Source organism: Xenopus laevis, chromosome 2L (genome assembly GCF_017654675.1).
Source record: "Xenopus laevis strain J_2021 chromosome 2L, Xenopus_laevis_v10.1, whole genome shotgun sequence".
NCBI classification, from domain to species: Eukaryota; Metazoa; Chordata; class Amphibia; order Anura; family Pipidae; genus Xenopus; species Xenopus laevis.
Genome location: NC_054373.1, coordinates 12544550 through 12605417, shown reverse-complemented (window position 1 = coordinate 12605417; position 60868 = coordinate 12544550). Strand labels below are relative to the sequence as shown.

The following is a 60868-nucleotide window of genomic DNA, read 5'->3' as shown; positions in this document are numbered from 1 at the left end:
AGGTCCTTATCCTATCTGGAAGTTTCTGTGGTCTGCGCTGAAAATACATCTATTTCAAACTTTTCAGACAAAAATCTGAAAAATTTGGGCTTTTCAGGAAAAAGTCCAAAAAAATCAAGCAATTTGGGAAAAAACTCGAGAAAATTGTGCAATTTTGGATTTTTGTTAAAAAAATTGTGCTTTTTTAAAAAAAAAAAAAAAATACTAAATATGCCCCTAAGGGTATAGGAACCTGGAAGGAGCTAGTCTAGTAGAGTTTGATCAGAATAAAAAAACTGACCAACTTTTGACTCATCATCTTATTCAACAAATTTCTGGTAATAAAATATAGTCTATTCTTGAGCCTGACCCACGAGGGTGCAAATAATCATCAGAGGAATTCACATGGTTAGTTGAGTTAAAATTTTCCACAGGACCATCACTCCTTCACTATAGAGGGAAGGATATTGCCACATGAGGCCAGACACAATCCTGTATTTCCCTCTATTGAAGTTCTCTATTTCATGTGTGGGATTATTAGAGGTTATTGCAACACTGTACAGCTGAATTTTTGAGGGGAGTTTCAGGATCTATTTAGTGCTCCAGTTTAGTTGCCATACCCGGGAGTAAGTGCAGGGCCTATTTCACAGTTAGGATGGAGAGTTGTTTTTTTTTCTAGGAGGAAGTGATTCCCTGGCAGTTGTGTGGGTGTCAGAATTCCCTTAAAGGAATATTGTCACTTTCAAAATGCATCCGTTAATAGTGCGGCTCCAGCAGAATTCTACACTGAAATCAGTTTTTTAAAAGAGCAAATAGATTTTTTTTTTATATTTAATTTTGAAATCTGACATGGGGCTAGACATATTGTCAGTTTCCCAGCTGCCCCAAGTCATGTGACTTGTGCTCTGATAAACTTCAGTCACTCTTTACTGCTGTACTGCAAGTTGATATCACCCTCCTCCTTGTGCTCCCCAGCAGCCTAACAATTGGAAGGTAACCAGATAGCAGCTCCCTAACACAAGATAACAGCTGCCTGGTAGATCTAAGAACAACACTCAGTAGTAAAATCCAGGTCCCACTGAGACACATTCAGTTACATTGAGTAGGAGAAACAACAACCTGCCAGAAAGCAGTTCCATCCTAAAGTGCTGGCTCTTTCTGAAAGCACATGACCAGGCAAAATGACCTGAGATGCACCTACACACCAATATTTAAATTAAAAAAAAATCACTTTCTAGTTCAGGAATGACATTTAATATTTAGATATTGTAGAGTGAATTATTTGCAGTGTAAACAGTGTAATTTAGAAATAAAAACGACATCATAAAAATCATGACAGAATCCCTTTATTAAAGGTGGGGCCGCATGTTCTGTTTCTTTGGATTCCACTTTGGAAGGGAGTTGATGCTGCTAGAGGGGCCTGAGGCAGGTGGCATCAGTAAGTGTAGAGTAAATAAAGAGTTAATCCTAAATAAACCAAAACTTTAAAAGAGTCGGAACTGCAGGGACCCTGTGAACAAAGGACCAGTTATTGGACAGACCAACAATTGAGCAGGCACTCCAAAAATCTTAATATGACAAAGAAAGTTAAAAACAGATATGTATTTGTAGCACAGCCTTGAGTGCACTTTCGCGGTGTGAATTATAGTGTGTGACCAGGACTAGGTCTGCTTGTACTGTACCACTGACCCACGTGTACCCGAGCAACTCCCGGCAACTCCCAGTACCTTGTGTAATTCTGTGTAGCAAAGGATCCAGTCACAGATATGTCTTCTTGCAGCAAAAAAATGGTTTATTAACAGTAAACAGTTGAAATGACGGAATTTACAGGCACTTTGATGTAATGTAGCAGGGTCGGACTGGGGGGCCCGGGGCCCACCGGGACTGCTGGTCCAGACCCCCCCGCGCTGCCGTTCGCATGCACGAGCGGCGCTTCTTGGTGCGCAAGCGGTGATGCGATGCGCATCGTCGGAAACTTTTTAAAAAATTTTATACTATTAGAGGGGGTCTCGCCCGGCGGGGGCCCATCGTGTTTTTTCCCGGTGTCCCGCCGGGCTAGTCCGACACTGTAATGTAGTGTAATAATAGCAGAATCCCTGCCAGAGATAAAATAAACAAGATATAGGTTACCACACTCCTGGGGCAAATCCTTCCATTGAGTAGAGCTTTGTGCTTAGGGATCCTCAGCCTGGGGTCTTGTATCTTGGCACCCTGAATGGTCCTCAACTCACCCACTGATTCCCTGCACTAGTGGTGGACTCAACACAGGGTCCTAACCCCACTATTTCTCCTCATTGGAGCAGAAGCTGCTTATTATCTTCCCTGCGCCGTCCTCTTGCTCCTAGAGCAACTATGACAAAACTTACTAGCACTATATAACTAGCACTATCTAACTTTTACCAAAACTGCAGATCCGGGTCTGTAACACCTTCTGTAACACCTCCCAGAGATGTGAGGTCCCAGGAAAGACCTTGAGCACATGGTGCTGTATCCTTTATAGTTTCACATACTACCCCCTAGTGAGCAAACTGTAGCCTTGAGTTAATCCTAGTGGGCCCAGGAAGGGAGACATAGCTAAGTGAGTATACTAAAGGACCACTTAGGTGTCCAAATACAAAGGGGAAACTGCCTAAGTTACTGTTCCTAAAACTCAGGGCCCCTACATATTATGTTCGCATCTCCATAAAAGCCTTACGCGTTTTGTGCTGCATGGCACTTTACTATACCTTGCTTATCATCAAGTGTTGTGCAAAACAAAAGCACCTTATAGCACCACTGGCCAATCTGATATGCTGGGGCTGACATAAAGTTGCCACCTTTCCCCCCTATGAACTCCGAAGGCTGAGACGCAGTGGGGGCAGGGCAGTGCTGTGGATGGTTGGGGTCATTACATTGTGGGGGTGGGTCTGTGATGCCAGGGGCGGGACTATGACTCAGCAATTGGCATTGCCACGAAATCCCCAAAAAATCCTGCCCGGTTTTCCTAATTTGGAAAACCAGGCAGCCAGTTTTGGCCCGAACAGCCCTTCAAAAAAACTGTCCAGGTCAAAAACGGACAGGTGGCAGCCCTAGGCTGACACCTGTGGAGAGATTATCTATGTGCTGCATGTTCATTAATTTCCAAAATCCCATTTGTGAAGCTGAGAGGTGTAACTCAGCAACACCACTCCCATACTCTATTTCTAGGGCACAGCTGCAGGGGAGTTTCAAGCTCCTGTGCCACCCTGAGGTGGGCACTAATTGTTCACATTGGAATGGTTTTAGAAGGGGCATCACTAGTACAGATAGGGCAGTGCATTCCTCCCAACTGTCCTGTTTTGAGCCGAACAGTAGAGTCTTGCAGCGGGTTGGGTACCCAGGGGATAATTGCAAAAAAAAACGGGTACCCTGGTAGTAGATTTTCTAAATGTAAATGTCTTATCTTATGTTATATTGTCTATATTTTAGGTTGCAGCAACATCACTTGCTGTTTGATGGTCAGCGGGTTGCACGTTGGATTGCGGATAAGGCAGTTACAGGTCTGGGTCGGTAGCGGATCAAAGTGAGTAAATATGTGGGTTGCGGTTCGGGTCACAGGCTGCAGGTTGCGGGTTTGGGTCTGGGTCTTAGAAATTGGTTCCGCGCAGGACTCTACTGGACAGTCCCTCTCTGACAGCTCAACCTGTAGTCCCGCATTTGTACTGAAATATCCCGACTTTCTCTTTGATCTCCTGCACTGAACAGCCAGAAAAAGATACAATGTTTCAAAGCCCAGAATATACTTTGGTAACAGTTTTAGATAAGGAGGTCTCTTGGGAGAACTTAGACTCAGCTTAAAGGGCAATTCACCTTAATTAGAAAAACTGTAATAATACATGAAAATCACAGAAATGTGTTCAAACTGTCAGAACTTGGCAAATTTTGTAAAATGGACATGGAAATTAGCATGGTCAAACATTTTGCTGCGCTCCACACGCCAAATCTTTTTGTCCCGCTTTCTGTTTCCAAAATGTTGGAAGGTATGTCACCCCGCGGCGGCACCAATTGTTCACATTGGAATGGGTGGGGAAGGGGCACCACTAGTGCAGAGAGGGCAATGGACAATTTATAACTTGGAATTTCAGCTTTTCAATTTACCAGGAGTGGATTTTTGTCGCCCCTAGTGACTGCTGCTTGTATTAATGTCCCTGCCCAGCTGAGAGAAGAGGGTTTAGTGTAATCCTTTATACCAGCTGAGTGGAAAGCAAGTTCTGGGCTGGAGAAAGAGTTTTATATGCATATTCATATGAGCCATTTGCATATTATATCTGACTGTAAATCCGTAAAAGCTGGTGGGGAGTTGTTTTATTATAAGCCTGAAAACAGGAAGTAGGGGAGGGTCACAATTAGTCTTATAAGGCTGTCAGGCTCCACTCAGAAAGGTGGTTTGTGTAATGTGGGTAATGTGGGCTTCTGTGAGGGGTTCTGATCATTATTAGAGAGGATGGCAGCAGACAAAGGGATTCGTTTGAGCGCGGTGAGTGGAAAGGGTGCCTAGAATGGGGAAAGGAGAAGAGTTAAACTAAAGGCTGATTCACATTTAATGTAACTTAGCAATGTCTCAATTGGTTTTTCAATAGTTTTTGAATGATTTGCCTTCTTCTTCTGACTTCTTCTTCTTCCAGCTTTCAAATGGGGGTCACTGACCCCATCTAAAAAACAAATGCTCTGTAAGGCTAAAATGTATTGTTATTGCCACTTTTTTTACTATTCATCTTTCTGTTTCTTTCTGTGAGTTGTGCTCACCACTATTTTTTGAAACCATTAGGTGGGGGTGCAATGATGCTGTGACCACAAAATACATATAGACAAATACAAGAGTCCTCTGCACTCAACCCATTATCAATATATTTAAGACAGAGACATTTTGTGCTACTGTTACTAAAAAATGACTTACCCTTTAAACAACACAGGGATTGTTTGTCCATATATTGCAATATATTTAAGCTGGCCAACTACGTCACAGTCATCCCATATCTGGCCAGTCCTACGCTCAATTTTCATCTGATTCATTAAGAATTCAATTGCTTAATTATACATTTTACAAAGGGACTAAGTTTTACCTGCAACTTACTCGCTGCTTTCAAAGTAAAACTCCCAAACTTGGCTGCCCTTTTATTAGACACCAGTGGGATCACCTGACTATAGTTGGGAAGGGTGGGAGCTACAACATGGAGCTGGTCACTGCTCCTGTATAACTATAACAAACAAGGGAAAGTTGTGCTCACCACTATTTTTTAAAACCATTAGGCGGGGGTGCAATGAGGCTGTGACCAAGTTCAGAGGTTTAATCTGAAAGCAGCAAGTAAGTTGCAGGTAAAACTTAGTCCCTTTGTAAAATGTATAATGAAGCAATAGAATTCTTAATGAATCAGATGAAAATTGAGCGTAGGACTGGCCAGATATGGGATGACTTTGACGTAGTTGGCCAACTTAAATATATTGCAATATATGGACAAACAATCCCTGTTTTGTTTAAAGGGTAAGTCATTTTTCAGTAGCAATATGCACAAAATGTCGCTGTCTTAAATATATTGATAATGGGTTGAGTGCAGAGGACTCTTGTACTCTCCTATTCATATTCCAGTCTCTTATTCAAATCAATGCATGGTTACTTGGGTCATTTGATCCTAGCAACCAGAGTGCTGAAACTGCAAACTGGGGAGCTGCTGAATAAAAAGCTAAATAACTCAAAAACCACAAATAATGAATCACGAAAACCAACTATAAATTGTCTCATCATACGAAAAGTAAATTTCAAGGTGAACAATATTATTGTGCAGCAGCCAAAATGCGCCTCACAGTTAATGGCAATGGTGTCCCCCAATTTCTGCTTTACCCATGGATTCTATTTACTTCCACTAAACCTCAAGAGGCGACAGTAACTGCACCGTGTTTGTCTATTTACACTGCTGTGGCACCAAACTGCCTGTGTCTGACATGTATGGCAACAAGTTCTGCAGCAGCTGTGCACAAGGCAAGGACATGTGGTTATATCTCTAATTGCACCCCCAGATTTATCATTTATTAATGGATTGTTGGGGGCACAACTACCCTCTGCATTCTCTCTCTGATATATAATATACTGTACTGTGTGCTGACTGAGTGCATAATGCCTGCAGAACTACAGCTCCCAGTTAAACTATCAGAATCAGGGGATGCTGGGTGTAGTAGTCATATGAGTGGCTAATCTTTTTTTGGCCTCACTAGCCAGGGGCGTAAGGGGCAGGGTAGAGACAGGGCAGAGGTGATATTTTGGGGGTCAGCTGGTCCATGAAGAGACTTGGGGGCAGATTTACTAGAGGGCGAAGTGACTAATGCTGGTTAATTAGCGCTTTCAGGCACTTCAGTGATTTACGGGTGCAGGCGTAACTTCGCTAATGAAAGAGACAGACGCTGGCGAATGGACGTTACTCCTCAAATTCACTAAGATGTGGATTTTACTGACCGTTGCTGCTTTTGCCAGATTTGCCTTCACTAGCTCAGACCAGGCGAAGTGCATTGGAGTCCATAGATCTTCCTCAATCTTCTGTTACGAACATCAATTTTTTTTTTTTTAAAGGTTTTTATTTTGCATTTTATAACAACAATTAATAAAACATTTATGGTTCCATACATAGTATAGTAAAAGTCACAGTGCAATATACACATTCTGAGTTCCCGTACATTAGTAAGCTCTGTAGATATGCAGTCATTTCCCTAATTCTAGGGATTTTCCCCTTATGTGATGGGTTTATTTATGATGTTATACCTATTACCCAGAGACAGGGAGAGCAATAGGTGTATATGATTGCATCTCTCTAACTTACATTATATTTTTAGTGGAAAAAGTTTCTAAGTCCAAAAAACGCTGGCGTCTTCTTTTTTTTTCAGAGTGATAGGCTGCAAAAGTCCTTAAAAATTTTTTTAGCCGGGTTCCCCCATACATTTTCTAAAATTGAACATAAACTATACAGTGGGCTCATGTGTAGGGCAATATAACAACTATATTGTCTTTATTAAGGTTCCCTGGACTTGTGTAATTTGCTGCAACATATATGTCCATTCAACTTTATAATTTCCCGCTGTATGCAAATTAGTGAAGACCTCTAACGAAGTTTCACTAGGCATAATTGAACGCAAGCACATCTTCGCTTTGATTGCCGTGGACGCAACTTCGCATTTTAGTAAATTAGCGTTGTCTGAGCGAATTTTCGACTGGCGAAGTGTAGCGATGGGTGTGAAGCCGTCGCTGGCGAAATTTCGCAGGTTAGTAAATTTCCCCTTCATTTGATGAGTATAAAATTTGGTGAGTAGACAGGGATTGGGGGAATGGAGAGAGGGGTTGGGTTGGATTGAAGGCAGGCTGGGGGCTCAACAACTAGGGATTAAAAAGTACATTGCCAGTAAATTTGTAATACCACCCAGGCCCAAACGGACAGTCTGTGGATTGTGGCAAATACCAGAGGGGCTGCTGAAAGATGCCAGAGTCACTAATTGTTGGACCTGTGGGTTTTTTTGATCTTCTGCCTACTTGAAATGTGAGGATTCTGACCCTGACCATGGCCAGTACTGGTTAAATACCGGTGAGGTGGCAATGCTAATAGTATTAGTTTGTTTGGAGTGTTGAAGGGTCTTGTGTCTGATTTTGGGGCTAAATAAAACAGGTCTCATACAGTAAATTAACTGACATTGTGTCCCTGTGTCACTGAATAGAAAGTTCCCTGTCCTATAGTAATGTATAGCAGCCCCTGCTATTCCTTTAGGTTTCGTTTCAGTGTTTTTACGTGTGACTGATCATTAGAGCTGACCGACAGAAGAGGAGGGGCCGGCTGTTTATTTGGCACCTCACTTGGCTTTGGTTTGTCTTCAAAGAACTACTCAAACTGCCAACTATTGGAGGATGTACTAAATACAACAGCCTGATGTAACACACAGCTTCTTGCTGGTTTTGCAACTCTTCCTTTTCACTCCCTTTACGAACTCCATGTCAGTACTTACTGGGTTAGCCCCAACCCCATGCTCCCATCAGAAGGACCCTCCCCAGGCCTGGACTGGGAGTCAAAATAGGCCCTGCCATTAGGGTTGCCACCTTTTTTAATTTTTTTTTACCGGCTACTGGGGGGCGGGGACAGAAAGGGGCGGGTCGTGACGTCAAAATGGGCGGGGCCGCACCACGGACGCTTGAAGAAGTGAAGAAAAGGTAAGTTCCAGGGGATTGGGGGCAGGCCGAGGGCTCCTTTTAATTGTATTACAAATTTACCGGCAGCTACATTGCCAATAAATTTGTAATACCGGCCCCGGCCTTGGCAGGTATTTTACCGGCCGGGTGGCAACCCTACCTGCCATTCCAAGTACAAAGAGGCCCAAACAGCCCACTATATGGTAACTTTCTATGGAACCATACCATACCTCCCAACTGTCCCTTTTTCGGAGGGACAGTCCCTCTTTTGACAGCTCAACCTGCAGTCCCTCATTTGTACTGGAAAGTCCCTCTTTTCTCTGCACTGAACAGCCAGAAATTGAAACAACGTTTCTCACTTAATTTAGCAGAGAGCCCAGAACAGCTAACAGGTGCAAATAAGATACTTTATAACAATTTTGAGACACAAAAAAAACAGTTTTGATAAGGAGAAAGATTTTCAAACTTTCATAACCTGCCAAATTTTGTAAAATGAACATGGTAATTAGGGGGTGTGGCCACAGCAAGGGGCGTGGTCGAACAATTTGCTGTTCTACGTGCGAAAACATATTGGGGCTCATTTATCAACACTGGGCAAATTTGCCCATGGGCTGTTGACCTATAGCAACCAATCAGTGATTAGCTTTTTAAAGCCAGCTGCAAGAAGAACAATGAATGCAGCATTCTGATTGGTTGCTATAGGTAACAGCCCATGGGCAAATTTGCCCAGTGTTGATAAATGAGCCCCACTGTGTCCCTCTTTCTACTTCTAAAATGTTGGGAGGTATGCCATACAGCAGCCCCTCTGGCATTTGCCAGAACCCACAGATTGCCAGTCCAGGCCTGACCCTCCCCAAGTCTTTAAAGACCGGCCACACCCTTCTCATTTTGCTCTCATCGGAAGTTTTCTTTTAACCTTGGGAAAGCATAGGCCTGCCCATAAGGCATCCTAGGGACAGGGTTTTTTGGTCCATGGGACCTTTTGTTCCCCAGCACTCGGCCTCATATCTTGGAGTCTTCTGTGCTTCAGCTTCTGGATCAAGTACGGCACTGGTGTGCAATGTTTGCTACTCCTGGTCTGCCTGTGTTTCAGTTGCGTTACTATATTGCTGTCAGAGCATTTGACGGCAAGTGCTTGTCCCCCCATCAGGTGTGCCCTCCTGACCTGCCCAAAAGGCGTCCAGGGGCAGTGGTGTATGAGGCCCCTACACACCCTTTATTTTTACGGATGGGCGAGGGAGGCGGCAGTTAGAGGGTAAGCCAGTTATTAGGCATAATTAGTTAGGGCCTGAGCCTTACTGCCTCCTGTTTTTCTTTTTGTTTTTCTTGTCTTTTAAATGGAGGGCAGGTTCCATGTCCAGCTGCCTCCCTCAGCAGACTTTCCTAAGGTAGAGGTCATTTATAGAAAAAAAAAAATGCCTGTATTAGGGCCCTTACTCACTGGCGTTCTGACCTGCGCTCCCCTGCGGTCCGTTTTTTGGCGTTCAGCTGCAGGGGAGCGCAGGAATAGACGCAAGTCATTATTTCAAATGGGGCTGTACTCACTCAGGCGCGTGTAGGCGCCGAACGCAGGTTGAGACGCAACATGCTGCATTTTTCCTGCGTTCGGCGCCTACACGCGCCTGAGTGAGTACAGCCCCATTTGAAATAATGACATGCGTCTATTCCTGCGCTCCCCTGCGGCTGAACGCCAAAAAACGGAACGCAGGGGAGCGCAGGTCAGAACGCAAGTGAGTAAGGGCCCTTATAGGTTTCAGCTAGAAACGGTGCATGGCTCTGTTAGGAGATAACTGAAAATCATATCATACTTACCGAGATTTTCGTTTCCTGGACTGAAACATGGCAGTGGGCACATAGGGTTAATCCCCCTGCCGGAAGGAAGGTACAGGAAGTGATGCAATAAAAGGGACTCCCCTTCGCCTTGGCGCCCATTCTTTCTGACTGAGTAAAAATACCCTTGGGAGGGAAGCCCCTGCCCACTGCCATGTTTCAGTCCAGGAAACGAAAATCTCGGTAAGTATGATATGATTTTCAGTTTTCCTGTTCCTTCAACATGGCAGTGGGCACATAGGGATTTAACAAGCTTAACATAGGGAGGGAATAAGAAATAGAAACACCCCCATAAGTTAACAGAGCTTATTTATTTGTTAGAAGTTGCTGCCGCTAAGACCGAATGTCCAAATCCGGCTAGGCTTTTGGAATAAGTGTCAAACCTATAGTGTTTGGAAAAGGTACAAAGAGAAGACCATGTGGCTGCTTTGCAGATGTCTTCTGCGGATACCTGGGCTCGGAGTGCCCATGAAGCTGCTATCCCTCTAGTAGAGTGTGCTTTAGTTACTGGTTCAGGTGCTGCCTGTAATGAGTAGGCCATCTGGATACATTGTTTTATCCACCCCGCAATCGTGCTTTTCGAGGCTCTGTTTCCAGCTCCTTTGCCATTGGTTGTGACCAGTAGGTATTCTGTTTTCCTGAAGTCTGCCACCCTGTTGAGGTAAGTCTTGAGACATCTGACTATGTCTAAGGTGTGTAGTTTTTCTTCATGTTCATTCCTAGGTTCAGGGTGAAATGATGGCAATACCAAGTCCTGGCATTGGTGGAATTTGGATGTAATTTTAGGCAAGAACCCATCTGCTGTCTTCAATACCACTTTGTCTGCAAAGAAAGTCATTTTTGAAGTTTTGATGGATAGTGCATGTAACTCACTTACACGCCTTGCTGATGTTATGGCCAGTAAAAATACTGTTTTTAGACATAGAACCTTTAGGGGAACATTTTCTAGAGGCTCAAAAGGTTTATCCATTAGTGCATTCAGGACCAAGGATAAGTCCCAGGGAGGAATTTCTGATCTGATAATGGGCTTGAGCTTCTTTATGCCTAAAAGAAACTTTTTGACCAATTGATTGGATGCCCATTGCATGTTTGTGTAAGAGGAAATTGCCGTTATTTGCCCTTTTAGTGTGGAAAGGCATAATCCTCTATCAACTCCTGATTGTAGAAACTCTAGTAAGGTGATTTCTGAAGTCGTCACCGGATCAAGTTTTTTCTCATTACACCATTGTGTGAATGTATCCCAGGTTTTAGCGTACTTGATGTGTGTTGAGTTCTTTTTGGATGCTAACACCGTGGTGATTGTGGAGTCGGATAGTCCTAGCTGACTTAACCTGTTCCTTTCAATCTCCAGGCTGTTAGTGCCCAGCTGTCTGGGTCTGGGTGTAGTACTGTCCCCTGGTGTAGGATTGATGGTAGAGTCTGGAGGTGAAATGGCTCCTCTTGTTTCAGTTGCATTAACATCGGGAACCAGGCTCTCCTGGGCCACCAAGGGGTCACGATCACTACGTTCGCTTTGTCCGATCTGATTTTCTGTATAACCTTCGAGATGACTGCCAGCGGTGGAAAGATGTAGGCTGTTCGGAATTTCCATGGAAATGAGAACGCATCCCAGTATGTTGTTCGACTGTCTTTCTTCCAAGAACAGTATGTCTGGATTTTCTTGTTCTGAGCAGTTGCCATGAGGTCTATTGCAAATGGCCCCCACTTGTGGGATATCATTTCGAAGATCTCCTGGTTGAGTTCCCATTCCCCTATCGCTGGGAATTTTCTGCTTAGATGATCTGCTAGTGAGTTTTGGGCTCCTGGGATGTATGTTGCTGATATGTCTTTCAGGTTCTTTTCTGCCCAAGCAAATATAGTTATGGTCGTGTTCAATAAAGCTTGACATTTTGTTCCTCCTTGTTTGTTGATGTAATTGACCGTCGTGAGGTTGTCGGATCTTATTTGGACCTCTTTCCCTTGAATGAGTTTCTGAAATTTTGGCAGACTCCGTAGTACTGCATTCAGCTCCCTCCAGTTGGAGCTTCTTTTGCTTTCTTCCCAGGACCAAGTGTTCTGACATGTCAAGTTCTGACAATGCGCTCCCCATCCCAACCTGCTGGCATCCGTGGTGATGGTTACCCAAGCTCTGGGTTTTAAAGATATCGGGTTCTTTAAGTTCTGTTCCTTCAGCCACCAGGCTAGGGATTGTATCGTGCTCCTCGACAGAGTGATTTGTTGTGACTCTGAGTGATTCTTGTTCCATTGAATCAGGAATTCTCTTTGTAGTGTTCTCATATGTATTCTGCTCCATTTGACCGAGTCTATAGTGGAGCTGAATTTCCCCAGTATTTTTTGACAAGTTTTTGCTGAAGGATTGGGGTTTGAGTGAAGTCGTCTTACTTGGTCCTGTATGTCTGGTATTTTTTCCTGAGGTAGACTTAAATGTCCCTCTTTTGTGTTGATCATGGTTCCTAGAAAAAGGATTTCTTGAGTTGGTATCAGAATAGATTTTTTCTCGTTGATTAACCACCCCCAGTTTGACAGTGTGGATTCCACTGTTTTCAGATGGTTGATCAGTGTTTGGGGTGTGGTAGCCTTGACTAATAAGTCGTCCAGATAACCGAAGATCTGGATTCCTTTTATCCGGAGATGCTCTAGAAGAGGAGCAAGGACTTTGGTGAACACTCTGGGCCCCGTTGCAAGTCCAAAGGGTATGGCTCGATATTGGTAGTGTTTTCCCAGTATCATGAACCTTAGGAATTTCTTGTGTGGTTCCCATATGGGGATGTGGAAGTATGCATCTAGCAGATCGATCTTTGCCATCCAGTCTCCAGGGCAGATGTGCATTGCGATGGTTCTCATGGATTCCATCTTGAAAGTTTGAACTTCTAGGTGTTGGTTTAGGGTCTTTAGATTGAGAATAGCCCGAAATGTTCCCTTTTTCTTTTGTTTCAAGAATAGGTGGGAATATGTGCCTGAGAATTGTTCCAGTTTTGGAACCTCCTCTATGACATTCTTGTCCAGGAGGTCCGACAAGGTGGTTTTGATGTTTTCCGTTTCTTGATTTGGTCTTTTCTTGTCTGATGTCATGAAACTTCTTTTGGGGGTACTTTTTAATTGGAGAGTGTACCCTTTTGCAATAGTATTTAGGGCCCAGGCATCTGTTATGTGTTGAGCCCACACTGTCCCAAAGGCTTGTAGTCTGCCTCCTACCTGGGTCAGGGGGGCTCGCGCACCTTCATGCTGATTTCTTATCTGTTTTTTGTTCTCTTTTTTCCTGATTTTGAAATCTGGATCTCCAGGGTTGTCGAAAGGAAGGTTTCCCTGGTCTGTACTGTTTTGAGTCACGAAATGCAGGTTTTTGATCTCTGGCCCAGGTCCTGTATGGTTTTTTATCTTTTCTGTCTTGAGGCAGAAATGCTGACTTCCCAGCCGAAGCCTTGGAGATAATTTGGTCTAGTTTTTCTCCAAACAGAAGTTTCCCTTTAAATGGTAGGGAACATAGATTATGTTTGGATTGTGAATCCGCTTGCCAGTGACGCAGCCATAAAGCTCTTCTGGCCGCTACTGCCATCCCCATGGATTTTGCTGCCATTCGTGTTCCGTCAAGTGAAGCCTCTGCTGTGTAGTTGTTGGCTATTTTGATATCTTGTATGATGTCTAATATTTTCTCTTTGTCTTCTCCTGATTTTATGGCATTTTCAACTTCAGAGATCCATAAGTTGTTCGCTCTGGCCAGTGAGGTGGTGGCTACTGCAGTCTTGCACGACATTCCACCAATCAGGAACATTTTTTTCAATATGGCATCTTGCCTTCTCTCCATTGCGTCTTTTAAGGATACCCCTTCGTCTATGGGCAGAGTTGTTCTTCGAGCTATTCTGGTTATAGCGGCATCTACTTTGGGTGTGGACACCCAGTTTTTCACCTCTTGTTCCGAAAATGGATACATTCTTGTGAAGCGCTTGGATTCCCCTATCTTTTTGACTGGGGCTTCCCATTCTGATTGAATGATTTCATGTACCGGGAATACTTGGTTCTTTTTAGAGCTGGATTTAAACATTTTATCTTGTTTTGGTAATGGGCCCTCTTCTTCTAGGTCCAAAGTAGCTCTCATGTGTTTTATCAGAGGTTCCATAAACTCAATGTTAAAAGTTGTGTCCTCTGTATCTTCAGTTTCTGTGTCAGAGAGGTGTATTTCTCCTTCTGAGTTACTTGAGTTGTCTGAATCCTCAGCCCTGACTGAAGATTGGCCTATGGATGGTGTAAGGCCTTGTTTGTTCAGGTTGTTCATAACTTTGCCTGTCACCTCATCCACCATTGTGGCCATGGACTGTTTGAAAGTGGATTGCATCCAGTCCATCATGTTTGCCATTTGTTCTTGGCCTGGTTCACCTGCATCTATAAGGCATTTTTTGCATAGCCTTTTGTCTGGCAAGGCCGGATTGTCACAGGCCATGCATTGTTTCCTGGAGCTTTTGCTTCTGCTGGGCTCATCTCTGCGTGACGAGCTCCTGTAAAGTAAAAAAGGTGGATTTTACTTACTGTCTTGTAGCTTGTTTGTTAGTCCCATAATCACTCTCCTCCAATGCTTACCCTCTGGAGCTTGAATGTGATCGTCTGTTGCTCATTACAGACAGCCTGTAAAGATACACGCAAAACAGGTTACTTTGTTTAATCACCTGTGCTCCTAGCGTTAAGTTACTCCCATAGGCAACTACTTACACCTGGGAACAGTCATACAGTGTTTTCGCACACTTGGTCTTGTGCAAATAGTCACCAGCTATCTACTGATTTAATGTAGTAGCTGAGGGGATTTAAATAAAGTTGTTTTTTTTTTTTTTTTTTGGCTCCATCCTGCCCCTTAAGCTTACCCGGAAGTTGCGCCTGCGCATTCGCGCCTCAGGATGGAGTAATGGGCGCTTCAGCGTCTTATTGCGCATGCGCCGCTACGCGAGCGGCATTGCGCCTTATTGCGCTGGCGGCAACGGTTGGCCGTGAGCCCGCCGGCTCGTCCTGTGCTCACATAAGATGAGGGTATCTCGGCTCAGGATCATCAACAGAGGGAGAGGAGCTCTGTTAACTGAGAGGGTATTTTTCCTGACAGGAAGAAAAAGAATGGGCGCCAAGGCGAAGGGGAGTCCCTTTTATTGCATCACTTCCTGTACCTTCCTTCCGGCAGGGGGATTAACCCTATGTGCCCACTGCCATGTTGAAGGAACAGGAAACCAATTATCCAATTTGCCTCTGTGTAACCACAGCAGTTGCTTTTGGGTACCTGCTTCTGCAGACAGCAGATGAGTTTAATCAGAGGGTTCCACTGGTAAAGTGACCCCCCCTATTGAGCACAATTATGGGATTCCTCTGTATGTGCAGACACCAGCTGAGTATAATCAGGTGATTCCTGTGCAACTGCCAGCTAAAGCAAGTGCCGATGGCCCCACCCACTCTCTAACTCTGCAGACTGGAACCTCTGTCCAGCAGCCTCTGGTAAGTACTGCCATCAGTAAACTTGTGAGGCCTGTTAACAATGAACCTGGTGTCCTGCAATATGTGGCATTAGAGACCTATTACAGCCTGGCATTAGGAGCTACAGGCAGGGGCAGATTAACGCCTAGGCTATAGCCTAGGGGCTCATTGTGGTAGGGGGCTCATGAACTTTAATAAAAAAAAATTTGAATTTAAATTTTTTTTTTTTACCGTCCTCCGATCCAGTCCGGGGGCGGGGGCCCCCTGCCGTTGGGTGCCTGGGGTCGGGACTTACAATTTGGGCAGCTGGGCAGACCAGGCAGTGTGAAGGCAGGCGCAGGCACACGTCACAGCAGCGCGTCTGCGTGTCAGTGTGCGCATGCGCCGACGTGCTGCTGCCTGCCTGGCCCCGGCTGAGTGCGCAGTGACGCACGTCGCACGCTGGTGACGTCATTGACCCACGCCGTGCCTAAGCCTTTATATAGTTGAGCAGTTGGCTCGCACTGCGCAGTCTGACCGGACGAGTCACATCACAGTTGCAACTTCATTTGCTCTCGTTGCTCGCCTCTAGAGACTAGACTTCACTTTTTCATTGAGAATTGTTGTCACTCTTGTCTTGTGAATATTATCTTAAAATAAGAAGCCTTAAATTAAGCTGCAGACGACTCAGACGAGTCACAAGAAGACGAGACCGTGCTTAGCTAACTAAGGCTAGCAGCACCTTCTTTCAATCTTCTTGCCTAGGTGTAGGCCTAACTAACTGTCTGTGACTCAGTACTACTACTACCGGCGGCCAGCTAGCTAGAAAGCAGAGGGTGGGGGGCCAGGGCCACTTGGCCAAGCCAGCAGCAGCCAGTAGCACTAGCAGCCAGGCTAGCCAGCACCACTGGCACTGGTCCTGCTGCAGCAGTCAGTGGGCAGGGCAGGCCGCAGCCAGGCACAGAATTTCAGGCCGCAGCAGTGCACAGGGGGCACCACCCGGACTGGTGTAGCGCAAGGTGAATAATTTCTGCAGACACAGTGAAATAATTTCTGTAGACTGTGAAATACTGTAATTTCTGCAGACAGTGAATAATTTCTGCATACAGTGAATAATTTCTACAGACAGTGAATAATTTCTACAGACAGTGAATAATTTCTGCAGACTGAATAATTTCTGCAAACAGTAAAATAATTTCTGCAGACAGTGAAATAATTTCTGCAGTCTCAATAATTTCTGCAGACAGTGAAATAATTTGTGTAGCCTGCAGACCATGAAATAATTTCTGCAGACAGTGAAATAATTTGTGTAGCCTGCAGACCATGAAATAATTTCTGCAAACAGTAAAATAATTTCTGCAGACAGTGAAATAATTTCTGCAGTCTCAATAATTTCTGCAGACAGTGAAATAATTTGTGTAGCCTGCAGACCATGAAATAATTTCTGCAGACAGTAAAATAATTTTTGTAGCCTGCAGACAGTAAAAAAAATTTTGTAGCCTGCAGACAGTAAAATATTATTTGTAGCCTACAGACAGTAAAATAATGTTTGTAGCCTGCAGACAGTAAAATTATTTTTGTAGCCTGCAAACGGTGAAATAATTTCTGCAGACAGTAAACTAATTTTTGTAGCCTGCAGACAGTGAAATTATTTCTGCAGACCGTTAATTTACACGGCGGGTGGTGTTTTTCTTTAAAAAAAAGTGGCGCATACCGAGACGATATAAAGCCCTGCCCTAGAAAGGCCTTGTGGAAAGTGTAGCCTAGGGGCCTCACATGTCCTTAATCCGCCACTGGCTACAGGTAAGGAACATGTTCATATTCTGTTCTGAAGTGTACTGAGCTAATCCTTTGCTGATCTGCACTGTGCCAGGTTCTGACCTTTTTGCTCACCTTATTTCAATAGTCCTAGTGGCTAACACTATTCTATGCAAAACTACAGTGTACTGAGTCCTGTACATTTGTATACCTGACAACAATAGCCCTAATGAATGCTGCTATTTGTTCTGTGAGGTGATGCGCTGCGGCTTTAGCTCTCCTGGAACCAGTAGCCCTTATGAATGCATCCCTGGGCTGGCGGCTAGGCTCTGATATACGGTATGCTTGCTCTAAACAGCAGCTAATCCAAACTATGTATTACATGTTGCTGTGATTGTATTTTTGCTTTGCAGGATCTAATACACTTACATCTGAATGTCTTATAATGCAATGCATTCTCCTGTGTTAAGGTATTACTCAATTCAATTAAACATGGAATTGTATCAGGTTAATGTTCTCCCTGTGCTAGGTGAGTTTACATATTGTTTCTGATACACACAGCAGGAGCGAATCAAGTCTGTCTGCTATATGAATTACAGGTATTAATTGTACAACACAATGTGTGGGGCCCTTCTCTGCAAGTGTTACCAGTTTTGTGTTGCAATTCACTGTCGGCATTACTGAAGGGACAAGGCAGTTTGCTCCTTATTCCTGTTAAATAGGGTTGCCACCTTTTAAAATAATCTATACCGGCAGGTGGAGGGGGCGGTGTTAAAAGGGCGGGGCCGTGATAAAAGGGACGGGACCGTCAAAGGGGGCGGAGCCATTCGCACAAATTTGGCAAGAAGCCCAGGAAAAAGGTAAGTTTGGAGCAGGCTGGGGGCAGGCCACGGGCTTTTTTTAGGTGTATTACAAATTTACCGGCAGCTACATTGCCGATAAATTTGTAATACTGGCCCCCGGCCAGGCCGTCAAAATACCGGCCAGGTGGCAACACTACTGTCAAATAGGCAGTATTATTCAATATCCATAGCTGGAGCTCTGGGGTTGGTCAGTATACTCTACCAGAGAGCAGTATCTCCAGGTCCTCAACAGAGGCCTATGTAATAATCTGCCATTATAATACATGTGGGTTAATACATGCTAGCACCATGGCTCTACACCCTGTTGGTGGTCTCTAAAGGATCACTTATGGTGGCTCTATATAAGACTAAGTCGTCTAATCATCTGAGGAATATGTTTATCCTAAGAAAGCCAATACCTTAGTGTGTAAGTGTTCTGCGTAAGAGCCTTACATGTGTGTGTATAGATGTCAGTATATATATAGCCATCTGCATATATGTGCATGGGGGGAGGATATGTATGATTTTACTGGTCCTTTCAGAGACAGTAATAAGGCAAGAAAGCACGCAACTGTCTTTTCTTGGCTGAAATAACCATATATGCATTGTGCCCAGGCCCAGACTGGCAATCTGTGGCTTCTGGCTAAGGCCAGAAGGGCTGCCTTAAGTGGGCTGGTGGGGAACTGATTGGACCCCTCTGTACAGTGGTGTAACTAGATGTAACCAGGCCCCACCTCAAATTGATTAAGGGCCCCCAGCATATCCAGAGGTTCACCTGTTTTTCTAATACATGTTGAGATTCAGCATTATTTTGGCCCTATGCCTCCTGGGCTCTCTGCAGCCGCAGGGTCTGTCTCTTCAGTAGTTACACCCATGTCTGTACTTAGAAGTCCAGACCCGATTGTGCCCTTAGCTGGATAGCTCCTTAGTCCCTGCTAAGGGCCGTAGATGGTGACTGCCACACAGAATTATGCATTGGCACATACTACTAATAAACCTACTATCATAACACACACATCACACCCTTCTGAGATGACCTTTGTTCAGTCACTAGGGTTGCATAACTATACATTTAATTGTTATTAAATCTTACCCATGTAAGCTCTCCTGGCAGTTAGATTGCCATGGTATAAAATATGATGGGTACAGGCTGAACATTGCTGTTGCGGTTTTAGTCATACTACCAGCAAAGCAGAACATCTCTGTGGCCCAAAAGCCAGGTTTCTGCTCTGGGTCTAGAAAACAGACTTTGATTCAGTTGTCCAGTCTATTTGTTTGTCCAGTCTCCTAGTCAAAAAAATGGAATATCCATGTTTCGAGGGTAGCTGTTCTGCATACCAGATGGGTACTGATTTAGACTGCAAATGATGGAAGCATCTAGTGAGTGGGGTATAGAGCCTATGGGGTATAGAGCCTATGCTATAAGACTATTCTTATCCCTGCAACTTATTCTGGAGTTTGCACCGGGAATCTTAAAGGAGAAGGAAACTCCCAGGGCGCTAAACCCCTCCCCCCCTCCCCTGTGCTGCCCCCCCTCCCTCCTCCCCTCTGGCCTACCTGTCCCCCTGGGCAAATGCCCCTAACTTTTTACTCACCCCTCTGCGCAGGTCCTGTCCACGGAGTTCGCAGTCGCCATCTTCTCCCACGCGCGTCTTCTTCCTGCTCTGACCGGCGTCTTCTGGCGCATGCGCAGTAGGAACAGGTAACGGTACGGCTCTACTTCGCATGCGCCGAATGTCACGAAGTTTTCCGATTTCACTTCGTGACATTCGGCGCATGCGCAGTAGAGCCGTACCGGTACCTGTTCCTACTGCGCATGCGCCAGAAGACGCGCGTGGGAGAAGATGGCGACTGCGAACTCCGTGGACAGGACCTGCGCAGAGGGGTGAGTAAAAAGTTAGGGGCATTTGCCCAGGGGGACAGGTAGGCCAGGGGGGAGGAGGGAGGGGGGGCAGCACAGGGGAGGGGGGAGGGGTTTAGCGCCCTGGGGGTTTCCTTCTCCTTTAACATTCACTTATAGAAGTTGCATGATTGGGCTCTTCAAAGTCTTGCCATTTATGGCTACAGATTCTTGTTAAGAGCCTAATACCCTCCCACTGGGAAAATACTATCTTGCTAATCCCAGTAAGTACTGACATGGAGTTCGTAAAGGGAATAGGGAAGATTGTAACATACTTACCGTGATCTTCCTTTCCTGTACGAACTCCATGTCAGTACGGCCCGCCCTTTTTCAAGTGATTTAGAAGCTTGTTACGTACAGGAAAGGAAGATCACGGTAAGTATGTTACAATCTTCCCTATTGTCATTATTGTGTTTCGCCAAAACATTTTATGTATACGTTTTTTTTTTTTATTATTCTTTAACATATATGAACATTGCACAGAACTGCACTTTCACAATCAGCTTATAGCTAGAGAGAGAGAAAAATAAATAAATATAGAGAGATCACACACACACACACAATTTTTAGCATGATGTAGAGGGTGATATTCTGAGACAATTTGTTTTTATTATTTATGGTTTTGAGTTATTTAGCTTTTTATTCAGCAGCTCTTCAATTTGCATTTTAAGCAATCTGGTAACTAGGGCCCAAATTACCCTAGCAACCATGCATTGATTTGAATAAGAGACTGGGATATGAATAGGAGAGGTCTGAACCTTAAAATGCCTTACCCTTTAAACAACACAGGGATTGTTTGTCCATATATTGCAATATATTTAAGCTGGCCAACTACGTCACAGTCATCCCATATCTGGCCAGTCCTACGCTCAATCTTCATCTGATTCATTAAGAATTCTATTGCTTTATTATACATTTTACACAGGGGCTAACTTTTACCTGCAACTTACTTGCTGCTTTCAAGGTTAAAACTCCCAAACTTGGCTGCCCTTTTATTAGACACCAGTGGGATCACCTGACTATAGCTGGGAGGGGTGGTAGCTTTCCCTTGTTTGTTATAGTTTATACAGAAGAAGTGGCCAGTTCCATGTTGTAGCTCCCACCCTTTCCATATGTACTGTATATGGCCCACAGCTTCCTAAATTCAAGGGCCACCCTGTATGATTTTGGGATCAGTCGGTGATGACATTGGTGGTCAAATTTGTCAGTGATACACTTGTTTGGCTTATGTGTGTGTCCAGCTTGTTGCATTTGACCAATCAGAGCTAATTGCTGGTTGGTTGATATGTTACTTTATCAATGCTAAATTTATCCAGTTTTGTGGTTTACACTTTAGTTAATTTGGCTGACAGTATCATTTCATTCCATGTGCTTCTTCAAAAGAATCAGTGCTAATTACTTTGTATCTGCCTGAATTTCTCATCATTTGCTGTTCTGTGTCTTTCAGCTAAACCCCAAGTTCCTGCACACCAACTCCACAAGTCACACGTGGCCTTTCAGCGCATTCGCTGAACTTATAGGTAAGTGTCACTTCATTCCTGTGCTGACATGGACTGTATGTTATTTGCTATCATATGTGCAAATGTGCAGTAGAACATACCTATTGCTTTAACAACACATGATAATCATAAACTGCCCTTTGTGTGCATAATGTATAAATGGAAGGCACTGGAGCAATAGTATTAGTATTATTCTTCTTTATATAGCATTGTCTTATTCCACTGAGCTTTACAGAGGCTATTCAGCATTCATATCAGTCCCTGTCCCAGTGGAGCTAACAATCTAAAGTCCCTATCACCTATGCACAAAACATGCAATCTCTGGCTGGAATCAAACCTTGGACCCCAGTGCTAACCACTAAGCCACTGCAACAGGCACAACACATTTCTTTCCTATTGTGATTATTATATTTCTCCTTCCCTGACTTTTTTTCAGATAATGCCTATGATCCTGATGTTAATGCCAAGCACATATGGATTGACCAAACAGCCATTAAAAACAATATATGTCTGACATTTGCAGATGATGGAAATGGCATGACTCTTGATAAGTTGTATAAGATGCTCAGGTAGGTCATTGTTGTTTAATGGCACAGTCTGCAGCAGCCTGTCTGGTTTCTATGGTCAGTGACCCCTGTAGCAACCCATTAACATAAGCTCCTGGCTACTCAGCTCTGGTTTTAACCAGGACTGGCATAACTACTATTCTATATATACATTTATGCAGAGTAGCCCAGACATGGGTAGTAGACTGTGTGCTGTGGGGCCTGAAAGAGGGAAGGACAGACAAGAAAAAGGATGGGGAGGACGGATCCCTTACAGTGTCTATATCTAATACATGATTTATAACAGTAAATCTTGTCTGACAGTGAGACTAGAAGTGTTTCTAATTCTCTTTCTAATCCTTTCCCTTCAGCTTTGGTTTCAGTGATAAACATGAAGTAAAGGGCCATCATCCAATCGGACTTTATGGAAATGGTTTTAAGTCAGGATCCATGTGGCTGGGAAAAGACGCCATTGTCTTCACCAAAAATAAATCTGGCATGCATGTGGGCATGTTATCCCAATCTTACTTGGAGAAGATCAATGCGCAGCACGTCCTGGTCCCGATTATATCGTTCAATGAACAAAATATCCTTAAACTGCAGTGTAAATACTGTCTTGATGTTTGATTTCTGCAATCAGGTCATAAGGGTTAAAGGTTCACTCGGGGCTGCCATTGGGGGACCAGTGGTTTTTAAGACTGGGTCAGTGACCTCCATGTCAAAGCTGTAGGGGTAAAAAAAGAAGGCAAATAATTAAAAAAAAAACTGTGATAAATAATGAAGACTAATTGAAAAGTTGCTTATAATTGGTTATTTTATAACATACCATGCCCCCATGGCTACACAGCAGCTTGTTTATATAAACTATGGTAGTACTTTTCTGTTATCTACTGTGTATCCTGTGCTTGAATGGCTGCCCCCATGGCTACACAGCAGCTTGTTTATATAAACTATAGTAGTACTTATCTGTTATCTACTGTGTATCCTGTGCTTGAATGGCTGCCCCCATGGCTACACAGCAGCTTGTTTATATAAACTATAGTAGTACTTATCTGTTATCTACTGTGTATCCTGTGCTTGAATGGCTGCCCCCATGGCTACACAGCAGCTTGTTTATATAAACTATAGTAGAGTTTCTGAAGGAAACCCACCAGTTGTACCAGTGCAGGCAACAGGACATTATATTTCTATTACTCTAAAAACTTTACTTTTTTTTGGTGTTACTGTTCCTCTAAATCAGGTGCACTTCAGTGTGTGTTTATAGGTTTGTTCCAATTACATTTTTCTGCCATCAGATTTCCATTGAGCTGTTTTGTTTCGACCCTTAACTGATGTCTAACGGCAGCTTGTACAGACGCCTGACTCTGAGGCAAATCTACAGGCAATAACCACTTACTCTCTGCTGAACAGTGAGCCAGAGCTCTTAGCTGAACTGGATGCCATTACTGGCCCAAAGGGAACGAGGATCATTATCTGGAACCTGAGAAGGTGGGTATTGTTACTGTATGTATATCTAATAAATATCTAGTTTAATCTGGCCCTTTATAGGGAGTGATATACAAAGAATAAAACATACCTTCCCCTAACAGAATAAATACAGAGTTGGTTCTCTTGGTACAGGAGCATAGCCCCCACTTGATGTACATAAGTACCCTGATTTTAAAGGAACAGTTCAGTGTAAAAATAAAAACTGGGTAAATAGACAGGCTGTGCTCAATAAAAAATGTTTCAAATATAGTTAGTAGGGATGGGCGAAAATGTAATGTATAAAGGCTGGAGAACAAAATTTCCTCAGTTTCAGCTCTCTAACTCTGAGTTAGTCATTGACTTTAAGGGGGCCCACATGGGACATAACTGTTCAATTATTTTGTAATTGATCCAGATTTAAAAGCAACAGGTATGACCCATGTGGCCCACCCCCAAGTCACTGATTGGTTACTGCCTGGTAACCAATCAGTGGAAACCAAGAGAGCTGCAAAGCAGGAAGTAGTGTTCTGGCTATTATGTTACACAACCAGTCACTCCAGTCTTTATACATTACATTTTTGGCTAACTAACTATATAAGATACATTTTTATTTTGCGCAGCCTATTTATTTACCTAGTCTTTATTTTTATACTGAACAATTCCTTTACATTTTTCTGCATTTTACATTTTTTATTTGTGGTCCCACCAATTTATAATGCATTTCAAAGGGTGCATTTCCATGATTTTAAGTAATGTTTTCCTGGATTTTACATCAAAATTTTGCCCTGATGTTCCCAAAAATTGCTTTTTTCCCCCTCTAAATGTTATTATTTGTGAAATAAAGAGGTTTAAAATACTAACCAGATTTTTTCCATGGTTCTGTCTGTAAATGGCCAATTGCAATGAGTCAGTCCTGCACCAATCACTTTTTGCGTTAGGTTGTGTATGTGACTGACAGAGAGTCTTGCACCCCCCATAGTGTAACATTAACCCTGCAATGTTTAACCCTTGTTATTAACACACTAAATATTGTATCTCAAAGTAAAATGGACTCCTGTACTTAATTCCTTTCATTACTTGAAGAAAACGTTACTTTAACACTCCTTGATTTTACATTTTCCCAGACTTTACATTTTTTCCTGGTCCCCTGAAAAACATAAAATGGGGGTTCCACTGTAATATACACACATGCAAACAAACTCACACTCAGACTCTCTCACATGCGGAGACACAAACACACAGAAACTAGGGGTGCCAGCTTTTCTGGAAAAAATACCAGTCTTCCTATATTTTTATATTTTTTCCCCTTTAATAACATTGGCATCAAGCATCATTTTACCTACCAGGTGGCATACCTAACAGAAACAGAGGAACAGGCTGAGGCCCAGAAAAGATACAATTGGCCAGATTCAATTCTATAAGCAAACATTATTTTATGGTTTATCACGTGAAAACTGCATCAGACTGGGGGTTCGGGGCCCACCAGGTGGCTGTGTCAGAGCCCCCACATCATCCCTAGGCCCCTCCCCAAGATGCGAGGTGGTGGGCCAGGAGGCGAGGTCAGGGAGAGGCAAAGGCAACCTCCCAACTGTCCCATTTTTTGTGGCACAGTCACAATTTTTGCTGAAATGTCCCGACTATCTCTTTGATCTCCTGCACAGAACAGCCAGAAAAAGGAACAACGTTTCTAAAACGTAATTGGCTTTTGGCAGAGAGCCCAGAATATGTGGCAGGTGCACTTAGATACATTTGTTACATTTTAAGATAAGCAAAGAAACAATTGTAACTATTTAAGATAAGCAAGACTCTTGGGGAACTGTGACTTGCAGCTTGAAGGGCAATTCACCTTCATTAGAAAAACTGTAATAACACATAAAACCTGACCCTAAAACCTCCAGAAATGTGTTCAAGCTTTTCATTACCTGCCAAATTTTGTAAAATGGACATGGTAATTAGGGAGTGTGGCCATAAAATGGGCGTGGTCAAACATTTTTCGCTGGCAAAAATTTCTTTCTGTTTTCAAAATATTGGGAGGTATGTACAGGCATTGACCTGGGCTGGCCCAGTCTGAACCTTTGTGAAAACTTATGGGCGAGATTCCAGTTCCATTTTTTCCCATAAACTTCAGCAGAGTTTTCATGTGATAAACAATGAGCTTTCTCATTGATTGTATGGAAAAAAAACTGAAATAGGAATAAGGAAATCAGCATTTTTTCAACAATGGAATCTGGCTCTATATAAAAAGTATGTGGGAGGGGCCTTGTAGTTGTTGAAATACTGTATTTAAAGTTTTATAGCTGAGCTCCCTCAAACAAATGTTTTTCCTGCTACAAACAACTCATGCTCCTGCTGTGAGACCTAGGCTGAGATCACCAAATGAGTGGATTTGGGTCTGATTTTGGCTAATTTTTGGCCACATATTGATTAGGCATATGATCATTGGCCCCAAACAAGGGCCAATAAGTTACCAATTTGTTCTGGAAGGATCTAGTTGGCAGCCATTGGCCTGTGTATGGCCATGTTAAGAGGGAGACTGTCCCACTATACACCCCAATATGGTAGACCCTTGGTATTGGATTCATGGGAAATCTTTATGTACTTACCAGGACTGTTTGTCTGCAGGCATTTTTGCCAATGATATTGATTCAATTTATTTCTTTTCATCTTAGGGACACAAGTGGAGAGACAGAATTTGACTTTGAGACTGATGAATATGATATTCGGATTCCTGCAGAGACTGATGGGATGAATGAAAACTATAGGATGCAGGAAAGAGTGAACCAGACGGCCCCTGACTGTGACTTTTCTTTGAGAGTATGTGTGATTCACACTGTTTTATATATAATATAACAGATCAGATCATTTCTTGCTTTTAATAAGAATCATGTTAGAGCAGGGGTCCCCAACCCTTTTTTACCCATAAGCAACATTCAGATTATAAAAGGAATTGGGGAGCAACAAAAGCATGAAAAAAGTTCCTCGGTGGTGCCAAATAAGTTCTGAATTGTGGAAGTTCACAGATAGACATTAGACCAGGGGTCCCCAACCTTTTTTTACCAGTAAGCAACATTCAGCTGTAGTAAGAGTTGGGGAGCAACACAAGCATGAAAAAAGTTCCTCAGTGGTAACAAATAAGGGCTTTGATTGTCTATTCGGTAGCCCCTAGGTGGACTGGCAGCCTACAGAAGACTCTCTTTGGCAGTACATCTGGTTTTTATACAACCAAAACTTGCCTCCAAGCCAGGAATTAAAAAAACAGCACCTGCCTTGAGGCCAATGGGAGCAACATCCAAGAGGTTGGAGAGCAACATGTTGCTCTCGATTCACTGGAGATCACTGTATTAGAACATGCTTAACACCTAGAGCAAATTCGGTGCTGGATGGGGCCTGTAATATTGTCCTGCGGTGGTCTGGGAGTAACACTGACATATATATCTATATAGGGACCCATGTAATGCTACCCTCAATCTGCCATCCTAGGCACTGGCCCAACATTGCCTATACAATTGTGTAATCACTACACAAAAATCTTTAAAAGTCAATAACGCTTCATTAAAGGAACAGTTAAGTGTAAAAATAAAAACTAGGTTAATAGATAGGCTGTGCAAAATAAAAAATATTTCTAATATAGTTAGTTAGCCAAAAATGTAATGTATAAAGGCTGGAGTGACTGGACGTGTAACATAATAGCCAGAACACTACTTCCTGCTTTTCAGCTCTCTAACTCTGAGTTAGTCAGTGACTATAAGGGGGGGCGACATGGGACATAACTGTTCAGTAATTTTGCAATTGATCCTCAGCATTCAGCTCAGATTGAAAAGCAACAGTTATGACCCATGTGCCCCTCCCTCAAGTCACTGATTGGTTACTGCCTGGTAACCAATCAGTGGAAAGCAAGAGAGCTGAAAAGCAGGAAGTAGTGTTCTGGCTATTATGTTACACATCCAGCCACTACAGCCTTTATACATTACATTTTTGGCTAACTAACTACCAGTATATTAGAAATATTTTTTATTTTACACAGCCTATCTATTTACCCAGTTTTTATTTTTATACTTGACAATTCCTTTAAGTATCACCCAAGTTACTCATTTGTGAATACAGTTGTGAGCATGTTTCCAGTTGAACAAGCGATAATACCATGCCATCAGCCTGAGTATAGGGAAATAATCTGCATATAGAATCCTACATCATGTAAATTACTGCATTTCTTTTGTTTCAAATCAACTGTTTTACTTTTATCTTTGCCTTTCAGTAAAACTGAACTAATGGAATGTGTTTCCTTTCTCAGGCTTACTGTAAAATTTTGTATCTGAAACCAAGGATGCAGATTATTTTGAGAGGACAAAAGGTTCAGACACAGTTGGTCGCTAAAAACCTGGCTTATACAGAAAAAGATGTCTACAAGCCCAAATGTTTGCCAGTATCCTTTTCTTACAGTAATTATTTGGGATGTGGTAGAGTGGATTTAGGACATTAAAGAATTCTAAAATGCACTAAAGAAATACATACAATAGATTTTCTGATATTTTCTTCGTTTTAACTTCAAAATAGCGAGCCAGGATAAATAAAAGTTTGTCTGTGCTCCACTTTCCAGTCTGGTTGCCAATTGGCCCATATTTTTTTTTTTTGGTTTCCTTAATACAATCAGTCCTTGATCATAAAAATCACATTTGGATACAACTGCCGGAACAAGGAGCATTACGGAATAATGATGTACCATAAAAACAGGCTCATTAAGGCTTATAAAAGAGTTGGCTGCCAATTACAGGTACGTTTTAATCATACAACAGCTCAATATATGATTTGGCTTGGGATGCTAAAACATACTGTTTAGGTTTCTGTACCAGCCCAAGGCCATTCCAAGGGAATGGAATATCTACTCATCTTCTTTTCTGCTGATTCACTGCACACAATATGGTGTCTGTTACATGCAATATACAATTTACGATAATGATTATCAGGTAATTTACATTATAAGCATTATGAATCAGAATTAATAATCAGCTCTGTAGCATCTTCTTCTATAACAGATGTAATCTTGCATCTTATTAATGTGTGGGTGATTTCCATTGAACCCTAAGTTCTGCCCCTCAACAGCCCAGAGCACACTGAGCATGTGCAGTGCCGCTGACACTGAAAAGATCAGTTAAGATGGGAAGCTGCTGTTTGAAGGCCTTGATCATTACTATTATAGGGCTGTTGAACTTCTGGGCTGGTTCAGTAACTCTGAGACATAATATAAAATATAAATATTCATGTTGTGCTTTATTTTAAAATACATTCATTTATGTGAAGACCATATTTTGTTGTAATCTGTTTATGCCCTCATTGATTTCTTAGGCTAATAATATGGGAGTTGGAGTTGTTGGTGTCGTCGAGTGCAACTTTCTAAAGCCCATACACAATAAGCAGGATTTTGATGATACAAAAGTCTACAGGTAAATTATATTTATAATGCGTTGACTAGATGACTTTTTCTGAAATCTGATGTTTATTCCCAATTGCACAGGCAGAGGGCAGTCTATTTGCTTAAGCAAACGAATCAAATTGATCTGCCCCTGTGTATCATCACATTGCAACTGCAGTTATAACAAATGGGACCTGTTATCCAGAATGCTCGGGACCTGGGGTTTAACTGGTCTTTCCATAATTTGGATTGTCATACCTTAAGGGTCAGCCCACACAAGCAGATTTGGGGAGATTAGTCATCCCATCGACAAATCGCCTCTTCTTCGGGGCGATAATCTCCCCGAACTGCCTTCCCCCTGCCCTCCACATTTTAGCCGGCGGAGGGCAGGGGGAAGGCAGTTCTGGGAGATTATCGCCCCGAGGAAGAGGCGATTTTTCGCTTTGGCGACTAATCTCCCCGAATCTGCTCGTGCGGACTGACCCTAAATCTACTAGAAAATTGTGCAAACATTAAATAAACCCAATAGGCTGGTTTTGCCTCCAATGAGGATTAATTTTCTCTCATTTGGGATCAAGTACAAGCTACTGTTTTATTATTACAGAGAAAAAGGAAATTATTTTTTTAAAATTTGGATTGTTTGGATAAAATGGCTTTCTGCATAACGGGTTTCCAGATCCCATACCTGTAATGCAAATTACATTAATATTTGAACAGAGAATCTCCCACAAATTAACCACTGTATCAATCAGCTACATCATTGTTTCCCAATTCTCAAAGGACACAAATTAAAGGGGTTGTTCACCTTTAAATTACATTCTAGTATGATGTAGAGAGAGATATTCTGAGACAATTTGCAAATGGTTTTAAATTTTTGTGTTTTTTTTAGTTATTAAGCACTCCAGTATGTAATTTGTCACCTGGTTACTAGGGTCCAAATTACCCTAGCAACCATGCATTGATTTTAATAAGAGACTGGAATATGAAGAGGAAAAACCTGAATAGAAAGCCGAGTAATAAAAAGAAGCAACGTTTGTAGTCTTACACAGCATTTGTTATTAGATCGGGTCAGTGAGGCTGGAACAGGCACTAATTGAGAAGCTGCTTAGAATTGGCCATTCTATGACAAATTAAAAGTTATATTAAAGGTGAACCACCCCTTTAAGTTAGAGAATTAGCTTTGTGACAAAAAAAAAAAATAGTTTACACAATTTGTTTTAATAACTATTTTCTATTGAACATTGAATCTGATTGAAAATGTGACTTTGCAGGCTTACCCTGGCTGCATTAGGTACTAAACTGAATGATTACTGGATTGAAATGAAAGCAAAAAAGAGATCTGACCCCCTAAGTCGTCCTGTAGAAGATATACAGTAAGTAATAACATTTCAGCCTCTTAATAGTCGGGTTTACAGTAAATACATTTGATTATGAATTTCTTACAGTGAATCATGTTATGTCATTGGGTAATACCCGGGAGGGGGGGGGCGGGAGCTCACTGGTCCTGTTGGGCTTCTGTAGCTCCACTGAACAACTTCTGTCCTGCTAACAGTGGTGTAACTAGAATGTGCTGGGCCCCCCTGCAAAATAAATCTTCAGAGGGGCCCAGCACACTCCAATACCCATCCTCCCGCCCACTCCCCACACCGACTCCACCCACTCCTGCCCCTTCCTTGCTGTAGCTGGGGAGGAGGGGGGTTTATTAGCTCTAGAGGAAGCAGAGCCCACAGTCCGGGACCCCCCTGTTCCCAGGGCCCCCCTGTGACTTCAGGGTCTGATTCCTCTATAGTTACGCCACTGTCTGACCTAATGCTGCCTCACAGGGCCCCGCTGACTGAACATAGCTCCCACCACTTTACGGCACCGCTGAAATAGTGTCTCTCCAATGGAAGGAGACAATAAAAATTATCAGTGGCAGTGTGTTCAATAAGGATGAATTATTTTACCAAAGCTTTTTTTGTGTCCAGGAAAACACCTGACCAAAAATGGGTTCAGTGTGATGATTGTCTGAAATGGAGGAAACTGCCGGATGGAGTGGCAGTTTCAAAAAAAGACACCTGGTCCTGCAAGTTCAACACAGACCCGCGGTTCAGGTAAGTCCAATGTGAAATGTAATAGTTGCAAGTCATGCCAAGAGAAAGAGTTGTCTTTAGGAGAGATTTTTTTATAAAGATTAAACATACCTTAACAATTCTAACAATAAAGCGTCACCAGTTTTGCTCCTCCAGTCCTCATAATCCTGCATTGCAGCCACAGTTCATTCCCCCTTAGAGGCTGGAGCAGTAAGTGATGATGAGTAAAAAGAAAATACAAAGTCCTGTATTATGGGGCAGGATACAAAATGTTCTCTCATTTAGGAAGTCTTACATCTCTCATTTTCCGCATATGTCATCATTTTACATTTGTTTAAACAGAGATTGTTCTGTGCCTGAGGAGCCTGAAGATGATGATATTACCCAGTGCACATATGAGAAGACCCAGAAGGGAAGGTAAATAATATCTGTGCTGTTAAACAAATGGGAAAAGTGCTCAATAAAGGGGAAGATGCAGCACAACAACTAATAATCAAAAAAAACAAACAAACCCGAATCCCCCAATAATTCTTCTTGAAAAAGTTGGTGCTTAAAAACGTTACGACATAATAGTAGATTGGAACCTCACTTTCTGCTAACGTTTTGATGATTTCTGACAACCCCTAAACTTTGCTTCTCAGCAGCCATTCAGAGCATACTGAGCATGTGCAGTGCCACTGACACTCAAAAGATGGCAGGCTTCTGATCATGGCATGCCATGCGTTTGCAGTAAGCTCACAAATCAAACTATTGTACTTTTTAGCCACTATTCTATGGCCGGTGGATCTTAAAGGAGTTAATGTTTAATATGTCATAAAATGGTCATTTCTAAGCAACTTTTTTTATATTTTTTTTAATTATTTGCCTCTGACTTTTGACTCTTTCCAGCTTTCAAATGAGGGTCACTGACCCTATGTAAAAACAAATGCTCTGTACGGCTACAAATGTATTTTTATTGCTACTTTTTATTACTCATCGTTCTATTCAGGCCTCTCCTATTCATATTCCAGTCTCTTATTCAAATCAGTGCATGGTTGCTAGGGTAATTTGGACCCAAGCAACCAGATTGCTAAAATTGCAAACTGGAGAGCTGCTGAATAAAAAGCTAAATAACTCAAAAACCACAAATAATAACAAATGAAAACCAATTGTAAATTGTCTCAAATAAATATCACTCTTTACATAACACAAAAAATTAATTTAAAGGTGAAAACCAGTTGGATTGTTATTCCTATTTTCGGATTTCTCCTCATTTCATATAATTAATAATATTAATATAATAATATATTAATATTAATAATATTAATATAATAATAATATATTAATATATTAATATTAATATAATATTATTGATGACCAGTAATTTAATTTGACGTACAAGTTAATTATATCACAAGCATCTAAAAAAGTTGTGTGACCTGTTATCCAGAATGCTCTGGAGGTTTTCCTGATAGTGGATATTTCTATAATTTGGATCTTCATACATTGTCTACTAGAAAATCATTGAATAAACCCAATAGGCTGGTTTTGCCTCCAATAAGGATTAATTATATCTTAGTTGGGATCAAGTACAAGGTTATCTGTTATCACAGAGAAAGAGAAAAACATTTGGATTATTTGGAGACAGCCTTTCCATAATTTTGAGCTTTCTGGATAACATATATGTACCATATTTGGTGCCAAAACGATTTCAGGCATAAAGTTTAAAGGACCGTACAATCAACTCCTGAAATGTCCCAATCAAAAGTTGTCCTCCACCCAAAAATGTATTTTTATGTGCATTCAAAAAAGCTATCAGGAAACGGTGCAGCTCCCAACATCTGATTCGAACCAGTGGCGTAACTGGATGTTATTGGGCCCCACAGCAAATTAATTTCAGGGCCCCCAACATATCCAGTGGTTGTCCTGTTTTACCAATACATATTAAAATGGCTCATGAATTAAGGCTTCACAGGACCCCCTTTACCTCCTGGGCACCCCTGCAGCCATAGGATCTGCTTCCTCTGTAATTACACCCCTGTCAGCTCCAGACCAGGCCAGTAAGTGATAAGTAAAAGCAGAAGCTAGAAAGCAAATATGCTGTCTATTTCCTTATATTGCTTAAAAGAGAACTAAACCCTAAAAATTATTATGGCTAAAAATACCATATTTTATATACTGAACTTATTGCACGAGGCTAAAGTTTTAGCTACTTCTTTAGTTAGGCTTTAGTTCTCCTTTAAGAGCAGATCACATTGCGTGTATTATGGAACAAGGTACCAAATTGCTCTCTTATTTAGGAACCCTTACGTTTCTTATTTTTTGCTATTGTCATAATTTTTTTTTTGTTCTTTAAACAGAAACTGTTCTGTGACTGAGGAGCCTGGAGCTCCTGATGATGATGATATTCCCCACTCTTCTAATGGGAAGACCAGTAAGAGAAGGTAAGTCACACATTCAGTTAAACACATACGGCAGAGTTTATACTATTTGACTGTTGGCCTTCCTGTACTTCAGAGCTTTCTGGTTAAAAGAGCCCATACCTGTATTGATTATGCCTTCTGTAGTCCTCATAGTAACTGCACTGTTATTGTACTATTCATACATCTGTTTATTCACAGACAAACACAAGATGAACATACAAATCTCTTGCTCATAGTAAAGTAGTATATTTGGAGGCAGCGCACTCTTGGGCATCAGACAATAATCGCTCCTCTCCAGATAGTTAAAAAGTTAAATTCTTTATTTAAACATAATATCAATCAGACAAACTTAGTATCTGAGGGCTTTGCTCATAGTACCCTGCTCAGGGTAGAATCCAGCATCTCAGCACTGTAACACTGCACTAGTAACCACTCTGCATTTATTCTTATAGACTAGTAGAGAGCTAAATTGTCCCTTATTAAAGGGGTGTTTCACTTTTATGTTATAGAATGGCCAATTCAAAGCAACTTTTCAATTGGTCTTCATTATTTATTTTTCTAGTTTCTTTAGATTATTTGCCCTCTTCTTGTCTCTTTCCAGCTTTCAGCTGGGGGTCACTGACCCCATGTAAGAAACAAATGCTCTGTAATGCTCTGTTAGTGCTAATTTTTATTAATCATCTTTCTATTCAGTCCTGCTCCTATGCACAATCCAGTCTATCATTCAAATGAATGCATGGTTGCTAGGGGAATTTGGACCTTGGTAACCACATTGCAAACTGGAGAGCTGCTGAATATAATAAAAAAAAAAAATGAAAACCAATTGCAAATTGTCTCAGAATATCACTCTCTAAATTAACTTTTAGTTAAAAACAACCCCTTAAAGTGATACTGACATTTATTATTTATTCGTCCGAATAGTAAAATCTAGAAATTCACATTTTTTAAGATTTATTATACCCCGATGCTGCAAAAACCAGAATCTGGAAAATCCGCCCTCTGGGACCTGTAGAGGTCCTGTATAAATCAATGGGAGAAGTACCTATACCAAATAAAAGTTATTGGGTTCTTCGGTGGGATTAGCCGAAAATCTGACTTTCTTGGGGTTTTCGGGCAAAAACGAGAAAAAAAAAAATCAATTGATAATGTAGCACACCCTTCAGTGTACTTTTGCTGTGTATTAAGGCTGTGTGAGACCAGGCTAAAACTGCTTGTAGTGTGCCCCGGACCCCCAGTGTACCCTTGCAACTCCGGTACCTGGTGTAGATCAATGCAGCAGGATAATCAGCCAGACAAGTTTCTTTGCAGTAACATAAACTTGTTTATTAACGGAGAACTGTTGCAATGGAGTAGTTCACAGGTACTTAGATGTTCATAGACATAATAGGACAGCTTCAAACAGCAATATTCCCTCCAGGGGGCACAAGGTGCTCCAGGTGAGCTAATATGCAATGTATCAAAGTAACAGCAATAATAGACTTAGGAGATAGTTACCACTCTCAGGCACTGGGCACTATCCCTTCGGATGAACCCTAAGGCTTGGGTTTCTCAGCCTGGGGTCTTGTATCTCGGCACCTTATAAGGTCCTCACCTCACCCACTGTATTCAGCCTGGGGTCTTGGGTTTTGGCACCCTATCTGGTCCTCAACTCACCCACTGTAGTCCCTCCTCTAGTGGTTCAAATACCACGGGGTCCTAACCCCACTATTTCTCCTCGTTGGAGCCACATCTGCTCACTAGCTATCCTGTGCTGACTCTCACTCCTAGACTGACTGTTACCGTATTCACTATCACTAACTCACACTTAACTAACTTCACCTGCAGACCTGGACCTGTAGTACCTCTCAGTGAGGCAAAGTCCCTGGACAGACCCAGACCACATGGTGCTAAACCCCTTAATATTATCACATAGTGCCACCTAGTGGACAAACTCAGTGAACTAATGTGGACCCAGCCAGGGACATAGCTGCCTGAGTTAACTAAAGGACCCTTAGGTGGCCTGAGTAATCTAACCCAAATCTCAGGGTCCCTACACTCTCCCCCCATTCAGAAACGTCAACGTAAACGGTTACTCTCAAGTGCACAATAAATCACATTTGAAATAATATTTACCATTTGTACATCAGGCTTCAACAGCCTCTCCAGAGGACTGCCCATGGTACAATGGATCCTGTAATCAAAAATATTGCAAACAAACTTTTTCTTTCTGAAAAACTGTGCCAATATTTTCATGTAAACACTCATACTGGGTCCACATCCGTGGCCCTAAATCTTATTACCTCGGGATTAACCCTATATATTACCAACACTATACTTAAATTCTTTATTCACATTTTAACTCAAAGTGGCCCTCTTGAACCCACTTAGGCACAATGGCTTTTCCCACAAATAAAAGAATCAGTCTGCATTGTCACAATTAACTATTTCAACTTAAATACTGTAAACATTTATCACATTTCTTTTTTATATGAACTTAGGAGGGAAAGGGGAATTGGGATTTTGGGACCAGTGTCGCAGTCTCTGGGTTGTTTGCCAAAGTTCTCTTTAGTCCAAACATGTGTTGCAGGCCAAAGCCTGACCCTGCTCCCATCCGGGAGGGTAACTTCAACACTAAAGTTGCGAGGGGTGGGGTTCTTTTTGCTGCAACTGTGTACCACATGTCGCAGTACGGTGCGGCCCCACCACCATTCCTTCTCAATGAACCGGACAAATTTCCATCCGGCCATACAGTTGGCTTGGTTTGGGTGGGTCAATGAATTCCCAATACTTTTACTACTCATCCATCATTCCCTCCACCTTCTCGTATACCCAAAGAGGGGCATGTAATACCCCAACATATGGTACACTTTGAAATTTATCACACGTTGTATCCGAGAGACCTGGCAGAACACATCGGGATTGGCTCTCCCTGGCAAAACCCAGAGTCTTCTTGTCTGCCTTTGTGATTTTCTGCAGGGCCCAAAAGCTGTGAGGCAGGTGGAATAAAGGGGCTCTGTGGCCCCATCTCCCTCAGCCTCATCTGTGGTAGCCCTGTCGCCCCCTGCTGCACCGGAGGTGATATTCAACCAGCTGTCTAGGGTGGGGGCCCTTCGAAGGGGATGACCTCCAAATCCGATGGCCTCTAGGTATGAGGGGGGGGCTACCATTCCTGTGGACTGCAGGGCACCTGGGAAAGGAAGATTCTGACTTACCCCCTCCTCCCGGTTGGTGCGGCGAGATTCTGGCCTCGTAGTCACTTGAACGATGTCCCCTCTGGACGGCTCCCTTGTCTCCAGATAGCGTTCCTCTGCCACAGGGCCCTCCACCTCTGAAGAGTACGGAGGTGGCGCTGCCTCTCCCTCTGGGTTTGGCTCCATCACATCCTCTGCCACGGCATCCCGCTTAGGTGGGCTTGGCAATGGAAGGGGTCCCCCTTCGGCGAGGCATCTCCTGCCCTGGGTGCCGTCGGGTGTATCGTAGTCAGTGGTTTCGGACTGACCTGCGCCTGCCCCATCTAGTGAGAGTTGGGCCAATATCGCCTGGGACGATCCTTGGACTTTCTCTTCCATGTAGGGCCCCATCCAGCAAACTTGGCTGCAGGTCTGACACTTTCACTAGAACTTGTAGAAAGCACCATAACTTTCTTGGCCGCAAAAGCCACAGATAGGTGTCTTGATAGTGGCGCCGCCACACACCACTTTTAGGGAGAACACCCCGGCCCAGGCATACTGACGGCCGGTATCCAGCACCGTTCCTTGGGTCATCTGTTCCAAGGGCAGGCTGGGACAGGTTGGCTCACTGTCCGACATACTTCAGTCAGTGCTGTTTGGGTTCAGCAACTCTAATCGCACATTGTACTCGTCTTATCCTCTCTGCAACTACATGCGTACTGACTCACAAAATGCCCGCCATGATATCAGGCTAACAGGGGCCCCTCCCTGCTCTCTTTTGGCGTGAATTCTGCGCTTCTGATTGGCCGGTATCACACCTCCTGGTATCAGAGGAGGTTGGGCTAAACAGGGTGGTATCTGCAGACAATTATGGCCACATCACTAGTTTCGCGCCTTTTCTCTGGCACCAATTTACACGATCCTGATTGGTTCTCCCCACCAGTCTGGAAAGGTGGGCACAAAACTTTCCGGTCGGCCCTCTCCTTCAGGCAACAGTAAATTTAGGATGGTCGGAACTCAGGCTGCAAACTGCGCTAGGCCCTGATGCCTTTTTCCTCTCTGGTCTGACACTGCAGTGCCTGTCACACTTTTCTCTCACAGCAATTAGTTCATTAAAGCATCCCGGACGAGCTCCCAAATGTAGCACACCCTTGAGGGTATTCTGCTGTCTATTAAGGCTGTGTGTGACCAGGCTAAATATATATATATATATATATTATATATATATATATATATATATATACATACATACATACAAATACAAGAGATCCTCTGCACTCAAACCATTATCAATTTATTAATGAAACAATTTGGGCCTTAAGCTACTAAAAATGTCTTGCCCTTTAAACAAAACAGGGATTGTTTGTCCATATATTGCAATATATTTAAGCAGCCAACTACGTCAAAGTCATCCCATATCTGGCCAGTCCTATGCTCAATTTTCATCTGATTCATTAACAATTCTATTGCTTCATTAAACATTTTACAAAGGGACTAAGTTTTACCTGCAACTTACTAGCTGCTTTCAAAGTAAAACTCCCAAACTTGGCTGCCCTTTTATTAGACACCAGTGGGATCACCTGACTATAGCTGGGAGGGGTGGGAGCTACAACATGGAGCTGGTCACTGCTCCTGTATAACTATAACAAACAAGGGAAAGTTGTGCTCACCACTATTTTTTAAAACCATTAGGCGGGGTGCAATGAGGGTGTGACCACAAAATACATATAGTCAAATACAAGAGTCCTCTGCACTCAACCCATTATCAATATATTAAGGACATTGAAACATTTAACATATATATATATATATATATATATATATATATATAAGCTAGTGAGCCGGTGTGATACAGAATGCTATGGGATGCAAAATGCTCCAAATCAGGGCCGGAACTAGGGGTAGGCAGAAGAAGCAGCTGCCTAGGGTGCAATGATAAGGGGGCACTAAAATTGTCTTCTGCCTACCCATAGCTGGGTTTACTCCCCTTCTTTCCCCTCTGTCACCCACCTCTCTGTCGCTCTCCCCTCCATCGAGTTTTCCACCCTCCCCTCCATTGTATTTTTCTCCTTCCGTCGCTCTCTCCTTCATCTGGTGCCCGTGGGGGGCTTGGCCAAGTTGCCTAGGGTGCCCTGATAACCTGGCCTGGCCCTACTACACGTGGAACCTGCTGAGCAGATGAAAGATTGACACTTGACAGTGCTGGTCTTATTTAATTTGTTGATATCAAATCTTTTCACTTAACAATATTTTTTTTAAATTACAGGAATTCTAAACAGCTTCAGCAGGTGAGTTACTTTACTGGGCAATTGCTTCATACGGAGGAATGAGCTGTATTGTTGGCGCAGTAGTCCTGAGAGAGATGCATAGACAAGGGCCTGCTATTAGCAGACTATAGGGCTCATTAATTTATAGCAAATCAGTTGCCTTCAGCTGCAATTAGTTGCATCAGAAACCCCATTCATTAAAGGTACTTGAGTCAACATGTGTTCCATGCACTTCTGTATAGTTGTGCTTGATGCCTCAGTTCCATATTGAGTGTAGTATTGCCTGCAGGTCCCACAACTTCCGAACCAGTATGTTGTTCCAGGGTTCCCACAGTGACCTGAGTCAACCCAAGCTAGGCAGTAGTTCCAGGGTTTCCAACTACAACTATACTGGAATTATGGGGGGATGTAAATTACCCCACAGATCCCGTACCATATATAATACACACACACACACACATACTTGGATGTTGCGAATAGGGATGCACCGAATCCACTATTTTGGATTCGGCCGAACCCCCGAATCCTTCACAAAAGATTTGGCCGAATACCGAACCGAATCCGAACCCTAATTTGCATATGTAAATTAGGAGTGGGAAGGGGGAAACATTTTTTACTTCCTTGTTTTGTGACAAAACGTCACGCAATTTCCCTCTCAGCCCCTAATTTGCATATGCAAATTAGGATTCGGGTTCGGCCAGGCAGAAGGATTCGGCCGAATCCGAATCCTGCTGAAAAAGGCCGAATCCTGGCCGAATCCCGAACCGAATCCTGGATTCGGTGCATCCCTAGTTGCGAAGCAAACTAAGTTCAAACAAACTCGCATCCCATGATTTTAGCTTATTTATCAATAACATAATTTCTGCATTCAACACCCAAATCGCTCCGGATAACCACATTTTTTGGATCGTGGGATAAAACCCGGCGCAGGCCACGATATCTGTAAAATTGTAAAAGGACATCTGCCATTGACTTCTACATGACCTTGGCAGGTCTGAGATGGCGGATTTTTGGATTCAGACTTTTTGCAGCTTCTTGGTATGATAAATGTTAAAAAATTCTGAGTTTTTTTTTTCAATAAGCATTTCAGCTTTTGCCCAAAAAATCCTGGTCAGAAAAAATCATAGTTTAGTAAATAACCCCCCTAAATCATTATTATTCTATTCTATTCTATTCTATTAAATTCTATTCTGCAGGTGACGCCAAACAAACGTAGACCGCCTTCTGAAAGATATTTTTGTCTGAATGATTTTCAGCTATTCCAGGAGACTGGTATGAGTAAAAGGTATGTCACTATTGGCAGAGGAGGGGTTGGCACATGAGGGTGAATCCAGGGCAACTATATAGTTATAATTGATATTGTGATTTTATTCTGCTCTCTGTAGGATTTAAGGCAGGAAGAACTGTATGAAAAACAGCTCTTTAAAAGGGCCAGAAACAATAAAACATGAAAAAAGTTTAACTGAAAGTTATTTATATCACAAATATATAAAACATTTAAGTTGTGTTATAATTGTAGCTTTAGCTGGTCTGTTCCTTTTACCATGATTTGGGTTAGAAAACACTTTCAAACAACAGTAAAGGTGTTTTTAACAGGGTCACTTTTAAATGAACTTTTAGGGGCCCATTTACTTAGTTCGAGTGAAGGAATAGAGGAATAGTTTTTTTGGCTACTTCGACCTTCGAATCGAACGTTTCGAACTAAAAATCGTTCGACCATTTGATAGTCGAAGTATACTGTCTCTTTAAAAAATTCTTTGACCCCCTAGTTCGCCACCTTAAACCTACCGAGGCCAATGTTAGCCTATGGGGAAGGTCCCCATAGGCTTCCTAACAATTTTCTGATCGAAGGAATATCCTTCGATCGATGGATTAAAATGGATATTCGAAGTCGAAGGATTTTACTTTGAGGGTGGAATATCGAGGGTTAATCAACCCTCAATATTCAACCCTAGGTAAATGTGCCCATTAGTATTACGAAGAGAGTGATATTCTAAAACAATTTGCAGTTGGTTTTTATTTTTATTATATTTTTTCAGCAATCTGGTTGCTAGGGTCCAAATTATCCTAGCAACCATGAATTGATTTGAATAAGAGACAGGAATATGAATAGGAGACGCCTGAATAGAAAATTGAGTAATAAAAAGTAGCAATAACAATACATTTGTAGCCTTACAGAGCATTTGTTTTATTAGATGGGGTCAGTGACCCCGATTTGAAAGCTGGAAAGAGTCAGAAGAAAAGCAAATAAATCAAAAGCTATAAAAAAAATAAAGGCCAATTGAAAAGTCACTTAGAATTAATTTAAAGGTGAACCACCTATTTAATGGAAATAGCACACTGTATAAATAAATTGTGAATCTACAGACACAGGGCACTGTCCCTGTAGTGCTCTGAAGCAAAAAGGTTACAGCAACAAGGTGTAAAATGTAACAAGACTAATGATATTGACATTCCATTTTTTCCCTTAACCAATATTTTTTTTTTCTTATTTCAGCAGTTCCGAACAGCTTCAGCAGGTGCGTTACCTTACTGTGCAAATGACTGATACTGAGGAATTAGCAGTAGCATTTAAATTATTTGGTTTCTTGTTTAGAAGCTCTCCAAATTGGAATGTTTAGCAGCTATCAAGATTAACCTAGCAACCAGGCAGTGGTTGGAACGAGAGACGAAAAATAAATAGGAGAGGCCTGAATAGAAAGATAGAAATGCATAGAAACTAACAACAACAATAAAATTGTATCAGCACAATGCAATCGTTTTGTTTTTTTGCTGCCGGGGTAAGCGACTCCCGTTTAATAGCTGTGAAGAATCAGAAGAGGAAGGTAAATAATACAAACACTATTTTAAAAAAATTAAGTCCTGTAGAAGCGTTGCTAAGAATAGGGCCATACTAAAAGTTAACTTGGCGATCAACCGCCCACAGACTGACATTATTTAATTCTGCAGGTGACACCAGCTGTACCAAATACACCACCGAATTGGGAAATGCAGCCATCTCTGAGTTCAAATGAAAGGCCTTTTGTGCCAAATCAATGTCAGGAGACTGATATCAACCAAAGGTAAGTCCCTGTATGTGACACACAGGGGTGAATCCAGGGGTTTTGGTGCCTATGATTTTTAGTAGCTCAGGAGATGGTGTCATATCACCCCCCAATTATTATGCCCTTTGCCCGTAGAAGATGATAAGCATTTACAGGGCACATTTTTTGCACAGAAAAGAGATATGATCATTTGGATGTAACTACCATAATGACTTTAGAGCAGGGGTCGCCTGGATTTGTTTGTACAAGTGACACTGGAGGGCTTAAAGAGACTGTATACACATGAAATAAACACAATAAAAAGCTCTAATTTGAAAGTTGTGTTCCTGTCCCCCTCCCTTTATAAGCAGGGCAATTTGTTCTAATTTTGATCACACAAAACCCTCCCTTCTCTAGGCAGCAGCCTTTGAACAGCTCATTATCAGTGGGCTTCTTAACGGACTGGTGATTAGCGTTATCAGCTCCTCCTCTGTTCTAAAGGACCAGGAAGTGACGGGAAGTTCTAAAGTGAACTGGTTTAATTTTCTTGTTTAGTGACAAAAATAGCAAAAATTAATTATCAATACAACAGCCAAAACGTGTGTTCAACACAATCCCTATTCATTGAGATTATGTTGAAAGTAGTTGTATACTATCCATTTACAGGTGAATTAAACCAGTCTGTAAATAATTAGGCTGAAAATGCCATAGCTTAGGTTTTGGGGTTCTGTACCAACCCAAGGCCACCACAGTGAGTGTTGTCACTGAGCTCAGGGACCCACTCACAATATACGATATATTTATGCAATATACCATGAATGATACAAGGATGATCAGTAGATGTTACATGGCCTCATAGAAACCAGTGCATTCTGCAGTAGAAGTGATTCAGCCCTGTAGCATCAGTTTCTATTCAGATGAAACCTTATTTTCTGTTAATGTTTTAATATTTTTAGATGATCCCTAACTTAGCTTCTCGGTAGCAGACCAGAGCACACTGAGCATGTGCACAGTCTCGGTCTTGATGTTTAACAAAGTTACAAGATGGTGACCCCCTGTGGCCAACTTTGAAAGCATAAATCATTCATTTGATTAGGCTAGTGGTGCAGTAAGTTTATATTTAGTATATAAAATACACCATTTCTAGCCTTATTCTCTTTTAGTCTTTACTTACCCTTTAAACACATATAGGCATTATGACTGTATTTTGAAGGTGTTCTGTGTTTGGCCACACTAGGAACATCAAGATCTGTTCTTTACAGAGGTGGGTGAGTGGTTAATACATTAAGGGGCATATTTATTAACACTGGAGACAAACATCACTGGTGATTTTGCCCATATCAACAGCATTTTTGGCCAGGCATTTGGATTCATCCTAATTCTGCTGAAAAAGCAAATCCCTGGAATCGGTGTATCCCTACCTATAACCGTAATGATCCAGACATTCCAAGTTGGCCCAGCAGCTCTCCACTTGCAGTGTCAGGCACCTTTAGATCTTCCCTGGTAAAGGGCTGTGGGCAGGAGTATAACTACAGAGGAAGCAGATCCTGCAGCTGCAGGGGGCCCAGGAGGTATAGGGGCCTCATAACTTAGGCCCTAACACAGTTAAGTTCAATAAATATTGGTAAAACAGCTCAACCACTAGACATTTTGGGGGCCTAAAAAATAACTTGCTGTGAGGTACGTTAATATCTAGTTACGCCACTGGCTGTGGGGGCACTGGGCTGGTACAGAAGCACAAATATAAAGTGCAGCATCTTTCAGCCTTTGTCTCTACAGATACTTTTCATACTCTGAATTCTTAATGCTGATAAACCCTTTCTCACATTCAGATTAGAATAAATTATTAGTTGTAGAGACAATGCACTTTAATTTCAATTGTAAAATGCTTTTTTTATCCTCTAGTTATATACCTCCGTTATCAAATGAGAACACACCTACGAAGCAAAAGCCCATTGGATCAGAAACATCTGCTCTTCTTCAAGGGAGCGGTGATGATGATGATGATGTTATCATAATAGAAGATAAAGGTACCAGTTCAAGTTCGGTTGCCCCTGAAAATAAGAATTATGAGTTACATGTTAAAAGAGAAGAAAATGGGGGCTATGATTGTAATGGAATAGCCCAACGTGAAATGGGAACCCCACAAGAAGCCCATGACCAGGAAAGTTCCAAGCACACCACTGACCAAGAAAAAGAAAGTCTGAAAAAGTACTGCGGAGAGCTGTTTGTCAAGGTAAAAGGTTTAGAAGAGAAGGTCTCAGATCTGGAGAACAAATATGAACAGGCCTGTAAAGAAATCAACAGGCTGAAAGAGTGCAAGGTGCTGCAGAATCTGAAGGAAGAGCCAGGCACAGAGACCCAGAAACCAGCAGAGAAGAACAGCAACGTGGATGATATGTCTCTGCAGCTGAATGGATCTTCCACTGAACATGATTAGTATATTAGCCATGGGTGTCCAAAAATATTGTATGTTAAGATCTGACCATCTGCATATGCTATGTTTGAAAGGAAAAGTTCAGTGTAAAAATAAAAACTGGGTAAATAGATAGGCTGTGCAAAATAATTTTTTTTTCTAATATAGTTAGTTAGCCAAAAATGTAATGTATAAAGGCTGGAGTGACTGGATGTGTAACATAATAGCCAGAACACTACTTCCTGCTTTTCAGCTCTCTAACTCTGAGTTAATCAGTTACTCTAAGGGGGGCCACATGGGACATAACTGTTCAGTGAGTTTGCAATTCATCCTCATCATTCAGCTCAGATTCAAAAGCAACAGTTATGACCCATGTGCCCCTCTCTCTCAAGTCTCTGATTGGTTACTGCCTGGTGGAAACCAAGAGAGCTGAAAAGCAGGAAGTAGTGTTCTGTTATGTTAGACATCCAGTCACTCCAGCCTTTATACATGGGGAGGCACATTTATCAAGGGTTGAGTTTCAAATTCATGTACGTTTTTTAAAACTCCCATAAATTCAAAATTTATTCAAAATGTATTGATAAAATCAAATTTTCTGAGCTCGGACGAATTGAATTGACCTCAAACTATTGTAATTGAGTAATACCTCAAACTATTGTAAACATGGAGTGTCTTCTTGAGAACCGCATGCCACGACTTTGCCGTGAGATTTTCATTTGGGATATTTGTTCCCTCTGCTCTCTCTATACTACTCCCAAGGATCGACAAGAGGTTTAAAAAAGGAATTGTGCACAGTGATCTGTATAGCCTTCCCAAATGGCCTTGTTGAGCCTGGTACCCCCAGCTGGTCACCCTAGTAGGGCCAATCCTTGGCCACTTTCACTTCTAGATCCTCTCTCTCAGTGTCCCATTTGGTACCCCAATATCAAACTTCTCAGTCTGATAGCATGGCTCTTGATTTTCTAGTTAGTGATGAGCAAAATTGTTTGCCAGGTATGGAGTTGAGGCAAAAATTCAGCATTTCTGCATCTGTGAATATGTTTGGAAAAAATAATTTGTTGACATTTTTCCTACAAAAATGTTTCCTTAAATCATCATTCTAGACTGAGATTTTTTTTTTTTTTTTACAAAAACTAAATTGTGACCTATCCTTAATTAACTTTATTTTTAATATTTTATCAGTCATTACCATCATAAAGTCAATCTTCTGCTTCTGTAGTGGCTTAAATAGGGTGATCAAAACCCTGTACCCTCCAACACATGATAAATATGATGCATCTGGGCTTTTCTACTAACTCCTATATATATATATATATATATATATATATATATAACTATTATATAACAATAGAGATTGTATTTGATATCACTAAGGATGGGAACAGCAGTGGGTGAAAAGAGGGGTGAGTTGCTAAACAAGGAGGGGTTGAGGGGAGAGATGCTGAGTGGTGTGGGGGGGGGAAGGCTGGTCATGCCGGGGGCTGGCCTTGGGTGTCTATCTAATGATGAGCAGTAATTTGTTTTAGTGGGTCATACAAAACCCTGATTATAAGTAGAGCTTCCTATGGGGATTCTGTTGTCATTTTACTTTTTTTTTTTAATTTTTATTGGCTTGTTATAAAATTTATATCGCAAATAACATTTACCTTGGAATAAAATATGAATTTACAATTTAATTACATGTGTTATCTGTGTTTTTATTATAACTGACAGGTCAGGTAGAACCAGGCAGGTCTCACTATCTACTCTCCCTCCCTATCTCTGTACAAGAGAGACATTACATGCCGTGCAGTGAACACACACACTGCTAGGGTTGCCACCGGTCAGTATTTTACCGGCCTGACGGGTAAAAATGATGCTTGACCTCAATGTTATTAATAGGGAAAAACATCAAAATATACAGGAAGGCCGGTAATTTTTCCAAAAAAGGTGGCAACTCTACATACTGCCCTTTGCTTCACTCTTGCTACTTGCTCTCTGTTCTATTCCTGCATCCACTTAGCAACCCCACCTTGTACTCCAGCCAAAGCCCCTATCTTGCTGTAAGTATAATGTTGTTTAATCATGTCCCTGGTCCCCAGGGATTGGAGAGTTTGGCATTGTTTTCCACACCGTCCCCCCACTAAATCCAGAAGATCTACAGATCCAGACCTGATTCCTCCTCATACTACAATTCCCTGGCCAATGCTGCAGAATTCAGGCAGGGTCAGGGCCGTGCCCCCCAAGCAATAGCCAAGTCAGCCCACGTGCACAAACAGGCACACCGTGATTTGAAGTTGGAGAACAAAGTTTGCTCAGCCGGAGTAGGGGTAGGCAACATGGAAGATATATGCCTGGTGCCCCCCCAAACTTTCCATCCCTGGGCAGGATGCTGTGAGTATTGATGAGCAATAGAAAGCCATTCTTTATAGGCGGCTAAATCTGGCACCTCACTTGTCATCAGTGGGTCCAGTAATTTAGGCCAGACATAGTTTATTAGCATGTCCACACTAATGCCATATAGAGGTACTTTTCATAGTTGCCCGACAGCAAACCCACTACCTTGAAAATTCCAGTTTTCATCAAATCCAGTAGGGGTCCTACTTGGTGTTCTGATTCCTGCTACATATACTGGAGATCAAAGGCTACTAGGAAACCATATTGCTTCTAGTGTCAGCAAACACTAATGTCCATGGGTGTAACTAAAGGTGAAGCAGACCTTGGGCTGAAGAGGGGCCCAGGAGGTATTAGGGGTCCCACGAGGCCCTAATTAATCAGCAATTTCAACATATATTGTTAAAACAGGACAACCTCTGGATATGTTGGGGGCCCTTAAATGAAGCTGCTTATGTCAGTACAGCTATGATCACTAACAGCAAGTGCCAATCACAAGTGATGTGAGGGGCCGGCCAGATACCCAAGAGACTCCTGGGTAGAGCGGGTTCATGCTGACTTCTGGGGTGCATCTAAATGAAACATATTTTTACACTACAGTGACAATAGAAATGCAAAATCTGCTATCTGAATTTGTTGACCCAATGTAGATTTGCTTTTTGCACCAAACATTAAGGGGCAGATTTATTAAAGGTCAAAGTGAAAATTCGAATTAAAAAAAATTAGAATTTCGAGCTCATTTTTGTGTACTTCGACTAGGGAATAGTCCAAATTCAGAAATTCAGAAATTCAGAAATGTATCATGTAATGTCTCTTTAAAAATTCGACTTTGACCATTCACCATCTAAAACCTGTCGAATTGCTGTTTTAGCCTATGGGGGACCTCCTAGAACCTATCTGGAGTCAATTGGTGGACTTTGAAAAATGGAAGAATTACTTCGATTCGTATGATTCAAATTTGAAAAACTGGGAGCAACATCAAAGGGGTTGGTGAGCAACATGTTGCTCATGAGCTACTGGTCGGGGACCACTGGTTTAGAGCAATAAGGGAAATATCTGAAGAAGCTCAAGGTTCCGACCTCCCATTGACTACCCTGTTAAAAACATTATAAGGGTTTTAAAGGAGCTAGAAGACAACACTGGAAAAACTATGAAGTTGACTTCCACCAAGGGAAACACTGTTATTACATTATCCTTGTACAGCAGCTTGGAATGGATTCAGCATTACTCATTGATGTGACAGATATCAGTGCAATTAGTTGTAAGATAGCTGCGGAATGTCACTGCTGGACTTTAAAATCTTGCATCAACCAAACAATGGAAAAGTGCTTTAAATCTGGCAGAATCAGGAGATGTCAGTGTGCTGGTGATTATTTATCCTTTAAACTTAAAGGGATCCTGTCATCGGAAAACATGTTTTTTACAAAACGCATCAGTTAATAGTGCTGCTCCAGCAGAATTCTGCACTGAAATCCATTTCTCAAAAGAGCAAACAGATTTTTTTTATATTCAATTTTGAAATCTGACATGGGGCTTGACATTTTGTCAATTTCCCAGCTGCCTCTGGTCATGTGACTTGTGCCTGCACTTTAGGAGAGAAATGCTTTCTGGCAGGCTGCTGTTTTTCCTTTGCAATGTAACTAAATGTGTCTCAATGGGACATGGATTTTACTATTGAGTGCTGTTCTTAGATTTACCAGGCAGCTGTTATCTTATGTTAGGGAGCTGCTATCTGGTTACCTTCCTATTGTTCTTTTGTTTGGCTGCTGGGGGGGGGAAAGGAAGGGGGTGATATCACTCCAACTTGCAGTACAGATTAATATATTCATTCTTAGCTTGTACAGACAGAACTGATAAGAGTCTTAGGGGGGAATGTAATAAAAGTAACAAAAAAAAGTGATGGGTCGGTAAAGGAAAAAATATTTGCAATGTGAAAAGTTATGCCTCTGTGCGAACAAATTAGCGAATTTAATATAGCTTCTTCGAACCTGGAAAGTGCGACCACTTCCGACAGTGGAAGAAGGTTTGCAAATTTTATAGTTAATGCCAGAGCGCAGTGAATGTAATAAAACTTGTTAATGAAAAAGTTGTTATGTTTGCACCAATGCGCAATTAAAATTCGCAATGTATTAACAGTTTAAGGAAGAGTATTACATTGCGAAATGAGACTTTTTATTCTTCTTTGTGCTAATTGTTTTGCGACTTTTATTACATTAGATCTTTCTTGGCCAATAGCAGAGAGCTATGCGATCACCCATTGAGTACAGTGCAAGAATTAAAATGCCTTGTGTTTACTAGTGATGGACAAATTTGTCTTGTTTCACTGGAAAAATTTGCGAATTTCCCACTAAGTTCGCGGAACGGCGAAAACATTGGAGAAACACTTTGAAGTCAAAAATTTGACACGTGTCAATTTCAACGCCGGCAACAATTGTTATACGTGTGCCTATTTTGGGCAACTGTATTAAAGTCAATGGGCGTCCTAATAATTTTGACATGCGGCAATGTCTATGCGCGAGACAATTCTGCCGCGCGCTTAAACTTTTTCAACGCGACCAATTCTTCGTAAATTTTCGATGCAGTTTCGCTAATTTATTCGCTGCAAATTTGCGCCTGTCGAATTTATTAGCACATCACTAGTGTTTACCAAAATTGTTTTCACTGTTCACTGACAGAAATCCAGACAGTTGCATCTAAGTGATACGAAAACCCTGACGAGCATCATAAGTCCACTGACATCATTGTGCCCATCTCTGATGTCATCATACCCACCACAACATCACGGACGCATCCCCAATGCTATTTGCCCTGCCCCCTTTGTTCAGGTTTAGCCACCGGCAAAGCTGGTGACCTTACTTGTGTCTGATTTTGGGGCTAAATAAAACAGGTCTCATACAGTAAATTAACTGACATTGTGTCCCTGTGTCACTGAATAGAAAGTTCCCTGTCCTATAGTAATGTATAGCAGCCCCTGCTCTTCTAAGTTTCGTTTCAGTGTTTTTACGTGTGACTGATCATTAGAGCTGACCGTCAGAAGAGGAGGGGCCGGCTGTTTATTTGGCACCTCATTTGGCTTTGGTTTTGATTTGTCTTTGAGGAACTGCTCAAACTGCTCAAACTGCTCAAACTGCCAGCTGCTGGAGGATGTACTAAACACGACAGCCTGATGTAACGCACAGCTTCTCGCTAGTTTTGCAACTCTTCCTTTTCATTTCTGTTATTATATCTTCCTTTGTTATTCTTACCCCATATGAACATTGCACTGAACTGCAGTTTCACAATCTATAAATATTATGACAAGCTGGCTGCCTGTACATGCAATTTTTGGGGGAAATTATCTATGGTAGGCAGGTAAGCATAGGATCAGGAGCATAAAGACAGGGACACAGGTTTATTCAGGAAAGCTCTTCCAACATAAAATCACTGACATACAGGAATGCAGTTCATCTGCGTTTTAACAGCACACAAGTCTTTTCCCCACTCTAGTGTTCTCACCATACAGGTTGCTTCCAAACTCTGGAGTATTCAGGCTTCTCACTAAGCCCCTCTGACTCTCCCCTCCTCTACTATCAGCTCACCGGTCTTTGGCCTGTCTCACCTTCTGACTTTTCTCAAACACTTATAACACTAATTTGGTTACTGTCTCTTTAAATAGCAACTTACCCTTGGCAATCCAGGAGCCCTGAGCCCCTTTTGCATATGTAGACAAAAAGGAGAGTGGTTCCGCACACCAGAGTAATATAAAGCTACAAAACTTTATTCATCCATTAGTAAAAATCGACACATTACAGACGTTGCTTGACGCGTTTCAGGCGCATGCGGCCTAGTAAACACTGAGGAAAACACCTTAGACGGTTCCACTAGGAATAATAAAACACACAGTTTGCAAATGAACAAATATAAACTTTATATAAACAGTTTAACACTGGGGCAACTAATACACACGTCACTCCTACACTGGGGGACACGTGGGACACTACCTAAACCACTATTAGGTGCTTAACTTTTGCTTTTACACAGTCCTTGGTAAATATCACATCCCAATCCTCCAGAAGGGTAGGTTAATAACCACACAGTTCAAATGATTGCACCTTCCCCAGAGCTCTTATTCCCCAGGTAGCGCTACCTTATTCCCCAAAAGTACCTCTCCCTTTTAAAGTTGGCAGCAGCTCCCTCGTAGCAGGTAAATGGTTAAGACCCGTCTTCATTGTGGGGCCCTACACTTGTATCCGTGCCAGTATCCTCCCTTGGGTGGCTCACTCACCAGGGTGCTCTCAGAGGAATTCACACTGGAGATCACATGCAGCTCTTAAGCAGAATCAATCTCACTAGTGGCACCTTTCTCATTCTGAGTTTCTAGCCTCTTGGCAGGGGACAGGCTGTGTTCAATCTCCCCAGATTCAACAGCTTCTCTGTACCTTTACAGTCTTACAGCTACTCACGCTGGCTCTCTCTGCTCTCTCTCTGGGAGACCCCGTGCATTTGGCTCCAAAGTCAGACACACCCTTTCTCCCAAGGATGCACTGGGGTTCCCAGCCAATCGGATCGCTATCCAGCATGCAACTGGGCTGCATGATGTCACTTCAGACAAACAGGGGAAGGATTCCTCATGTCCACTACACACTTTAAACTCAATCTCAATCACCTGGTCACGTCTCCCTCTGCTCCTTGCAGTAACAGGCAGCACCCCCGGCCCGTCTGGGAGCTCCTTACAGAGACAGGTAACATTCCTGATCTGTGCCCTGCTCTGAGAGACTCTCCTAAGGGCTGAACTACACGGTGCGTGTTCTTCAGATCTGACGCAATGAGAGGAAGCGCAGGTGGCACAAATATAATGTAAGTAATACAAATGCCGCATCTACAAACTGTTGGATGAAGACTCAACGTGCAGTGTTCCCATCCCAACAGGCGTGTTGAAAACACGCAGTTTGTAGATATGACATTACTCACATTATATTCGGCGCATCCGACGTGCTGCCTGCGATTCCTTTCATTGCTTCGCATCTGAAAAACGCGCACCGGTAACACTTAACTATGATTAAATACTTTAAATACTTATCCGCAGTACAGCCTTCCTATGGAAAGTGAACTCCAAGATGCAAACTGGACCACTAGAATGGATTTCCTGTTCCTCCCAGAACACTATAGTTTTCAGGGCCAGTCAGCAAAATCCTTTAAACAGAGAAACCATTCCCTGTAACATCTCTTTTGCAGCTTCCAACTCCTACAGGGAAGAAATTAAAGGCAAAACACACCTTTTTACACTTCTCTGTGGTCATTCTACCACAATATATATTTAGGTACTGACAATTCAAGGCCAAGCAAGTTATAAATGGTGAGAGGCAGTGGGTATTAACACCCCGAACTCATTCTGTACAATGAGAGGAAGTTGAAACTTGAATAAAAAACAAATGATATATATATACAGTATATATAGCAACAGATAATACAGACACCCCAATCCCATTTCCCTTCAAATAAGCAGGAGGTCTGCATCAGCATCTAACATTGTTTCAAGAGTCAGAACCAGGGAACAAAAAGAATTTTTTGTTTGGGATGTCGAATTTTTTAAGTGTATCCATACTGCCAAATTGAAAATGTGTTTCTCTGAATCACAGCCATCTGTAAGCAGGGATGGACTGGGACGGCGGGACGCCAAGAAAATACCCGGTGGGCCCCCGGCTCCAGTGGACCCCGCTGGCCCAGATCCACCACCTGGATTTCTTCCCGGGTCTTCTGCCTCAGGGCCCCCCTCCAGATCCTATGAGGTTGAGACGCAACATGCTGCATTTTTCCTGCGTTCGGCGCCTACACGCGCCTGTGTGAGTACAGCCCCATTGGAAAAAATGTAATGCGTCTATTCCTGCGCTCCCCTGCGGCTGAACGCAGAAAAACGGAACGCGGGGGAGCGCATGGAAAAACGCTCGTCTGTAAGAGCCCTTAAGAACAAAAGTGATATTGTAATCAAAAAAGCCGATAAGGGAGGGGCGGTGGTGGTCATGGATAAAGTTAATTACCTCTCAGAGATTAAACGCCAGATAGAAACCCCAGGCCACTACTCCACTGTAGATGCAGATCCCACAGATAAATTGAACAAATTGATTGACCTGATGGTTTCTGATGCCTATGCTACTGGCTTTATAGACAAGACAACAAAAATATTTCCTTACTACAGATTTCCCAAGGTTTCATGTGATATATATTCTACCAAAAGTGCATCAGACACTTGTGAATCCTCCAGGGAGACCAACAGTGTCAGGAATTGGGTCAGTACTTGAAGCCCTGTCCAAATCCAAAAACTGATTTCTAATATTCCCACTTGTCTAAAAGCTACAAAAGAATTGTTAAATTAATTAAACCAAAATATAACTGTGAAACCAGGTGCTATACTCTGTAGCATAGATATTCAGAGCCTCTTTACCTCTATCCCCCAAAATGAGGGAATTAAGTGTATAGAGGAAGCATTACTTGAAATGAATATACTGAATGCACATCTCTATTTTCTCCTGGATTGCCTTGAAATAGTGTTAAAAAAGAATTACTTAAAAAATGGAGATTCGTTTTACTGGCAAAAACAAGGGACCTCAATGAGTAGCTCCTTCATTCACCAACCTTTTTGTTTATAACCTAGAGAATGAACCATTTCTTAGAGAAACATACCTGCAGTATATTAAGCAATACTACAGGTATGTGGATGATATACTTATCTTTTGGGAAGGTTCTGCAGAAAAAATTGAAATAATGGTGAATGAAGCGAACAAACTACACCGTACTGTAAAATTTACAATGGAAGCCTCTAACTGTGAGATTAATTTCCTAGACATCAATATAAAATTGAACAATAATGAAATACATACAAATCTTTACCGCAAAGTAATGGGATAGGAACAACCTCCTACATAAAAAAAGCTTCCATAATCCACAAACTTTAAATGCTATCCCTAAAGGCCAGTACAAGAGAGCTAGAAAGATTGCATCTACTGATGTTGCCTATGACCTAGCAGCCAAAGAATTAACTAAAATGTTTCTAGATAGAGGATGCCCTAAAGGTAAACTTTCCAACGTCCAAAAAATAGCCCGTCAGGATCTATTAAGCCCTAAACAAAAAATAAGAGTCACTGATAGATTAACCTTCATCAGCAAATACGACAGATGCAGTACAACTATTGAGAATGTTATTAAAAAAAGTACTGGCCAATATAACAGCATGATCCAAAATTTGGAACGATTTTTTCCAAACCACCATTGGCTCCTTTCATAATTAAATTGCAGCAATTACAGCCCATGCAAGGGAAGGTGCCTATCTTTGGTGAAAATGTTCCCTTCATTACTTGGGGCAGAGTTGGGACAAAGTATATCACGTAAACACGTAAACACCTAGGTGTTTACTTGATATACACCTAGGTGTTTACGTAATATACACCTAGGTGTTTACGTGATATACACCTAGGTTTTTACGTGATATACACCTAGGTTTTTACGTGATATACTTTGTCCCAACTCTGCCCTAAGTAATGAAGGGAGCAATTTTCGACCAAACATAGGCACCTTCCCTTGCATGGGCTGTAATTGCTGCAATTTAATTATGAAAGGAGCCAATATAAATCATTCAACAACAGGAAAAGAAATAAAACTGGTGTCTTACGCTACTTGTGTAACTAATTTTGTGGTGTACGTGGGAAAAACCATAAGATCAGTAAACACTAGAATTAAGGAGCATAAGAACGATATTTGTAATTTTCAGGCAAATACCTACACGGATAACTCCGTATCTAGACACTTCGCCAATGCCAAACATAACGCCTGCCAACTAAAATGGAAAGTGTTAGAAGTCGTAACCAAATCACCTGAAGGGGGCGATAGGGACACTCAGTTGCTCCAAAGCTAATGCCTTTCATGCACAGGCTAAACTACTGAAGTAATGGCCTGGCGCTAAGTGGCGTTTGAAAACATGGACTTTTTATGGACACAAAGATGTTTTTCACACATAAACGAACTGGTTTGGACTTTAAAGGACAATGCTGTAGTTTCACCTTATAATCCAATCACAATTTGGTCAATTGGTTAATTGGTTGATGGGTACCACAATGACTCACCCAGAATGCGCTTTCTAAGGTGAAAGGCCATTGAATGTTTAAATGCTCTCCCTTGTTTGTTCCTGCACACTTGATACAGGGCCTAGCCTAAAACGTGACTTTGGATATTCACCTCCCCAAATAAAAGGATTTTTTGCTGTCTCAGACTACTGCCGTGGGTTTGTCCTGCACTCCAACCTTCTAGGAACAAAAATACATAAACAATAGCTGTTGTTATGAGCAATTTACACATAACTTAAAGACCATTTATATGTTTTAATGTTCATGTTAATTCATCTATATTGGAAAGCTGCTTAAAATGTAATTTTCTATCTCTATGCAAAAATAGTTTTTGGGTGGAGTTCCCCAGTTTTACCTTTTACATAATATTCATTCATGTTAATGTGCCTGTTGACATACTTGGAATGTCTCCTACAGTACAGCTAGGGTTGCCACCTTTTCTCAAAAAAAATATCAGCCTTCCTATATATTTATCTGTTTTCCCTATTAATAACATTGGGATCAACCATTATTTTTACCGGCCAGACCGGTAAAATACCAGCCAGGTGGCAACCCTAAGTACATGAGGGAGGGGCATGTCAGGAAAGACTGACAGAAACACACAAGCATATTCTATTGGTTAGAAGTAGTGATGTGCAGGCCGACCCGATACCCAGGGGTCGGGCGGGTTTGGGCCGACCTCGCACCCCCTTTTCCGCGACCTTAAAATGCTGATTTCCAACTGTTCACCCACCCCTTTTGTGACATCATCGGCACTCTCGGGTGGAGGGCAGTTATCGAGTGGATGTGGGTCGGGAAAAACCCAACCCGCACAACACTAGTCAGAAGCTTAAAAATCAATACAAAATGAATATTGACAGGCAACCAATAGCAACTCAGGAGGCCTCTCTGATTTTTGAAATGATATTTAGTTTGAACCTATTTAGTACCATTAATTCATCATTATGATTGAAGTTCTACTGAGCTGGACCCCCTTTGCTCTGTCAGTGTTTGTATGTCATTTGTATGTTTATTGTAGTACAGACTACTTTCTCACCAGTGCCGTGCTGATTGGTCCAGGACAGTCACATGTCCGCCGTATGAGTTCCCTGGCAGCGGAACTTCCTTCACAACATCAAAAGTACAAAAACGAGCGGCATGCTGCTGATGAATTAAAGCTTTATTTTAGCAAATATTACAGTGCGTAATGTCCATTACTACTGACGCGTTTCGTGCCCTTTGGCGCTTCCTCAGAGTATAACATTTATTTTTCAAACATGAAACTTTATAGCTACACACAATATTGACACAGCATTCTCTATCAGTGCGTAAGGGGACATGCCCTCAAATCTTAAACACCATATAATTAAAAACATATAAAATCAATAAAGAGCTATAGATATGTTGATGCAATATACAATTTGAGATTTATCTATTCTCTACAGATTAGAGTTTCCAATAATAAATCAGTATTTTTTCTCTCTGTCTCTATTGGTTACCCACACTACTCAATATAGTGTTTATTTCACAATCTTTATTAAGGCCACACGGTAATTTCTGTCTGTAACGTAAACATCCACCAGCTTCTCTCTTATTCAATCATTTCTCAAGATCTCCTTTTCTCTTTCCCAGCTTCACATGCTCAATACCTTGAAAAGCTATACAGCTGTCATTACCATTATGCTTAGCCAGAATATGTTCAGCAATTGAGGAGGATCTATCTTTTCTACCAATACATGCTATATGTTCCAAAATCCTATCTTTCATTCTGCGCATAGTCCTCCCTACATACTGACGTCCACATATACAAGTTGCTAAATATACAACATAAGCTGTTTAACAATTTATATAAGTTCTGCAGTCATACTCTTTCCCAGTAACTGTACTCTTAAATGTTTTCGATATATTAATATAACTACAGGCTTTACAAATTCTTGCTCCACATTTATATGTGCCCAAATAGCGTATCCAACTGGATGTATTACATTCCATTTTATCTGGTAACATACTAGGGGATACATGACTCGCAATCGATCTGTTTTTTCTAAATGTGAACCTAGGTTTTTGACATCTAGTAAAGGATCTGAATTGATCAGATGCCAATGTTTATGGACTATTTTTCTGATTATACATGCCTCTTTACTATAATCTGTCACAAAGTACATATTATTTTTACCTCTCTTATTTCTTATCTGTTGTTGTCTATATCTATCCTTTACTCTCACCTTCAATAGCACCTTGCAATCACTAAGTACTGCACGTTCATATGCTCTTTTTAAAGTAGCTATACTATATCCTCTCGCACTCAGTCTATCCCATAAGTCCATTGCAGCCCTCTGGAAAGCATCCCAAGTGGAACATACTCTCCTCAACCTGAGGAATTGTCCAATGGGGATACTCTCCAGAAGGGGTTCAGGATGACAGCTAAAAGGGAGTTTCTACTAATAGGTTTCCTGTATACATCCGTTGTTATAACCCGCTTCTCCTGGGAAAACAGTATATCTAGAAATTCTATACATTTATCATTTGTTTTATAAGTAAACTCTATACCACAATCATTACTATTACACAATGTCACAAAGTCCTGTACCTGATCAACATTACCTTTCCATATTACAATCAGATCGTCAATGAACCTATAGTAACGAACAATATGTTTTTTCCAGATCGAACTATCTCCAAAGATGTGGCACCTCTCAACCCATCCCATAAATAAGTTTGCATAAGATGGCGCAAACCGCGCCCCCATTGCAGTGCCACACCTTTGGAGATAGTAACGTCCATTATAAATAGTTATGACACAGAAGGTACTGAACTGCCTCAATGATAAATTCACTTTGTTCATCTGAGTACATTTTGGAACTAGCTAACCAAAATTGTAATGCTTGTAGGCCCAAAGAATGTTCGATTGAGGAGTACAAAGCGCTAACATCCAGTGTAACCCGCACCATATCCTCATCCCATACAACATCTTGCAATTTATTGATTACATCACCACTATCTTTCACATATGACTCTAAATTCAAAACTATGGGCTGGAGCAGTTTGTCAACATATTCTCCCAACTTTTCGTTTAAGGACCCATTCCCAGCAATTATAGGTCTTCCTTTAGGATTATCTAATCCTTTATGAACTTTGGGAAGTGTGTGAAAAATTGGTATCCTTGGATTCTCACACATATGTAATCAAATTCTTTTTTATTTAGAATCCCCATGGTTTTACCAAATTCCAAAATTTTTCTCAATTTTATTTGGATTGCTTTTGTAGGATCATGTTCTAAACATTGGTACTGTTTCTGGTCCTGAAGCTGTCTCTTAATATCATTATCATAAAACTCCCTATCCAATATAACAATGGACCCACCTTTATCTGATTTGCGTATTACAATTTTGTCATTTTCCTTTAAAGATTTCAATGCCTCGAATTCTTTTTTTGTTAAAACAGATTATAGTAAAGAGGCATGTATAATCAAAAAAATAGTCCATAAACATTGGCATCTGATCATTTCAGATCCTTTACTAGATGTCGAAAAACCTAGGTTCACATTTAGAAAAAACAGATCGATTGCGAGTCATGTATCCCTTAGTATGTTACCAGATAAAATGGAATGTAATACATCCAGTTGGATACGCTATTTGGGCACATATAAATGTGGAGCAAGAATTTGTAAAGCCTGTAGTTATATTAATATATCGAAAAAATTTAAGAGTACAGTTACTGGGAAAGAGTATGACTGCAGAACTTATATAAATTGTAAAACAGCTTATGTTGTATATTTAGCAACTTGAATATGTGGACGTCAGTATGTAGGGAGGACTATGCGGAGAATGAAAGATAGGATTTTGGAACATATAGCATGTATTGGTAGAAAAGATAGATCCTCCTCAATTGCTGAACATATTCTAGCTAAGCATAATAAGCTGTATATCTTTTCAAGGTATTGAGCATGTGAAGCTGGGAAAGAGAAAAGGAGATCTTGAGAAATGATTGAATAAGAGAGAAGCTGGTGGATGTTTACGTTACAGACAGAAATTACCGTGTGGCCTTAATAAAGATTGTGAAATTAAACACTATATTGAGTAGAGTGGGTAACCAATAGAGACAGAGAGAAAAAATACTGATTTATTATTGGAAACTCTAATCTGTAGAGAATAGATAAATCTCAAATTGTATATTGCATCAACATATCTATAGCTCTTTATTGATTTTATATGTTTTTAATTATATGGTGTTTAAGATTTGAGGGCATGTCCCCTTACGCACTGATAGAGAATGCTGTGTCAATATTGTGTGTAGCTATAAATTTTCATGTTTGAAAAATAAATGTTATACTCTGAGGAAGCGCCAAAGGGCCCGAAACGCGTCAGTAGTAATGGACATTACGCACTGTAATATTTGGTAAAATAAAGCTTTAATTCATCAGCAGCATGCCGCTCGTTTTTGTACTTTTGTTATTGTAGTACAGCTCTATGGAATATGTTGGTGCTTTAAAATATCTGATATATGAGTCTAAAATTCTTCACCCTAAACTGTCTTAATCCAAGTCCCCCAACCTGCCCATCTCTGTCGTCACAAATGGCAATAAGAGAGGCAAACAGATTCCTGTCTTCAGAAAGGGAGTTGGGACAGGACAGGGAACTTTAGGAATGGGCTGGGCTGTATTATCCTCTTGAAATGTTCTCCATCTTTCTTTTATCATCAAAACAAAATCAAGACTTGATACTAAGGGGCAGATTTACCAAGGGTAGAATTTTGAAGTAAAAAATACTGCGAAATTCGACCATCGAATAAAATATTCGAAGTCGAAGGATTTTTTACCGAATTTGGCAATCGAGCGATCGAAGTAAAATCGTTCGATCATATGATTAAATTGTTCGAATCGAACCGACTTCAGCGATCGATCGAAGGATTTTCCTTCGACCTCTAAAGACTTAGAAAACTGCTCTAGAAGGTCCCCATAGGCTAACATAGCACTTCGGCAGGTTTAATTTGGCGAAGTATTGAACTCAAAGTTTTTTTTAAAGAGACAGTAATTCAATTATCGAATGGTCGAATATTCAAACGATTTTTACGTCGAATCGAAGTCGAAGTAAATTCGAAATCGTAGTATACTATTCAATGGTCAAAGTATCCAAAAAATTACTTCGAATTTAGAATTTTTTTACTTCGAAAATTATCTAGAATTCACTTCGACCCTTGATAAATCTGCCCCTTAGGGTATGGGAAACCTGGAAGGAGTATAGTAATTATTAAATTGAGAGATTTTTAGGCTAGTCTAGTAACAGAGTTTGATCAGAATAAGAAAACTGACCTACTTTTGAATCTATCATCTTATTTTTGGTAATAAAATATAGTCTAGTTTGCGAAAAATCATCAGAGGAATCTACATGGTTAGTTGAGTTAAAATTTTCCACAGGACCATCACTCCTTCACTATAGAGGGAAGGATATTGCCACATGAGGCCAGATGCAATCCTGTATTTCCCTCTATTGAAGTTCTCTATTTCATGTGTGGGATTATTAGAGGTTATTGCAACACTGTACAGCTGAATTCTTGAGGGGAGTTTCAGGATCTATTCAGTGCTCCAGTTTAGTTGCCATACCCGGGAGTAAGTGCAGGGCCTATTTCACAGTTAGGATGGAGAGTTGTTTCCTTTTTCCAGAAGGAAGTGATTGGCAGTTTTTGGGGAGTCAGGATTCCCTTAATAAAGGCGGGGCACAACATGTTTCTTTGGATTCCACTTTGGAAGGGAGTTGATGCTGCTAGAAGGCCTGAGGCAGGTGGTATCAGTAAGTGTAGAAAAGCCTTCAGGAATAAAATAAAAAAAACTTAATCCTAAATTAACCAAAGCTTTTGAAGAGTTGGGGCTGCAGGGACCCTGTGAACAAAGGACCAGATGTAAGGATTCGGCGCGTATGGACGCGCTCATCAAGATGGGCGTCAAAGTAGACGCATGTGCATCATCACGCACCACGCTCCGAAACGGTCGCGGGTGTCTAAATGTCCGCTAACGTGAATGTGCATGGCGTCATGACGCAGGACACAGATGTCACTACTTTTATCGCCAAAACACCCTCCTTAAGAACGCTCAGGGAAAGGTTCTGTACTTGGTGATAAACTTTGCTCCTGTGAACTTGTATCCTGACTATTTGATTCCGGTTTTGACTTCTGCTAGATACCCTGACTACACTTAATCTCCGCCTGCATTTGACCTCAGCCTCAGTGGCGGAACTACCGGGGGAGCAGGGGGTGAGA

At 41.6% G+C, this 60868-nt stretch overlaps 1 protein-coding gene across 4 annotated transcripts; it reads left to right on the top strand.

Moving 5' to 3' along the window:
- Nucleotides 1-4289: 4289 nt before the first annotated feature.
- On the top strand, nucleotides 4290-44298 carry LOC108707864 (MORC family CW-type zinc finger protein 3). 4 transcript variants are annotated; one of them, XM_018245912.2, is made up of 18 exons: nucleotides 4290-4474; nucleotides 21363-21435; nucleotides 21851-21983; nucleotides 22331-22545; nucleotides 23300-23447; nucleotides 26096-26240; nucleotides 27718-27849; nucleotides 28078-28197; nucleotides 28770-28867; nucleotides 30108-30209; nucleotides 30804-30929; nucleotides 31251-31325; nucleotides 33248-33331; nucleotides 38726-38747; nucleotides 39923-40011; nucleotides 41227-41245; nucleotides 41676-41788; nucleotides 43655-44298. In XM_018245912.2, the coding sequence occupies exons 1-18, from the start codon at nucleotides 4442-4444 to the stop codon at nucleotides 44187-44189; spliced, it is 2262 nt and encodes a 753-aa protein (XP_018101401.1). In that variant the 5' UTR covers nucleotides 4290-4441; the 3' UTR covers nucleotides 44190-44298. The 4 variants fall into 4 exon arrangements, with proteins under 4 accessions (XP_018101401.1, XP_018101400.1, XP_018101402.1 ...); XM_018245911.2 differs by having other exon boundaries at nucleotides 41224-41245; XM_018245914.2 differs by lacking the exons at nucleotides 4290-4474; nucleotides 21851-21983 and adding an exon at nucleotides 15421-15457 and having other exon boundaries at nucleotides 41224-41245.
- The last annotated feature ends 16570 nt before the right edge of the window (nucleotides 44299-60868 follow it).

Coding starts and splice junctions, on each gene's coding strand:
- LOC108707864 (XM_018245911.2), top strand. CDS start 4,442: ATGGCAGCAGACAAAGGGATTCGTTTGAGCGCG. Junction 4,475..21,362: donor AAGGGATTCGTTTGAGCGCG/GTGAGTGGAAAG, acceptor TGTGTCTTTCAG/CTAAACCCCAAGTTCCTGCA. Junction 26,241..27,717: donor ACTGTGACTTTTCTTTGAGA/GTATGTGTGATT, acceptor TTCCTTTCTCAG/GCTTACTGTAAAATTTTGTA.